The sequence below is a fragment of the Physcomitrium patens genome, chromosome 4, assembly GCF_059467195.1.
Source record: "Physcomitrium patens ecotype Gransden chromosome 4, ASM5946719v1, whole genome shotgun sequence".
Taxonomy (NCBI): domain Eukaryota; kingdom Viridiplantae; phylum Streptophyta; class Bryopsida; order Funariales; family Funariaceae; genus Physcomitrium; species Physcomitrium patens.
In genome coordinates this window covers 5,173,345-5,245,433 of record NC_143413.1, presented here as the reverse complement: position 1 = coordinate 5,245,433, position 72,089 = coordinate 5,173,345, and positions in this window count along the sequence as shown.

Genomic DNA, 72,089 nt, shown 5'->3' with positions numbered 1-72,089 from the left:
GAAGAAGAAAGATGGATCATTACGGATGTGTGTGGACTATCGAGGCCTCAACAAGGTAACAAAGAAAAATCGTTACCCATTACCATTGATTTCTAGTCTTTTAGAACAACTTGGATGTGCGAAGATCTTTACAAAAATTGATTTAAGGAGAGCTTATAATCTCGTACGAATCAAGAAAGGAGATGAGTGGAAGACAGCATTTCGTACAAGGTATGGTCATTTCAAGTATAATGTCATGCTTTTTGGTCTTACCAATGCTCCAACAGTTTTCCAACATATGATGAATGACATCTTTCAAGAACACCTCGACGATTTTGTTGTCATCTATTTAGACGATATTCTAATATTCTCTAAAAACAAGGAAGAGCATGAGAAGCATGTTCGTTTGGTCTTGGAGAAACTACGCAAGCGAGGACTATATGCCAAATTAGAAAAGTGTTTATTTCACCAGACGGAGATGGAGTTTTTGGGATTCATTGCAACTACAAAAGGTTTGAAGATGGACCCCAAGAAAGTAGAAGCAATCATGTCTTGGGAGGTTCCAAAGACGGTTAGAGACGTACAATGCTTTCTTGGTTTTGCTAACTTCTATCGGATCTTCATCAAGAATTATTCTCAAGTTGCTGCTCCTCTCACTCGATTAACATGCAAGGATAAGTTGGAATGGGGACCTTTGGCGGAGAAGGCATTTCAAGACTTGAAGACAGCATTTACTACAACTCCAATTTTGGTACATCCAGACTTTACAAAGGCCTTTTATTTAGAGACTGATGCTTCGGATTTTGCTTTGGGAGCTGTGCCTTCACAAATGAGTGAAGACAAGAAGCTCCATCCAGTTGCATTCTATTCTCGAAAGTTCTCTGCTGCTGAAATCAATTATGAGATCCATGATAAGGAACTTCTTGCTATAGTGGATTCTTTCGAAGAATGGCGTCACTTTCTTGAAGGAGCTGCACATCCAATGACCGTATATACGGATTACAAGAATTTGGAGTATTTCATGTCGGCTTGAGTTTTAAATCGGCGTCAAGTTCGGTGGAATATGTCGCTATCTAGATTCAATTTTATTATCACTTATCGACCTGGAAAGCAGCAAGGACTATCCGATGCTTTATCAAGGAGATCGTATCTTGCACCAAAGGCTGGAGAAGCAGCGTTTGATCAACAATGTACAACATTATTGAAGCCAGAGAGATTTCAACTTTGTGCTACTATTGTATCATTTGATGCTGACTTCCTAAACCATGTACGTGCTATGACTATTAAAGATTCAGTAGCCATTGATATCAAGCAACGTACCAATGACGACAAGTTCAAGGTGGAAGGAGATCTTTTATACTTTGAAGAGTGATTGTACATTCCAAAAGGACCAGCACGACTCCGAGTTCTTCAATCTCGCCATGATTTTCCAACTACGGGACATTTTGGATTCAACAAGACCTTGGAGCTTATTTCCCGAGATTTTTGGTGGCCCCAAATGTGGAAGGATGTGAAAGATTTTGTCCTCTCTTGTGATATCTGTTCAAGATCTAAGAATCCTCGGCATCGCCCTTATGGACTTCTAAAGCCATTGCCAATTCTACGTCGACCATGGTCTTCAATTTCTTTGGACTTCATCACGGACTTGCCATCATCAAACTCATTTGACAGCATCTTTGTCGTGGTAGATCAGCTTACGAAGATGGCACACTTTGTTCCTTGTAAGAAGACATCGTCCAGTGAAGTCACACCAAGACTCTTTTTCAATAATGTGTATCGATATCATGGACTACCAGATGATATCATATCAGATTGAGGTACCCAGTTCGTGTCAAAGTTTTGGAGATCTCTCTTTGGAATATTGAAGGTGGATATCAAGCTTTCTTCAGCTTTTCATCCTCAAACTGATGGCCAAACAGAACGGGTGAACCAAGTCTTGGAGCAGTACTTACGATGCAACATCAACTATCAGCAAGACAATTGGACTGCATATCTACCGCTAGCCGAGTTTGCATATAACAACACCCTCCATGCATCGATTCAACAAACACCATTCTTTTCCAACTATGAGTATCATATGAAGCTTGATTTATTGAGTCCGTCAACAAATAACAATCTAGCAGCTGAAGGATTTGCGAAGCAACTATCAGAGCTTCAAACTATGTTGAAGCTTCAATTACAATCCGCTCAAGAATCCTATAAGACGTCTGCAGATAGATTTCGGAATCAAGCACCTACTTTCAAAGTTGGAGACAATGCCTGGCTTCTTCGACGAAATATCAAGACCAAGCGACCATGTAATAAGTTGGACTATCGAAGATTGGGACCATTTATCATCCAGAAGCAAATTAATTCAGTGGCATACCGGCTGGAGTTACCGGCTTCTATGAAGGTACATCCAGTCTTTCATGTTTCTCTGTTGGAACCTTATCGAGAGTCATCTTTTCCTGGAAGAGTGCAATGTCCGCCACCTAGTATTGAAATCGAGAACCATGAAGAATACGAGGTTGAAAAGGTATTGGATTTACGGCGAAGGTGGAGAAAGTTAGAATATCTTGTTCATTGGTGCGGCTATGACATTAATGAGCGAACGTGGGAGCTAGCTGAAAATCTTGCGAATGCGCCACAAAAGGTATATGAGTTTCATCAACGACATCCTGATAAACCTAAATCAATTCGACGATAGCTTCTTTCTGAAGCTTGTTCTCCCAACAATATAAGAAAAGGGGAGAGCACCAACAAAATTCGTAGTTAATGTAGTTATTTTCTCTAAGATAGATCGTAGTTTGGTCTTTTGCTATGGATAGCCAAGAGATAGATACTATGCCAGTCAGAGTATCGCAACCGAGTAGTTCACAAAGGCGACCCCGAGATGAAGAACTACATGTACCACGACGACGACGGAGGATACCGAGTAACCGATCACTGGTGATTATATTTGAGATCGAGCCTGCTTACGATGGTCAGCCAGAAGGCGTGTTTGTAGGATAATTTCACAATGAGGATACGGAAGTTCATGCTTGGTCAGAAGTCGAAGGCGTGGGCCACTACCGTTGGCTTCAAGGGTCGATGAACCACTTGCCTCATGAATAACAGTTGGAGTTCATAGCAGAAGTTATGCGACAGATCTTCATTTTCATGCGTTGGTACTGATCAACAACATTGCTTCTCAGAGACCTCGAAGCTAAAAGAGGGGGTGATGTTAGGGACATATTCTTTAGAACTTTCTAGAAGAGAAGCCTCTGGAACCTTTTAGAGAGAAGTTTCTAGAAGCTTCTACAAAGGAAGTCTTTGGAACCTTATAGAAGAGAAGTTTCTAGAAGCTTCTAGAAAAGAAGCCCCTGGAAATTTCTAGAAGCTTCCTAGTTAATAGAAGTAGCTCGAGAAGTTTCTAGAACCTTCTAAAAAGGAAGCCTCTGGAACCTTCTAGAAGCTTCTTAGTTAATAGAAGTAGCTCGAGAAGCTTCCTAAGTAGGAGTATATATAGGGATCGAAGCTGAAGAGTTCTTCAGTCTCGACAACACATCTCTTGGAGTTCTAGCTCACCTTTCTGGTATTGTTCTTGTACTCATCTGTTTAATCTAGTTCTGCAACTTCTTCTTGAACTTCTTGTTAGATTTCAAGTCTGTATTTTATATCCGTGACACAATTTTATTTTCATTATTTAAAAATAAAATTATTTTGGCTTCAAAAAAATAATTTATTATTAATAAAAATTTAAATTTCTTTCTTTTGATATAAGATAAGAACGTCTAAAAAAATATTTGAAAAATTTTATTATTTTTTTAATTAAAAAGTAAGCTTGAATTCAAATATTAACAAAAACATGTTTATATAGGGTTGTTGATAATTCAAAATATGTATTAGTATAAAATAATTGAGATTCTTATGATCTATATATATATATATATAATGGCTAAATTTATAATATCTTCCAAATAATAGAACTATTTTGAAAATAAATCCATAATTGCAAGATTTTTTTTTGTTTTATTTTATTTTGTTTTGTTTTTTTTGTTTTTGAAGAACTTATAATTGATCTCAATTGCTAAGAATTTTTTTGAATAAAAAGCTACTAAATAAAGTCTATCATTAGCTCCTACTTGTAATAATATTATAATTAAAGTAAAATTTGATTCATCTATTTCTATAAAAAAATATCTTGAAAAAGTTGACGCAATACAAGATTGATATAAAAATAAAAGCTATCTTTAAAGCTCTAAATGTTACTTTTTCTTATTTATTATACTTAAATTTGTCTTTACAAGTCAAACATAGAAGCTGAATTACAACTTTATACATATATATATATATATATATAAAGATTCAATAATAATTAGTAATTTTTTAAAAACCATTATATATTTGTATTATTTTTAGAATATTTCAATCCATTATAATTTGAATTTTTTTAGGATCTATCATAAAGCCATCATTTAAAGTAATATATCTTAAAAAATCAATTTGAATTGTATAAAATAAATACTTATTCACCTTAGTATACAATCATGTATTTTTATATTTTTTTAATATACAATAAAATAAAGATTATGCTCTTTTACATTCTTAGAATAGATTAAAATAATTTTTAGATTAAAAAAACAACAAAATCATCTAAATGTTTTAAAAAAATATCATTTTTTAGATGTTAAAAAGTAATTATTATATTTTTGAATCTAAAAGATATAAAATTATATTCTAAATACCTATACTTAGTTCAAAATATAATCTTCTACTTTTTTTGATGCATATAAATTTATATGTTCTTCATATATCTATTTTTTCATAGATTTTTGCTTAATTTTAACAATGAAGAAGTTTTAATTCAAAAAATAGATGATATCTATTTTTGATAGTAATCTTATTGAATCTTTAATGATTCATTTATATCTATAGTAATTTATCACTTTTCTTTATATACAAGATAGGAGCTCTTGTTAGAATTTTCAAATAGTGTATGGAGTTTTTAGTTATATTCTTATTAATTTATTTTTAAAATATACCCAATTTATTTTGTAACAAGCTATAGATTTGTCCAAATGACAGTTGAATTTTTTCTTAAAGATCAATTGAAAAATCATAAGAATAATATTTAAAAATAATCTATAATATTATTTTTAAATATATCTACAATATTATTCTTAAATATATTTCAATAATCTAGATAATTGCTTAAAATACTACTTGAAGTCTTTTCACCATAAAAAATGGATGTATGATAAATAGCAAAAGGCGATTCTTCTTTTGTATCATATATAAAAGCTTTTGTACTTACTAATAAGGATTTAGACTTATGAATTTTTACTTAAAAACAAAATATTTGGATTATGCTTTAAAAATAATCAAAATTATGAATTATCTAGTATATTTAAAGATTATATTTTTTTAGCTATGATAAACCTAAAACAACTAGATTAGGAAAAGATATAATAAGATTAAAGATTATTAAGCTTTTGTATCTATTAGTTGATACATCCAAAGAAATATTTTTATGAATAACATCTTTAAAAGATAAAAAACAATTATATAAGATTTCTATATGCATAAGCTTAGTTCTCTTTATTAAAGGTATTTCTTGTTTTTTGATAAAGTCTTCATCTATAAAAATAAATTGAGGCTTTTAAATTTAATAATATAAATATTTTTTAATTTTTTGTTCTTAAATGAATATCTATTATAAAGTAAAGTAACAAATTTAAGGAGAGAATAAGACCTCTATTAGATGTTATATAAGATTTTAGCTGCATAATTCTTATTGTAGCTAGAAAAACTTATTTTTCGATACATTATTTTTTTTGGAAACCATACTTATCATTTTGTGGTTATATTTTTTTAAAAAATAATATTGAATAGTATATTTAGATTTTTTTCTAATATAAAAAGATTTTTTTTTTAATAACATCAAGAGCTTTTTTAGCTCAATGAGAGATTTATAATGTATCCTTTTAATTTTCATAGGTTTTGACCTTGATAAATAAGTTTCTAAATACTTAAGAATTATAATGATAACTTGACTTATTCTTCTTCAACTAAATATTTGTTCTTGGCATCTTTTAAAAAAATAATTGTAGCATGTAATTTCTTAAGTAATAAATTATTTCAATAATTTTTCTTTGGTATTTTCAATAATATGTCTTTTCATCCATATCATAATTAATTGATAAGATCAAGAATTTAAAATGTCCATAGCCTTCAATGGTCTACATTTTTGTGTAGTAATATGTCTATTAGATGAAATAAAAAAAGAAGCATCACATTATAAAGGAGCTTAAATAAAAATATTTTAGTAAATTATTTTAAAAATATGAATTTTAAATAAGAAAGTAGTAAAAATTAATAAGTGCTAATACAAATTTTTTGTAAAAAAGACTTCTTCTTTGTAGGGCCACAAATAAGGCAAATCAAAGTAGATAAGAAAAATTATTAATATAGACATCTATAAAAAAAATCAAGAATATTTTTTTGTAAAAAATACCTAAAGATATTAAGAATTGCTATCGAAAGAGGACTACTTGTAAAAAAATATTGAAATCAAACCTTAAAACAAAAATTGTGCACCTATAACAGTTCTAAAGTTTTTTGGTTGCTTGAAGAACAAAATTTTTAAGCAAACTTGTGAGAGATTCTTTCATCATTAATTTTGAGTTATTTGAGTTTTTGTTGACTTTCTAAAGACTTTGCAAAGTTAGGATTATTTTGAGATCACTTTGAATTTTGAAAGTTATAAAGAATTTATACTTCGAAATATTGTATGAAATTGATTAAATATCAATAAGTGAAATTATGTGATTGCATAATTTATTTTGTTTTGAAATTATATTATTAATTTAAATATGATCTAATGATTTTTATAAAGGTTATTAGAATTCAAAAATACTATGGTCTCAAGAATTGGACTTTAGAAGGCCAATAAAGGTTTCTAAGATTTACAACAATCTGCTAGTTGGATTCAATGTATATATTATATAATTATAATTGACTTGATTTTAAATACCTTTGTAAAATTTTAAAGTCATTGAAAAATGAAATCCAAAGATATTATCTTTGGAAAATTGACATTAAGGTTGAAGAAGGATTTTTTAAAGATTTAAAAGGATTTTTTAAAAGGATTATTAAATGGAAAATTAGCATGAAGGCTGGCCAATACTTGAGTTGATTTTAGGATTTAGCTTTTATTTAATAAGAGTGATCTTCTTAAAATTGTTTATACTTATTGTCAACTTAGTAATAAAAAGATGTAATTTTTTTGAGTTGAAATCAACAATTTGATTATCAATTATTAAGGTTTTAATATATTTTTGGATTAATTAAGAGTTTATTTAAGATTTAAAGTTTAAGATTTGATTAGATTTTTATTAAAGCTTGGTATAAGATTTGATTAGGATTTAATTAAAAATTAATTAATATTTGATTAAAATTTGATTTAAGATTTAGGATTTAATTAGAAATTGATTTAAAATTTAGGATTTGATTAGAATTTTATTTAGGATTTAGGATATGATAAAAGTTTGATTTAGGATATGATAAAATTTTGATTTAGGATTTAGAATTTAATTAATAATTGATTATAATTTTTATAATATTTATAATATTTTTTTAAGATTTATATAAAATTCTTTATGATATCTTTATGTTTCTTTTATATTTCTTAAAGATTTTACTTGAATTTGATTGAAGTTTGTTTAGGATTCTATTAAAATTATTAGAACTTTATTGTTGCAATTTCTATACTATCTTCGATAGCTAAGTGCTTTGTACATTTTCAAGCAAACTTCATGTAATATGACAACATAGAACCATGCTTGTTGAAAAATTCTTGAATATAAAAAAAATAAAATATAAGCATAGATATTTAATCAACTAATGTAAAAGACATTATTGACTTGTAATTAGAAGTTGCTATTGGCTTAGTAAATATGTAGAAATCTATTACTTTATAAAAAATCTTCTTTATTAATATGAAATTTAAAAAAAGAATTATACTAGATGCAAATTCATTGCCACATATAAGGCACTAAAATCCAAGCTCATGAATATTGAAATATCTTTTAAAATAGGTCAAGATTAAAAAAAAATAAGTGAAGCTATGATAATTCAAAGAAGACATGAATATTGCAATTTAGATTTATTAAGATTATATAGTCATTTTTAGATAAGCCTTGGAATTAAAAGCTTGTATGATCATTATTCTTCATATAGATTTTAATGATATCAATAGCAACAATATTAGCCTAGATTAATTAAAAAATATATATTATTTATTTATTAGCCTTAGAAATTTTGCATCAACTAAAAAAAGCTCAAATTATCATGATTTAAATTTCAAGAAATGAAAAAATCAAGATCAAAGGTCTGCAAATTTTATGAAGTAGCTAGTTACTTCAAAAGAATATTTAAGATTAAAGCCTATATAGACAAAGCTAAAGATTTGGAATATTGAATATTGAAAAAAGTTAAAAATAGATAAATTTAAGACTAAAGACTAAGTCTTTTATATCAAAATTGAGCTATAATATCCTATTTTGGAACTTAAATATGAACAATAACTATATAAAAAAGATAACGTCTATCAAGTAGTAGATGTATGTATTACTCGATTTAAAATAAATTTAATAGAATCCATTGATTAAGATGTCTCATGGTATTTGAAATTAGATACTTAAAATTTCATCATAAGTAATAATATAATTTTTTAAACTTTCAAATAATTTCATAGTCATAGAATCATATTTATATTAAGACATGGCTATTTAATTATTAAATTATGAAATATATCAATACAAACAAGTTTTAATAAAATAAAAACCATGAAAGATGTTTTGATTTTGCATTACATGATAAAAAATTTGATATCTATAGATTATATAGTAAATAAAGTTCTTAATTTATAATTCGTTTCAAAAAGATGTTACATTAAAAAATACAAAGATAGCTCATTGGTAGCTTATGCAATACATGCTAAAAAAATAGATTTTATAAATTATATACTAAAATAGTTATAAATAATTGTACTATATAATCTCATATATGTACTATAGAATTTTTTCTATGTATTGTAGAATTAAACAACTTTTTTTTAAAAATCTAACATGCTAGAGTAGATCACTTCAATAAACAAAGTATCTATTGTAGATCTTAAAAAATATAGTATTTGGTATGTTCTTCATAAGAATGCTATCAATTCTTTGCAATAGTTGCACAAAGAGCAAAGAAATTTATGCATAGATCTATAAATATTTTATAATTAATACGTTTTGATGTCTATATATTATTTTGAATTAAGTCTTCAAAAAGGCTTCATTCTTTGTAATATTTTCTTATGATTTTAAAAAAAAATTAGATATACTTTATAAGCTACAAGAGTAAGATACTAAATTATTTTAAAATATTTCAAGCCTAAATTGAAAAAAGATTGAATTCTCTTAAAGCTCTAAAATCCTTCTAGTCTATTACAACATATATTTCATCACAAAATAGGATGAAACGGACAAAAAAAAAACTAAATAGAACTAAATCAAATAGAATATGAAAGACAAAAAAAAGAAAAAAGAAATAGAAAAAAATATAATTAAAAATAAAAATCAAACTTTATCAAAAAAAAAATTTAAAATCACACCTAACCAAATGTTTCAAATAGCCTCGGTCAGTCATATTTATACTTTGTCCAATCATCTTAAAACTTTCTAAAATGTCCTTAATACTGGGCCCATGAAAATAACTACCCTTCTAAAAGATTCTAGAGATAGGCCCTACTTAGATAACCACCTTTAGTACTTTAAGGATGTTCTATGGTAGATCCCACAAAGACCAATAATCTTGCCTCAATTCTAAAAACTTCTAAAAACTTCCCAATAACGGCTCCAATTACCTATCTCTACATGTCAATAATACAATTATTTTATCCATGCCTAGTTACATGAATAGTAAATACAATCAAGAAGAAGATTTAATTTATTTGATATAATAATAGTTGTAATTATATTTTGAAGGCATTTATAGATTTTTACAAAGATTTTGATAAATCCATCCTTGATAATTTGTCTATAGTTACCTATTTATAGATATTCATCTCTAATGATCCATTATTTTAAATCCATGTTTTGTTCATTCATTGTAATTTCCTTATCACTTTAGTACTTATTACTGAAGCCTTAATTATTTTTGATTATATATTATATGCTCTTTATATTATTTTTCTTTGAATATCTTAAGATGTAAAGTTCCTCATAGTATTTTTTGTAAGTACACAATATTTTAGCATAGACAACGAACTTTATTATTGGCTTCTTCAATAAATATAAGAATAATACCTTTATAGTTGATACTGGTAATATATAAAGTTTTTGTTTTAAGAATATTGATTAATTCATGAAGATCTGGAATAGTAACAAATCTATTCTCATTTCTACAAAGTATAGCATCTATATTTTTTTTCTATCTTTATACTAAATAGTTTTAAAAAATTAAAAAATCAAATTAAATAAAGATAATATGTAAATTTTAGTATCAAATAAAAATTTATATATAAAAAAATAATTTAGTTTTAAAAAAAAATTAATATTAAGAAATAAAAATATTGGTTTAAAAGTGTATAATTTGCCACCTTTAAATATCAACAAAAGAAGTGAAATTATTCATTGACTTCTAAAATAAAACAAGAATAGTAAATTAGTACTCTTATCAAATTAACAAAGATATGAATCCTAAAGAATAAAAGGATCATTATACTTTTTTGTTGCTAAAAAAGACTAGATAATTAATCAAAGATAATATAATATTTAATTAAAATGGCTTTTATCAAAGACAAGAAAAATAGATACTCTTGAATTAATTTTTAGGATAAGAAAGGTCTTCACAAGAGTGGAGAGGGCTTCACTCTTACTTCAATATATACTATCTATATAAGAACTATGTGGCAGCATTCTATAAAACCTCCATTATGTGTCTATCTTCCAAGACAAGTGTTTAACTTACATAATAAGTTTTCTACATGCCTACCATGTGGCCAACTTGTATTACAAGTTATCAATATATGCAACATGTGGCCAACTTGTTGGCTAGATTTTTAACTTATCAATCACTTACAAATACATATAGAGTCAAAATTACATCTATAAAGCTTCCAAAAAGCTTATCCATAAGATATTATTAAATTTATTTATTTTTATTTATTTCTATTTATTTCTTTTAATTTAGATAAATATATTATAATTTTTTATTAATTTAAAAATAAGAGGCCAAATATAGTTAATTTTTATTTTAATTTTTTAAAAAATAATTTATAAAAAACTTGATATAAACTAAGAATATATATTTAATATAATTTCTTTGGAAATTCATAATAAAAATAGATATTTTTTAAAAAATTATTTGATTTTTTAAGTTTAATAGTTTTATACATAATAAAAAATAAAATTTATTAATTAAAAAATTTATTATCACTAATATAAAATCATAAGATTTTGAAATTAAAAAATTGATGAAAAAATTCTTAAAAATATACAACCATAATTTTTTAATATAAATAATGATTGAAGAAGTCCATAAAGTTATTTATGAGGAATTTTATAACTTAAAAAAATATCACATGATTTTATAAATACTTTAAATTCCTTTCATATTTGAATCCACTAAAAATCTCTTAAGATCAACTCTAATATCTAATTGTATCAAAAATATCCTATAATTAAAAAATCATAATAAGATTGAAGAGTATATAATTATGTTTTATCTTTTGGAATAAATAACTATCCTTTGAAATAAAAAAGATTGTTCTCAAATTCAAAATTAAAAGTATCAAAATATTTAAAAAAATAATATTTATTATCATCTAAAATATAATATATTTAATTAAATTTGATTAAAAAATCTAAAATTAGTAATTAAAATTGATTTTATTATTCAAAGATAAAAATTTTCTAGATTCAAAAGAATCATTTGTTGATCAAAAGTTGTGTCTTTTATTTGGTGCAAGATAAGAACGTCTAAAAAAGATGTTTGACAAATCTTGTTGTTTTCTTAGTTAATAAGTAATATTTAATAAAAATCTTAAAAAAGACATATTCTACCAAGCTTGGTAATAATTTATAATATATATTGAAATAAAATACTTGAAGTTCTTGTAATTTATATAAAAAATTATTAAATTAAAAGTACAATTTAAATAATAGATCAATTCTTAAAATGAATCTATAATATTAAGAAATTCTTTGTTATAGATCTTATAATTGGTCTTAGATGCTAAACCATTTCTTAGTATCAAAGACATGAATTTCAAAGAATCAAAAATTCAATACATTCTTGTGTAACTTAAAAAGAATAAATATTTATTTAGAACTAATATAGTATTGAAATTAGAATAGCTATTGCGAAAGATAAAAAGACTAGAATTACAAAGTCTTTGTCTTGTTAGATTCAAGAGCCTTGGTATGTTTTATAGACGAAGATTTTGTAAAAAATCAAAAAATATCTTTAGTGAAGAAAGTTAAATCCGTACATGTAGAAGTCAATGATGGTCGTTCGTTGTCTTCTCGAAATGTTACCCATGAAATTATTCCTTTAGATATAGCAATTATAGATCATAATAGTATAGTAGTATTTAATGTAATAAAATCTCTCTCTAATCCGATTATTTTAGGATTATCATGGCTAAAAAAATATAATCCTCAAATAGATTGGATTTCTCGTAACCTTAACTTTTTTGATAGTATAATCTAAGATCACGTTAGTAAAGTAGAAGTACGTAAGTCTAGTATGTCCAAAGCTTTATTAGTAGGTACAAAAGCTTTCATGCATGCTGCAGAAGAAGGATCATCTTTTGTTATATATACTACATCTATTTCTAATAGTGAAACAATGTCAAGTGGTATTCTTAAGTAATATTAAGAAATCTAAGATGTTTTTGAAAAAAAGAATGCAGATATTCTCCCCGAATATCAATCTTATGGTTATTCAATTGATTTGCAAGAAGGAGCTCAACCACCATTCGTACCAATCTATACCTTATCGTAGAATGAGTTAGCTGCATTAAAACAGTATATTGATGAGAATTCAGCAAAGAACTTCATACGCCATTCTAAATCTCCAATTGGGGCTCCTAGCTTATTTGTGAAGAAGAAAGACAAATCTTTGCGAATGTGTATGGATTAACAAAGACTCAATAAGATCACCATCAAAAATAAGTATCCTTCGCCTTTGATTTCAGCACTTCTTGACCAATTCAATCAAGCAAAGATCTATACCAAAATAGATCTACAAGGAGCATATAACTTACTTCATATCAAAGAAGGAGATGAATGGAAGACTGCTTTTTGAACTAGGTATGGATATTTTGAATATAATGTCATGCCTTTTGGAGTCACGAATGCATCAGCCGCTTTTCAACATCTTATGAATGATATTTTTTGTGAGTTTTTAGAGATTTTATTGTTTGCTATTAAGACAATATTCTAATCTACTTTTAGAACTCAGAAGAACATGAGCTTCATGTTTGTCACGTGTTACAAAAACTTAGAGATGCAAGATTATGTGCCAAGTTAGAAAAGTAAGTATTCTACACTACTCAAGTTGATTTTTTAGGGTACATCATTTGCAACGAAGGCCTTATGATGGATCCCAAGAAGGTTCAAACTATCATAGATTAGAAGATTCCAAGAATAGTATGAGATGTGTAATACTTTTTGGGCTTTGCTAATTACTATCGAATCTTCATCAAGATTTTTTTTCAAGTTGTAGATATACTTACATGTTTGACTTGTAAAGATAAACTTGAGTAGAATAAAGAAGCAGAAGTATCATTTGATGCTTTAAAGAAGGAGTTTATTTTTGCACCAATCTTATATTATGTTGACTTTTTCAAAGCATTTTTTATGGGAACAGACCCGTCAAATTTTGCTATAGGTGTTGTGTTGTCACAAATGGGAACAGATGATAAATTCCACTGAATAGCTTTCCATTTGAAGAAATTTTTAGCAATCAAGATTAATTATGAGATCCATAATAAAGAGCTCTTTGCAATCATGGATTCATTTGAAGAATGGCATCAATATCTAGAAGGCACCTCAAGTCCAGTTACTGTGTATACAAACCATAAGAACCTCGAGTACTTCATGTCAACATGTGACTTGAATCGTCGTCAAGCCCATTGGAGCATATCTTTATCTAGATTCAATTTCAAGATCACTTATCAACTCAAAAAACAACAAGGTCTATCAAACACTCTTTCTAAACGTTCTTATCTTATACCAAAAGAAAGAAATGTATCTTTTGATCAACAAAGATCAATTCTCTTAAAGCTCGAGTATTTTCATCTTTGAGCTATAAAATCAACATTGATTGTTGATTCAATATTTGTGAAGCAAATTCAATCAAGCATGTCCTCTGATCCTCATGTTTAAGATATCAAGGATACTTCTTCTAAGTCTCATGATACTTCTAAATTTGAATTCAAGAATAATCTATTATATTTCGAAGGACGCCTGTATATTCCAGAAGATGAAGCTTGATTACATGTTCTTCAAGCTCGTCATGACTTTCTAGCAGTAGGACATTTTGAAAACTTTAAAACTTTTGAACTAATATCTAAGGATTTTTGGTGGCCGCAAATGTGGAAAGCAGTCAAAGATTTTGTACAATCTTATGATATTTTCTCAAGATCGAAAACTCCTTGTCATCAATTTTATGGACTTCTTCAGTCGTTACTCATTCCTAAACAACCATGGTCTTCTATTTCTATGGATTTTAGTACGGATCTTCCAATCTCAAGTTCTTATGGCTTTATATTTGTGATGATAGATTGTTTTATCAAGATGACATATTTTGTATCATGTACAAAATCTATTACAAGTGAAAAAATAGCTAAGCTTTTTATTGACAATATCTATCGCTATCATGGATTTCCAAAGGATATTATATTAGATAGAAGGACTTAATTTGTATCAAGATTTTGAAAAATCCTATTCAAGATTCTAAAGGTGGATATAAAGCTTTCTTTAGCTTTTTATCTTCAAACTAATGGACAAACAAAATGGATAAATCAAGTTTTGGAGCAGTATTTGGAATGTATCATCAACTTTTATCAAGATGATTGGACAACTCTTTTACCATTGGCAGAATTTGCATATAATAATTTGGTATATTCTTCTACTCAACAAATACCTTTCTTTGCTAATTATGGTTATCATCCACGTCTTGATACTTTTGACTTTTCAAAAGTTGATAATCTTATAGTAGAAGATTTAACAAATTGCTTGTTAGAGCTACATACAACAATGAAGATACAATTAAAGGAAGCTCAAGAATGACAAAAGACCAAAGTAGATGCCTATCGCAAGGAGCAACCACAATATAATATGGTGACAAGGTATGGTTACTTCATCATAATATCAAGACTACTTGTCCTTGTAATAAATTAGATTATTGTAGGCTGGGACCTTTTTCTATTTGTAAACAAATCAATCTTGCTGCCTATTGATTACATCTATCGGAGTCTATGAAGATCCACCATGTATTTCACGTATCTCTTTTGGAGCCATATAAGATAGTGAATATCTTGGAAAGAAGACAAATGCCACATCCTCCTGTAGAAGTAGATAATAACTAAGAGTTTGAGGTGGAAGAAGTCTTAGACTCAAGGTGGCGCTGAAATAGGTTGGAATATCTTGTTCATTGGTATAGATATGATATTAGTGAATGCACATGGGAGCCATCAAAGAATCTTGTAAATACAACAAAGAAAGTTGAAGCCTTTCATCAATGACATCTATCAAAAACAAGATAAAAAATAGCAAACCTTTGTTATAAAAGAAATAAGATAAAAGAAAAATAACATTCTACCTTCTATCTTTCATTGTAGCTTCTGTGTATTTGTGATGAGATAGAACACCAACAACCAACAGATTCAACTCAAGAGCTTTCATTTGCAAACTTATCGGATGAGACATTGGTATTGTCACAACCTTCAAAATGACAAAATCGAGATGAAGATCCTCAAGAATGACATGTCCTTCCTTGAATAGATGGTAAGATATAATGTATTTGGTATCTTGACCTTAGAAGAGAGTCCCGATGTTTAGTGATTTTATTAGAGGTAGAAACAATTCCTAATAGTATTCCAAATATTTTACTTGAAGGAAGTTATGAAGGCGTCAACAATAACTAAATAATAGGGTGGTCTTCTCGTCCTAGTATAGGACACTATAGATGGTTGAGAGGACATATCAACCATCTTTGAAGAGAACAAAGATTGGAGTATGTAACAAATATAATTCACCACATCTTAGACTTTCTCAATATATGAAGACCGCTCCTCATAGAACTCGTCCCTAGAAGGAAAGGTAATGTCACGGAAATATATATTTACCTCAATAGTTACTTATATGATTAAGTAGAAGTAGATAAATATAGAATAATTTTATAAAGTCTTCTAGAAAAGCTTCCTAGAAGCTATATAGATGCGGTTTTGACTTTAGATGTGTTTGTAAGTTAGAAACTTGGCCAAAAAGTGAACCATGTATTAGTAGCTTGTGGAACAAGTTATCTCCGTATAGTAGCTTGTAGAACAAGCCAACTATGTGGCGCATACATAGATAACTTGCCTTCTAAGATAAGACATGTAGCTAGCAAAGTGAACACATGTTGGAGGTTTTATAGGACATTGCCATATAGCTCTTAGTTAGATAGTATATATGGAGGTAAGAGAGAAGCCTTCTTCACTCTTTTCAATGTCTTTGTAGTCTTTAGTCTTATTTCAAGACTTTTTAGTCTTCTTATCTTTAGTAATAGCCATTGTACATTAATACTATATCAGCTTTAAGTGACTTTTTAATTCTTTTCAGTGACACAAGAGTGTATTGAGAGTTTCTCTCTTTGAGCTTCTGTCAAGGACATGAATCTTGAAGAAAGAAAATCCTTAATACTTCTATTATTGAAGAGAACTAGAAAGTCTCTCAAAAGGTGACTATAGTTTGCTATATTTTGTAATATTTCTGCTATATTTTGTAAGTTATTAACTTGTGGTTAACTTATTGACCAAGTTTCTAAACTACCAATCAATTACAAACACATATAAAGTCAAAACAATATCTATGAAGCTTTTCTAAAAAATATTATAAAATAAATTTATTTTTATTTATTTCTATTTAATTATATAAATAAGTAATAGAATAAATATTTATGTCCATGGCATTATCTCTCTTTTTTAGAAATAAATTCTATAAGAAACAATCATTATATGTTGAAAAAATCCAAGATAGAGCAAATTGTGTTTGCTACATACTCTAATCTTTATTCTCTTTGAAGATGATTGATAAGTCTTCTCAGCCATCAATAGTATCTCATATTAAGACAGAAAGACCATCCTATTATTTGATTGTTATTGAGGCTTTTGTAAGTTCCTTCAAATAAAATATTTGGAATACCATTAGAAGTTGTTTTAACCTCTAATAAAATCACCAAATATCAGCAATTTCTTTCAAGGTCATAATATCAAAGACATTGTATATTGCCATTTATTTGAAGAAAGACAAGTTATTTTTAAGGATCTTCATCTAGATTACGTTGACTTGAAGGTTGTGATAATTGCAATGTTTCATTTGATAAGTATACAAGTGATAACTATTCAGTTGAATTTGTTGGTTGTTGGTTTTCCATCTCTTTAGCATCACAAATATATTAAAGTATAAAAAAAAATAAAAGTAGAATGCTATCTTTTTTAAAACTTATTCCTTTTATAGCAAAGATTTGATATTCTTCATCTTGATTTTAATAGATGTTATGGATAAAAAACCTTTATTTTCTTTATTATATTTGTAAGATTTTTTATTCACTCCATTTTGGATTTACTAATATAATATCCATTGTTGTGTGGCATGATTTGTAATTTGAGAATATAGAAGATATCTATCAATATAGAGTTTAGCTTTAACTTATTGGCTAAGCTTCAATAAGTGATTTATTAAACTTTTAACTTGCATGAAAAGTCTTGGCTATCAAAACCTTTCCAGTTTATATAAAATGCCTAAATTGTAGCAAAATCCTTCAAAACATATTTTTTCTGCAAAAGATTTCTTCTTCTTGAACTTTAGAAATTCATATTTCTTGATCCAACAGTTCAATTTTTCTCAATTTTAATATAATGTAGCTATTACTTTTAAGTTATATATATATATATATATATATATATCTATATATATATATATATCTATATATAGATATAAACAACTATAAAATTACTACCAATCTTCTCGCATCTTAGAAATCCTAACAGATACTCTAGATCCTAACTTATAAGCACCTAAGTACTATTTTCTTTATATCTCAAAAATCCAAAACTCAAATGTAACAAAATTTATACACAAAGTTTACTAATATGACTATATACATGATTAGAAATTTTGAGCTGAAATCTCATCAAATTGTTCAAGATATAGCTTAAAATACAACCAATAGTAAATTGGATCATTTACTATCCTTAGATTTGCAAGCATTGACTTCAAACTCTTATATTTTTTTTTTATCTTAACTTAAAATCTATCAAATAATATGCCAAAATTATAGCCAAAAATATGTTCTTTCCAACTCTAGTTGCTAATCCTTTATTGCTTTTTGTACATGCACATTACGTCCAAAAAAGTGACAATATGTACAAAATCCACACCTTAACTTTAAGTGCCCATCTCTCTTTTACATAAACTTCAAATTACATAAAATCTATTCCAAAACCATAGCCAAAAACCTAAAATTTGACTCTAGCCTATAAAGCTTGAATGACCTCAAATGAGTAATTCTAATTCTAAATAAGGCTTTAGGCATTCTCCTTGAAGTCCATTGGGCATCAATTTTGGCCAATAGGAATGGAATTTTTTATCATCTATCTCCATTCATCCATATAGATGCCCTAATTTCTCTTTTTGCTATAAAGTCCCCTCTCCAACCTTATTCTTAATAAGATTTATATAATATAAGCCTTAAATATCAAGTAAAAGAAAAAATATAAAACTTTAAGGATCACTAATGTCTAACAATGATGACTTTAAATATATAAAAGTTACTATCAATCAAAATTAATCTTAAAAGCTACTTTCAAAAAATAAATAAAGTTAAGCAAATTCTAATAGTAGTTCTTTTAAACAATTTTTTTTTAAAGTAGTAATCTAAGTATATTCTATAAATAATTAAAATCTACTAACATGGCTCTTATTAGGTTATATAATAAATTGTACATTAAATATTTATGTGCATTATTTTCACATAGTAGCCAAACCACAATATGACACTTTACCTATAAATAAGATATTTCAACTTATTTTGGCATTGTAGTGATGTAACACGACTAATAGGTAAAAGAGTGTAGAAATTATTATAATTTTAGATATCTTAGTTCAAAGTATTAGAGCAAATTATCTTAGAAATATAGTTAATAGTCAAGAGAGTAGTAAAACTAAAAGGTACCAATGCTGCCTTTTTAGAAAGGTGACTTCTACTTACTTTGTAGGGCCATAAATAAGGCAAAACAAAGTAGATTGAAAAAATAAATGATATAGGCATCTTAAGAAGGAAGTTAAGAGTAAATTCTAGCAAAATTTACTTAGAAAAACTAGATATTGATACCCAGAGAGGGCCGGTTATGAATCAGGGTCGAAATCAGACCCTGAGGCACAAAACCGAGTCTCAACGATGATTCCAAGCTTCTTTTGCAGATCAAAGAATAAGATTTGATAGAAAACTAGATAAGGTTTCTATAAGCATTAGTTTTGGACGATTTGGAGTTTTTATGACTTTGTAAAAGCTTTACAAAGTCAAGATTGTTTTCGGATGACTTGGGTTTTGTGAAATAAAATAAGATTGACGTTTCTAGTGATTTCAAGAGTTTTCTAGATCTACAAGTGAAATTTTGTGGATTAATGGTTACAGTTGTGCTTAATATGTGTTATGAATCTTAGCTCGATCTAATAGTTGAATTGAGGGTTATTGAGGTTTAAGTGGGTCAAGGTCTCAAAAAGTAGAATTTTAGATTTAGTGAGGGTTTTAAAGATTTATTGCAATCCAATTATTGGATTGGAGTGAAATTTATGTGAAAAAATATTAGAATTGATTTCCTATGTGTATGAGAATTTTGAAATCAATCGAATAGTGAAAAGGAGAGATATTGGCTCTGAGAGATTGGCATCAATGTCGGAGAAGGAGGCCTTCCAATATCCAAGTATGTTTTTGAGGCTATCGTCTATTTGGAAATTCCAATCATTTTTAAATTTTTTTGTATTTGTTGTCAATTTAATTTTTAAAAAGAATAAAAATTTTGAATTAAGATCAATGTTTCATTCATTAGTAATTGAGGTATAAATTTGTTGTAGAAATTACTAGGATTTGATTTAGAGTTTAGGCTTTGGTTTAGGATTTGGTTAGGATTTTATTTAGGATTAGGATTTGGTTAGGGTTTGATTTAGGATTAAAATCTAGTTAAGATTTGATTTAGGATTAAGATTTGGTTAGGATTTTTTTTAGGATTTAGGATTTGATTAAGATTTAATTTAGGATTAGGATTTGATTTAGGGTTAAGATTTGATTAGGATTTGGTTTAGGATTTAGGGCTTATTTAGGATTTGATTTAGGATTAGGATTTGGTTAAGATTTCATTTAGGATTTAGGATTTTCTTAGGGTTTGATTTAGGATTTAGGGATTTATTTGAGTTTATTTAAGGTTTAAGATTTAGTTAATTTTTGGCCTTAAGTTTGAATGAAGTCTAATAGGATTTTAACTAGGATTAAATTAAGATTGAATTGAGATATATTTGACATATATTTGTGATCATTCTAATATTTCTTTAAGATTTCTTATTGTTTCTTTGTAATTCCTTTGAGGTTTCTTTAAATTTGATTAAAGCTTATTTAGCATTGTTATGGTCTAATTAGAGTTTAGTTAGTATTCTATTAGAGTTAGGATTTTATTGTTGCAATTTCTATTCTACCTTCCACAACCAGGTGCCGTAAGCATTCTCAAGCAAGACTTCACGTATCACGACATATTTGGTGAATCCAACATGATACGTTTGAGGTGAAAGGAATTTGGTTTTTTTGGATTATTTGAATTTTGGAGAAGGAAGGTAAGAGGATTGAAGGAAGAATTTTTAATGGTGCTTCAAATGGAGTTGGAAGTCGTGCTTCAAGTCGAGTTGGAAGAAGAACTTCAATTGGAGGACAAGGTATGCATTTTGATCTTAACTTTGCAAGCATATTTGAGGCTTTTTCTTTATTCATGCAATAGCAACAGCAACAGCAACAGATTAAAGATCGCAAAGAGAGTATAGCTAAAATAGCATTACAAGCGATTGTGGACAAGATCAATCAATTTGAAAAAATTGATATTATAAAATATTTAAGATATTATATAAAAGAAATAGAATTGAAGCATATTTCAAAAAAGGAGGTGGTTCAATTATTTAAATTAGCCTTTGTATGAGAGATAAGAAATCAAGTAAAGTTTCTTATAGGATATTTTGGAGGTTCATGGGAGAAATTTTTTGAAGCATTGAAGGATGAGTTTTTCTTGGAAGATAGAGATAAGGTTACAAAAAAGTCTTTTTTTGAATGGATTGAAAGGCCAAAGAAAGATCCTCTAGCAACAAAATTATTAAAGGAGTTAGAAAAGTAATATTCTTCTTTATTTAAGAAAGAAAGATAATTATTAGATTGAAGTAAGGTGGAGCTCTTTCTTCAAGCAGCTGATGGAGAGTTGCAAGAGAAGTTAAAAATCTTACTTGAAGATAAAAAAAGAAGATGAAGGATTGATAACAAATTAGAAAGAAATAGAAGAGGCAGTAGAATTGTTGGCAAAAAAAAAAAGAAGAAAAGATAGGAAGGGTGTTTAAAGACCATTACAAGCATCTAAGATAAAAGTGTCTAGTACCCATGCAACATCTTCGATTCAACCTTCAATGGCTACATTAAAGAAAGAAGAAATAGGCATTGATGAAATTTTTCAAGAAAAAAAGTCTAAAAGCTATAAACACTTAGCATCAGTAAAGATTGTCATCTAAGAAAAGTATAGAGAAAGATATCTCTTACTTCTAATATCCTTTACTTATAGGTGGAGTTTACATCCCAAGTACATAGACTTCATCCAGAGTTACTTTCATCTTTTCAATCTAGATCTAGATCTAGATTTATCTTAACCTAGCCGCCACCTTAAAATCCTAACAACCACCATAGTAACTTCTTTTAATTCTTTGGAGCCTTTTTTCTATTAGCAACTTATTATGCTTAATCTTTATATGGTGGTAACTCAGTAAAAACTTGTTAATCTTCAACACTCCTACTTTGCTAATTTTTAATAGGCTTTTAATCCTAATCTTTGAATCATATCATGATGTCTATCCTTCACTAATACCTTTGTAAGCACATCAGCAAGTATGTCATTTGTAGCACAATACTTCATACCTATTATTCCATCTTCAATCTTCTCTCATATGAAACGATGTTGAACATCAATGTACTTGATCCTTGAGTGGTGTTTTGGATTTTTAGTAAATGCAAGATATCCTTGATTATCATATATAATTAGAGTTGCTTTTAATTATACTAGACCAATATCTTCTAAGAGTTGTCTTATTCGACATGCCTCCATTGCACAATGACTTGCTGCCATGTATTCTACCTCCATTGTTGATCTTGTAATGGTAGGTTGTATCTTACAATTCTATGAAATGGCTCCTACTCTAATGAAGAAGACATATCTCATTGTGGATCTTCTATCATTTGCATCTCCAATCCAATTCACATCACAATAACCTTGCAAATTAATGTTCTTATCACCAAGGTACAATTTGAAGTCTTTTGTACCTTTTAAGTACCTCAATATCTTCTTTATCATTTTCTAATGCATTGGTCCAATCTTAGACATGTATTGGCTTACAACACTTACCGCATATGTAAGATCTACTCTTGTGGCCACCATTGTATACATGAATGAGTCCATTGCTGCCTTATATGTGTCAAGGATAAGAATTCGATGAAAAGGAATTCAGACAAGTGAGCCTTCATTCAAAGAAAGATAATAAAATATAAATAAATAAGTATGTATATTGAAAGAGAAATTGGAATGGCTATTGCCAAAGACTAGAAAACATGAAGACTCTTGAAACTAGATTGGAAGTAAGAAAAGAATTGATAAGAGTGGAGAAGGCTTCACTCTTGTCTCTATATATACTATCTAACTAGGGACTATGTGGCGACGTTCTATAGGACCTCCGATAAGTGTTGACTTTGTAAGACACATGCCTTGACTTATAAGGTAAGTTTTTCTACGTGTGGGCCACATTGTTAGCTTGGTCTTCAAGCTAACAACATGTGTGGTACATGGCCAACTTGTTGACCATGTTTCTAATCCAAAAAGTCGATTAAAGACACCTATAAAGTCAAAGCAGTATCTATAAAGCTTCTAAGAAGCTTCCATATCAAATACTATAGAATTAACTTACTTTTATCTACTTTTACTTACCTCTATTTATTTATATATGTAATTATTGGCTTACATGAGTATATCCATGACATTACCCCTCCTTCTAAGGACGAGTTCCACGAGGAGCAGTCATCATATGTTGAAAAAATCTATGATGCGACGAATTGTATTCACCACATACTTTGATCTTTGTTCTCTTCAAAGATGATTGATAGGGCCTTTCAATCATTAGTAGTGTCTCATACTAGGGCAAAAAGACCACCCAATTATTTGATCATTGTTGAGGCCTTCATAACTTCCTTCGAATAGAATATTTGGAATACCATCAAGAGTTGTTCCTACCTCTAGTAAAATCACCAAACATCGGGAGTCTCTTCTTAAGTCATGATACCAAATGCATTGTATTTTGCCATCTATTCGAGGAAGAACATGTCGTTTTTGAAGATCTTCATCTCGATTGTATCATCTTGAAGGTTGTGACAATCGTAATGTCTCGTCTGATAGGTCAGCAAATAAAGGCTCTTAAGTCGAATCCGTTGGTTGTTGATTCTCCATCTCCTCAGCGTCACAACTACAAAGAAGATTCAAACAAGTATTGAAAGTAGAATGTTATCTTGCCTTAATGTTGTTTCTTTTATAAAGAAGGTTTTTATTTTGATTTTGATGGATGTCATTGATGAAAAGCCTCTACCGCCTTTGCTGCATTTCCAAGATTCTTTACTGGCTCCCATGTGCGTTCACTAATATCATATCCATGCCAATGGATAAGATATTCCAATTTATTTCGGCATTGCCTTGAATCTAAGACTTCTTTTACTTCAAACTCTTCATTATTGTCCACTTCTATAGGAAGAAGTGGAGCTTCTCATCTTCTTGGTATGTCCACTATCTTGTATAGTTCAAGAAGAGACATGTGGAATGCTGGATGGATTTTCATTGACTCCGATAGATATAAACGATATGTAATTGGATTGATTTGTATAGAAATAGAAAATGGTCCAAGCCTTCGATAATCCAACTTGTTACAAGGATGAGTGATCTTGATATTATGACGAAGTAGCCATACCTTATCACCCAAGTGAAATGGTGGTTATTTCTTTCGATAGACATCCGCATTGACCTTTTGTTCTTCTTGAGCTTCTTTTAACTGTGCCTTCATCGTTGCATGTAGCTCTGACAAATGAATCGCCAAATCTTTTGTAGTGGGATTATCAACTTTTGAAAAGTCAAAAGTATCAAGTCGTGGATGATAACCATAATTAGCAAAGAAACGTGTTTATTTTGTAGAAGAATGTATTGTATTATTGTAAGCAAACTCTGATAATGACAAAAGAGTTGTCTAATCATCTTGTTGGTAGTTAATGGTACATCTTAAATATTGCTCCAAAACTTGATTAATACGCTCCGTTTGTCCATCAGTTTGAGGATGGAATGCCGAAGGTAGTTTTATATCCACTTTTAAAATCTTGAAAAGAGTCCGCCAAAATCTTGATACAAATTGAGTTCTCCTATCTGAAATAATATCCTTGCGTAATCCATGATAGCGATAGATATTGTCAAGAAAGAGCTTAGCTGTTTCTTCACCTGTGATAGATTTTATACATGGTACAAAATGTGTCATCTTGGTAAAACAATCTACTATCATGAATATAAAGTCATAAGAACTTGAGATTCGAAGATCCATGATGAAGTCCATAGAAATAGAAGACCATGATTGTTCTAAAATTGGTAATGGCTGAAGAAGTCCAAAAGGTCGATGACGAGGAGTTTTTGATCTTGAGCAAACATCACATGATTGTACAAAATCTTTGACTGCCTTTTACATTTGAGGCCACCAAAAATCCCTAGATATCAGCTCCAAAGTCTTATTATATCCAAAATATCCTACACTTGAGAAGTGGTGATGAGCTTGAAGAACACGTAAATATAGTCGTGTTGTAACACGACTATTTGGTAAAAATATAAAGAAAGAAGATTTTTATTAATATTTAGTCATCTTGAATGTTAGTGGGAGCAACCAATTCCAGTACCAATATTTAGGGGCTTATTATTGTCACCCCGTTGCAGTCAGTCGAGGCATATTTACCAGTAATAAAATGCTTCGTTTAATTCTAATAACGGGAGTCAATAGAAGAAAAAAGGACTAATTCAACGTTGAATGAACTTGATGTGAAGGACCAATCTGACCCAATTATGGAGACATCCAATCCAAGTCCTGTTACGGCCTCTTATCCAGTATGAGATCTGACTCGATTGGCAATCCAATGAGGTTCCAATACGTAGACTTTGGCTCCGTTGTAAGTTGTTCCATCGGTTGGACCAATTTGGAAGGTCCAAGGTGGGAGGATTGGACCACATGGGGGAAAAAGCTCCATTGGCTGAACCAATTCAAAAAGACCAAGGCAGAAGAATAAGGGGCAGACAGGCGGAAGGATTTTGGGAGGAGGGGGGGAGGGGAGGAGATCAGAGAGCGAATTAGGGGCAGACTTGTGGAGGGATTTTGGAGAGGTGATTCTGTTTCGTTTGGATCAGTATTGTATTTTGAGGGATTTTTTAAGCGAATGATGTTTTGTGTAATTTTAGATCTTTGAGAAATAAAACCGGTTTACAAATTTTTAGATTTTGTGATTTTTGTAGCATTTTTATGGATAAAAATTTAGAGACTTATTGGTATGCTTGTTGTAAATGTGTACAAAAGGTTTGAGGTCAATCAAATGGCTAGATCGATACATATGAAGGTTTTGTGAGCTAAAGTCTCGAAATTTAGGGTTTTGAGGACGAGTAAGGTTTTCTTATATATCTAGCAATTTACTAGTTGGATTGGAGAGATTTTTGGTTTTATCAGTAGAAGACTTGATTTCTTATATGCAAATAAAATTTGGAAGGAATCGAATAGTGGAAAAAGGAGATATCAGCGCTGGAAGTTTGACATCAGATTGGAGAAGGAGAAGCCGACTGACATCCGAGCAGAATTTTGAGGTCATCAACTAATTGGACCTTTTGTTGTATATTTCTTTTATCTTCCATAGCTAGGTGCCCGGTACATTCTCAAGCAAGACTTCACATAATACGACATTAGTGGTGAACCTGACGTGAAAGCTTGACGTAAGAGGTATTAGAATTTGTTTATATTCATTCTTATTTTTATAGAGAATGAGATTAAAAATTTTGAGGGAGTTTCTGGTGGAGTTTCTTCTAAAGGACAAGGTATGTGCATGGATTCATCTATTGTTAGTATGTTTCAAGCCTTATCATTATATATACAGTAACAACAAAGCAATGATCGTAAGGAAGCTTTAGCAACCAAAGCATTGCAAGCAGTGGTCAATAAAATTGATCAAATTGATGGAAGGGATATTTCAAGGTATTTAAGATGTTATGTCTAAGAAATGGAATTAAATCGAGTTTTTGAGAAGAAGGTGGTTGAATTGTTTGGACTTGCTACAATACTGGAGATAAGAGGGCATATTACCTCAATTATAGAGCATTATAGAAATTCATGGGAGATTTTTTTACATGCATTAAAAGATAGATATTTCTTAGAGGACACTGATCGTATTACTAAGAAATTATTTCTAGAATGAATTAAGCGGCCTAATAAGAATTTGCAAGCAACAAAGCTACTAAGGAAATTTGAGAGGCAGTATTCTTAATTATCGAAGGTAGAAAAATTGACATTAGAGTAGAACAATGTTGAATTATTTCTTCAAGTTGCTGATGGAGAATTACAAGGAAAATTGGAGTTGCTTCTTGAAGACAAAGAAGAAGATAAAGGATTGACAACAAAGTAGAAAAATATTGAAAATATCATGGATTTACTTGCAAAAAGAGAAAGGAAGAGGGATAGGAGTAATATTCCAAAAGCAGTACAAGCACCTAAAATTCCAGTACATACAAGAAGACCAACGATGCCTGCAATTCAACCTTCAACATCTTTACCAAAGAAAGGAGATATGGGGATGGAAGAAATTATACGAGGAATGCGAGATCTTCAAATCAAATTGGTAAGACTTGAAGAAAATACTTCTATAAATAATTTAAAGAATATTTCAAAACTAGGGTATGTACAAAGATGTATTTGGTGTGATGATGCTTCGCATACTAGAAAGGATTGCAACAAATTTAATAACATGATACGATAAGAAGTTATTTGCTGAAAAGATGGAAAAATAGTATTAAAGGATACGGAGGTTCTCTTTCAAACTAATTTTGGCAAGGGAGGTATGAGAGCATTGATTCAAGATTACTTAAAAGTGCATGAAACAGTAGCATGTGAGAGTGCAAGTCATGGTGCTAGAGTAGATGATGACTTTGGTAGAAATATTGAAACTAGTAGATTTTAGGCTTCTGCCATTTCTACTATGCAAAAAAGAAAAATGCCTCGGGATGCATTATTGAGGAGTGCAGCTATAATACGAGGCGCAACAGGGTAAAAAGATCCTATTGAGTCTCTTTCAGTTCATGTATATATTGCTAAGAGCCAACACAAAGCCTTGATGGAAGAAAAGAAACGAGGAAATTTTGATGATACAAGAAAAAAAAGTTCTTCTAAAAGGTGATCTCGAGGAGACAAGGCTTGAGATGCAGCTTCATAAGAATTGCCTATAAAGGACACTTCAGCATCATTAGAAGATAAAACAAAGGAGACAAAAGATAAGGATAAATTGATTGCTTATAAGCTACTTTCTGACATTAAAGCATGAACAGATTTAAAAAGAGTATTAGAAGAATATATATTAAATGCTAAGGTGGAATTCACATTGAAAGAAATTTTGGAAATTACAAAGAAGGAGTTTCATGATGTTATCATTAACAGCATTAAGCAAAAGAGACAACTAATGGACAAAGCTGGAATGAGTCATGCTATTGACGTAAGAATATATAAAGATGACGAAGAGGTTGATATTGGTTACAAGCATTCAACAAAGAAAAAGAATGGATATAATCAACGACTACGTTTTGAAGATTATAATGATAAGGACATGGAAGCTTAAAGCCATTATACTTGAAAGTATTGGACAAGAACAACTACTAAAGTATTGGTGAAGGTAGGAGATATAGAAGAATCAATTGTTGCTTTGGTTGATCATGGTTCGGAAATCAATCTTATGTCTAAGGATCTTTATAAGAGGCAAAAATGGCTAATTGATATAGAACATGGATGGACAATATGAGCAGCTAATAACACATGGGACGAATTATACAGAGCTTGTCCAGATGTCAAAGTTCAAATTAGAGATGTTGCGACACAACAAATTTTTTTTATTCAAGATACAACATCTTATCTATTGATTTTAGGACAACCTTATATTACGGCAACACGGATGGAAACAAAAGTACTTGACAATCGTTTTGCTTATGCAAGGATACATAGTGAAGATGGGAGAAAAGCTGTATAATTTCTAATAGTATCTCCTAATTATAAATGAAATTGAAATAGGTTGCAGGAGAAACCTTTGTTGAGGGTTGTTAGAGAATTTAAGGATTTTGGAGAAGTATCACTATAAAGCGAGATTATGGAGGTACAAAAGAGGAAGTACTCTCGCGAGATGTAGGTGTCTTTGACACTAGTTTTATTGGTATTTTAGACAATCGAAATATTATGTATATGCGGATTGATGAACTTAAAAGAAAAGAAAGAAAAAAAAATATAATATTGAGAGGAAATTACACAAGTTAGGAACAGTAAAAGATGATGAGAGGATTTTTGGTGTTTATGAAGAAAATGGATTAGAGGATTCTTTGGAATTAATTGCATCTATTGGATTAGGGGATAATGACAAGATTGTGGAAATTCATTCGAAGGAGGTTTATACTATACTAGAATCTTTTCAAGCACCAAAAATTATTATAGAGACAAAATATAAAACAGTAGATAAAAAGGTAAAACCTGTTGCCGGACCTTTATTAGAAGATTTTAAGAAACAAATAGAAGAAGCATCAAAAGAAGAGAGTTTAAGAAATCTGAAGAATATTGGACATTGGTTTACAAAGGAGACTTTTGAAGAATTGAAGATTGGATGTGATGGTTCTTAATTTCCAGCAAAAATCAAATATTTTAAAAAAATGCTTGCTAAACGAGCCAGATCCAAGTAAAATTGATGAAATTGGAAGGATGAAAGATTCATGTGACTCTTTAACAGAGGTATGTAGGTTTTTAGGGGCTTAAGTATTTTATTGTATATGGATTCTTCATTATGCTTATATAGCGGACCCATTGTATGAATTATTACGTAAGAATTATCGATTTAAATGGAAAAGAATGCATACTGAAGCAATGCAAAAACTAAAGATATTACTGATGACACCTCCAATTTTAAGAAGAATTGATTACGACTGTAATAGGCAAGTAATTCTTACTGTGGATACCAGTCCTATTGCTATTGGGTGGGCCGTGGGTCAAGATGATTCAAGTAGAAATAGATTTGTAGTTTGATTTGGAGCTAAAGTTTTCAGTAGTCATCAACGTGCATATTCACAAGTCAAAAGGGAACTTTGGGAAATTGTTTCGACTATGAAAACTGAAAAGCATTATTTGATTGGAGTAGAAGTAGTAATTGAAACAAATTGCTTACCATTGCTTGGAATGGTTACTAATTGTTCGATGCCGGATATTACAATGTTAAGATGGATTGCTTATATTAAGTCACTAAATCTGGAATTTAGGCATGTTGCTAGAAAGGACAATTTGATAGGAGATATGATATCTCGAGCAAGATACGAAGGAGAAGAAAAAATGGTTGAAGATGTTGATGACATTGGATTGAAATTCTATTCAGTATCAAATCTTAATCGAGAAGACAAGCTATTTCTTGAGGAATTTTATGAAGAAGAATTATTGGATATTGGTCATTAGTTTAATACCTTGACTAAGTAAAAAAATTGGTCTATAGAAAAATTCAAATAAATAAGGAAGAAAGCATATGTATTTTTGCTTCGAGAAGGATTCTTATTGAAGAGACTGAAGAAAGGAATTGGGATGCCACAAAGAGTGATAGGCAATAAGAAAAAAAAACAAAAATTATTAAAAGGGTTTCATGATAGTTTATGGGCAGGGCATAGAGGAATTTGGGCTACTTTTGCTAAGCTCAAGGAACGATATTGGTGGAGAAATATGTATCAAGATGTGCTCTTATTTGTAGAGTCGTGTGAAATTTATCAAACATATTCTAATATACGATATCGAGATGGTCTTCATCCTACGTATCCTCTGGCTATTCATTTTAAATAGATTGTTGATTTGATTATTATACCAATCGGATTATGGCAGATGAGATATTTGGTCTTAGCTCATGAAGTTTTTATCAAATCAAGTAGAAGGAAGAGCATTGAGAACAAAGTCTACAGAGGGAATTTGTAGATTTTTGCTTGAAGATGTTATTTGCCGCTACAGATGTGTAGAAAAAATTATTACAGATTGAGAAGAATTAAATGTACAAGAAGCTCGTGAATTCTTTGAAAGATGTGGAATTAAACTATCACTGACTACTGCTTATAATTCGAAAGGAAATACAAAAGCGAACGTGGTCATCGACCAATTGTGAAAGCATTAGTTAAAGCTTGTAATGGAAAGGTTAGAGAATGGCCACGACTTTTGTCATTCACATTATGGGCTGATCGAACAACTCATAGCTCAGTAACGAGATATATACCTATTAAACTTATGACACGTCAAAAACCAATTATATCGATCGAGGAAAAGGTACTTACTTGGAGTGTGCTACCATAGGAAGATGGATTGATAAGAAAAGAACTTCTAGCTATTAGAATTTGACAATTAGAGCAAAGATCAAAAGATATGCAGATAGCATTAGAAAGGCTAAAAAGAGCAAGGTTACAGAGTAAGACGTGATTTAATAAGCAACATTGATTGAGGCCTAAAGCAATTGAAGAAGGTGATTGGATTTTGGTCTATAATAGTAGCTTGGATAATCAACACAGTATTTTAAGAAAGTTTTCTAAGCGATGGTTTGGACCGTATGTGGTAACAGCTATTCATAATAATGCAACTTATTCATTGCGGGAGTTAGATGAAACGAGGTTAAAAATATCAATTGCAGGGAAGCGAGTAAAAATATTTAAACAAAGATACTCAAAAATAAATATAGAAGACCATAGTGAAGACATAGATGTCTTTCGGGGAGGAGATGAAATTGATCTGGATAGTAAAAATGATGAAGATGGATTGGACGAAGATTTGGAAAACATATTATGAGTCGAATAACAATTAGATTAATTGGTACATATCAAAGGATGCACAGGTTCAGGGGGGGATGGATGTCGTGTTGTAACATGACTATATGGTGAAAATACAAAGAAAGAAGATTTTTATTAATATTTAGTCATCTTGAATGTTAGTAGTAGCAGCCAATTCCAGTACCAATATTTAAGGGCCAGTTACTGTCATGCCGTCGTAGTCAGTCGGGGCATACTTACCAGTAATAAAATTCTTCATTTAATTCCAATAACAGGACTCAACAGAAAGGAAAAGGACTAATTCAATGTTGAGTGAACTTGATGTGAATTGCCAATCTCACACAATTATGGAGACATCCAACCCAGGTCCTGTTACGGCCTCTTATCCAGTATGAGATCTGACTTGATTGGCAACCCAATGAGGTCTCAATACATAGACTTCGGCTCCGTTGTAAGTTATTTCGTTGGTTGGACCAATTCGAGAAGTCTGAGGCAAGAGGATATTGGACCACATGGGAGGATAAGCTGTTCTGTCGGCTAGACCAATTTGGAAGGTCCAAGGTGGGAGGATTGGACCGCATGGGAAAAAAAGCTCCGTTGGCTAGACTAATTTGTAAAGACCGAGGCGAAAGAATAAGGGGCAGACAGGCGGAGGGATTTTGGGGGGGATGAGAGGGGGGGAGGGAGATCAGAGAGCGAATTAGGGGCAGACGTGTGGAGGGATTTTAGAGAGGTGATTTTGTGTCATTTGGATTAGTATTGGATTTTGAGGGATTTTTTAAGCAAGTGATGTTCTTTGTGATTTTAGATCTTTGAGAAATAAAACCGGTTTACAAATTTTTAGATTTTATGATTTTTGTAGCATTTTTATAGATAAAAATTTAGAGACTCATTGGTATGCTTGTTGTGAATGTGTACAAAAGGTTTGAGGTCAATCGAATGGCTAGATCAATACATATGAAGGTTTTGTGAGCTAAGGTCTCAGGATTTAGGGTTTTGAGGACTAATAAGGTTTTCTTATATATCTAGCAATTTGTCAGTTGGATTGGAGAGATTTTTGGTTTTATTAGTAGAAGACTTGATTTTCTATATGCTAGTAAAATTTGGAAGCAATCGAACGATGGAAAAAGGAGATATTGGCACTGGAAGTTTGGCATCAGATTGGAAAAGGAGAGGCCGGCCGACATCCGAGCAGAATTTTGAGGTCATCAACTAATTGGATCTTTTATTGTAATTTTCTTTTACCTTCTATAGCCAAGTACCTAGTGCATTCTCAAACAAGACTTTACGTAATACGACAGCATGCTTCTCCTTTTAGAACATATAGGTGTCCTTCGAAATAGAGTAGGTTGTTCTTGAATTCGAATTCAGAGGGATCATGAGATTTAGAAGAATTATTCTTGATATCATGAACAAAAGGGTCTGAAGACATACTTAACTGGACTTGCTTGAGAAAAGTTAAATCAACAGTCAATGTTGATTTTATTACTCGAAGATGAAATTACTCCGGCTTCAAGAAAATCGTTCTTTGTTACTCAAAAGCTACATCTCCTTCTTTTGGTGCAAGATAAGAACCTCTAAATAAGGCATCAAATAAACCTTATTGTTTTTTTGGTCGATAAGTGATGATGAATTCGAATCTTGATAAAGACATACTCCAATGAGCTTGACGATGATTTAATACATGTGTTGACATGAAATACTCAAGGTTCTTGTGATCCATATATACGGTGATTAGATTGGAAGCGCCTTCTAGATAATGATGCCATTCTTGAAAAGAATCCACAATCGTAAGAAGTTCTTTGTCATGGATTTCATAATTGATTTTTGCTGTTGAAAATTTTCTTGAATAAAAGGCTACTGGATGAAGTTTGTCATTTGTTTCCATTTGTGACAAAATTGCACCCAAAGCAAAGTCTGATGCATCTGTTTTCATAAAGAATGCTTTGGAAAAATCAACACAATATAAGATTGGTGCAGAAACAAATATTATCTTCAAAGATTCAAAAGCAACTTTTGTTTCTTGATTCCATTGGATTTTGTCTTTACAAGTCAAACGTGTAAGTGGAGTTGCAACTTGAGAGAAGTCTTTGATGAAGATTTAATAGTAGTTGACAAATCCCAAAAAATATTGGACATCTCTTATCGTTTTTGAGATCTTTTAATCTATAATAGTTTGAACTTTCTTAGGATCCATCATAAGTCCATCATTTAAAATGATGTAACGTAAGAAATCGACTTGAGTAGTACAAAATACACACTTTTCTATCTTGGCATAGAGTTCCATATCTCTTAATTTTTGTAACACATGACGAACATGAAGTTCATATTCTTTTGGATTCTTAGAATAGATCAAGATGTCGTCTAGATAACAGACTACAAAATCATCCAAAAATTCTAAAAAAACATCATTCATTAGATGTTGAAAAAGCTGCTGGTGCATTTTTAAGTCCAAAAGGCATGACGTTATATTCAAAATGTCTATACTTAATTCGAAACGCAGTCTTCCATTCATCTCCTTCTTTGATGCGTACTAGATTGTATGCTCCTCGGAGATCTATTTTTGTATAGATCTTAGCTTGATTCAACTGATCAAGAAGTTCAGATATTAAATGTAGTGGATACCTATTCTTGATGGTAATGTTATTGAGTCCTCGATAATCAACACACATCCGCAATGATCCATCTTTTTTTCTTCACAAATAGAATTGGAGCTCTTGTCGAAGATTTAGAATGGCATATGAAATTCTTGTCTAGATTTTCTTCAATATACTCCTTGAGTTCAGCCAACTCATTTTATGATAAACTGTAGATTAGTCTGAATGGCAATTGTGCTCCTTCTTGAAGGTCAATTGAACAATTATAGGGATGATGTTTTGGGAGTGTATCTGCATTCTTTTTTTCAAATACATCTTAAAATTCTTGATATTGGCTTAGAATATCATGTGAAGTCTTCGGACCGTTAGAAACAGGTGTGGCATCAATAATATATGGTGATTTTTTCATAGCAGCATGCAAGAAAGCTTTTGTACCTATAAACATGAGTTTAATTGAACTGAACTTATGACTCTCTACTTGATTAACTACACTAGTAGTTATACTTTTAGAGAAAGTAAGAGTTCGAGAAATCCAATCTATTTGAGATTTGTATTTTTTTAACCATGATAAACCTAAAATGACTGGATTAGAGGGAGACTTAATGATATTAAATACTACAAAGCTATTATGACCATTGATTATTACTTCTATAAGAAGAATTTTGTAAGTAATATCTCCAAAAGACAATGGACGACCATCTATGACTTCTACATGAACACGTTTAGTTTTCTTTACTAAAGATATTGTCACGGCCATAATCATATAAGCTAATAATTACATATAGATATAGGTAGAAATAAGTAAAAGTAGATAAAAGTAAGTTAATTCTATAATATTTAATATAGAAGCTTCCTAAAAACTTCCTAGATGCTACTTTGACTTCATAGGTGTCTTTAATTGACTTTTTGGATTAGAAACGTGGTCAACAAGTTGGCCATGTGCCACACATGTTGTTAGCTTGAAGATCAAGCTAACTATGTGGCCCACATGTAGAAAAGCTTGCCTTGTAAGTCAAGGCATGTGTTCTACAAAGTCAACACATTTTGGAGGTCCTATAGAACGTCGCCATGTAGCCCCTAGTTAGATAGTATATATAGAGACAAGAGTGAAGGCTTCTTCACTCTTGTCAACTCCTTTTTTGCTTCTAGTCTAGTTTCAAGGATCTCTAGTTTTCTTGTCTTTTGGCAATAGCCATTCCAGTTTCTCTTTCAATATATATATTTGTTTATTTACCTCTCTTTGAGTGAAGGCTCACTTGTCTGAATTATTTTTCATTGAGTTCTTGTCCTTGACAGATTGACAAGAGTACACTTACAATATCAGAGCTTTGTTTTTCTTGAGTAAGAGTGGATTACCCCTTTCTCTTGACAAGACATAAGCGTATTAGAAGTTTGTGGATTACCCACTTCTAAACTGATATTGTTCTTAGTATCTTCTTTGTTATCAAGTCTTTCTTTTCTTTTGTCTTGAGCAGTATCAAACAAATTTTTCTTCTTAGTGTCATTATGGCAGAGCTTGTTGAAATGAAGAGTGCAATGGCACAAATGCAAGAGCAAATGAGGGAGTTAATGCTTGCAATGCATCAACTCAATTCACCAACACAGGAAAGAACAAAAATAGCAGAAAGTGGGGATATAGAGATGATCGGAGCTGCTTCAACATCTGCAACAAATCACGTTCCTTCTCCAATTGTACAATACCCTGTAAGCACTAGAGAACCAAGAATTGCCTTATCCGAGAAGTTTGATGGTACGAGATCAAAGTTTCGAGGGTTCATCAATCAAGTACAATTGGCGATTGAACTTCAACCGCAAAGCTATCCAACTCCAGGATCACAAGTCAGGTTTATTGGCACTCTACTTTCTGGTTCTGCATTATCGTGGTTTTCGTCTTTTCTTGAACAACGAAATCCAATATTGGAAAATTTGGAAGCTTTTTTGGCGGAGTTTCGATCTATGTATGGTGAACACGATGCAACTCGTGTTGCAACAAATAAGATCCAAATTCTGCGACAAAGAAATCGCTCAGTAACAGTATATGCTTCACAATTTCGACAACTTACAATTGACATCAAGTGGGATGATGCTGCACTCATCAATCAATTTCTTTATGGATTGCAATATGAAGTAAAGAAATTGATGCTCAACTTACCTGATCCTCAAACTTTGAGTCAAGCAATCGATTTTGCGGTAAAATGTGATAATCAACTTTTCGAATTTCGATCCGAAAATCATTCACGGGAACCTCAACGTTATTACTCAATGGCAACATCAACATCTTTGCCAAACGTACATTCGGAAGTAGAAGACATGTAAATTGACGCGGTACGTTTTAAACCCCTAACTAAGCAAGAAAAGATTCATCGTCGTCAAGAAGGATTATGTTTATATTACGGAGAACCTAAGCACACTGCTCAACATTGTCCAAAGAAACGACGCAACTATAAAATGAGGGGTACGACGGTCAAAGAAAACAAAATGTCGGAAAACGACTTCGTCCAGCTACAATAGGGACCATGCAGCTGGAACCTTGTACAATTCCTAACGAAGGTCCTATCCTCTCCTCAGAACCCTCTCCTTGTTTTATAATAGACTTATATTTAGGACCTAAGAATTACAAAGCCTCTGCTTTATTAGATTCGGGAGCCTCAGCATGTTTTTTAGATGAATAATTTGTTAAAAGTCGTAAAATACCTTTTGTACAGAAACCTAAACTAGTACATGTAGAAGTCATAGATGGTCGTCCCTTGTCTTCTGGAGATGTCACTCATGAAACTCATCCTATAAAAGTAACAATAGACGGTCATGATAGCTACATAGCTTTTAACATAATTAAATCCTCGTCCAATCCAGATATTTTAGGTTTATCCTGGCTAGAAAAATATAACCCTCGAATAGATTGGAATTTGCATAAACTTGACTTTTTCCAGAGCGTTATTAATGATTTTACCAACCAAGTAAAAAATTATAAGTCTAATATAGTAAAACCCATACTGATAGGTGCAAAAGCATTTATACACGCAGCAAAAGAAGGATCAACTTTTGCTATTTATGCAGCACCTATTTCTGAAAATGTAAAGACTTCAAGTGGCATTCCAAGTCAATATCAGGAGTATCAAGACGTTTTTGAGAAAAAAAATGTAGATATTCTTCCTGAGCATCGCCCATATGATTGTTCAATCGACCTCAAGGAAGGAACTCAGCCACCATTTGGACCAATTTATAGTTTATCGCAAGATGAGATGGCTGAACTCAAGACATATATTGACGAGAATTTAGCGAAGAATTTCATACGCCATTCAAAATCTCCAGCAGGAGCTCCAATTCTATTCGTAAAGAAAAAATATGGATCTTTACGAATGTGTGTTGATTATCGAGGACTCAACAAGATCACAATCAAGAACAGGTATCCATTATCTTTGATATCAGGACTCCTTGACCAGTTGAATCAAGCTAAGATCTATACAAAAATAGATCTAAGAGGAGCATATAATCTAGTACGAATCAAAGAAGGAGATGAATGGAAGACTGCGTTTCGAACCAGGTATGGACATTTCGAATATAATGTCATGCCCTTTGGACTCACGAATGCACCAGCTGCTTTTCAACATTTCATGAATGATGTATTTCGTGAATTCTTAGACAATTTTGTCGTATGTTCTCTAGACAATATCCTGATCTATTCTAAGAACGTCGAAGAACATGAAATACATGTTCGTCAAGTATTACAAAAACTTAGAGATGCAGGATTGTACGCCAAGATGGAAAAGTGTGTATTTCACACTACTCAAGTTGACTTTTTAGGATACATCATTTCAAATGATGGTCTCATGATGGATTCTAAGAAAGTCTAAACAATCATGGATTGGAAGATTCCAAGGACAGTAAGAGATGTCCAATATTTCTTGAGATTTGCTAATTACTATCGGATCTTCATCAAAGATTTCTCACGAGTTGCAGCTCCACTTACACACTTGACTAGTAAAGATAAATTCCAATGGAATCAAGAAGCGGAAGCAGCATTTGAAGCCTTGAAGACATCGTTTGTCTCTGCACCAATCTTATATCGTGTTGATTTTTCCAAGGCATTTTTTATGGAAACAGATGCATCAGATTTTGCCTTGGGTACAGTTTTATTACAAATGGGAACAGATGACAAACTTCATCCAATAGCTTTTCATTCAAGAAAATTCTCAGCAACCGAGATCAATTATGAGATCCACGATAAAGAACTTCTTGCGATCGTGGATTCTTTTCAAGAATGGCGTCATTATCTAGAAGGCGCTTCTAGTCCAGTCACTATGTATACAGATCACAAGAACCTCGAGTATTTCATGTCAACACGCGTGTTGAATCGTCGTCAAGCTCGTTGGAGTATGTCTTTGTCAAGATTCGAGTTCATTATCACTTATCGGCCAGAAAAACAACAAGGTTTGTCCAATGCCCTATCTAAACGTCCTTATTTTGCACTAAAAGAAGGAGATGCAGCTTTTGAGCAACAAAGAACGGTCCTCTTGAAACCAGAGCAATTTCATCTTCGAGCAATGAAATCAACATTGACTGTTGATTCAACTTTTCTCAAGCAAATCCAGTCCAGTATGTCCTCAGACCCTCTTATTCATGATATCGAGAATAATTCTTCGAAGTCTCATGATCCTTCTAAGTTCGAGTTCAAGAATAATCTATTATATTTTGAAGGACGCCTATATGTTCTAGAAGGAGAAGCACGTTTACGTGTTCTTGAAGCACGTCATGACTTTCCAACAGCAGGGCACTTTGGATATAATAAGACTTTGAAACTCATATCAAGAGATTTTTGGTGGCCACAAATGTAGAAGTCTGTCAAAGACTTTATACAATCATGTGATATTTGTTCAAGATCAAAAATTCCTCGTCATCGACCTTACGGACTTCTTCAGCAATTACTTATATCAGAACAACCATGGTCTTCTGTTTCTATGGATTTCATCACAGATCTTTCAAGCTCAAGATCTTATGATTCTATATTTGTGATAGTAGATCGTTTCACCAAGATGGCACATTTTGTACCATGTACAAAATCTATCACAGGTGAAGAAATAGCTAAGCTTTTCATTGATAATATCTATCGCTATCATGGATTACCTAAAGATATCATATCGGATAGGGAAACTCAATTTGTGTCAAGATTTTGGAGGACCCTTTTCGAGATTTTAAAAGTGGACATAAAGATATCTTCGACTTTCCATCCTCAAACTGATGGACAAACAGAGCGCGTAAACCAAGTCTTAGAGCAATATTTAAGGTGTACTATCAACTACCAACAAGATGATTGGACAACCCTTCTGCCATTGGCAGAGTTTGCTTATAATAATACGGTACATTCTTCCACGCAACAAACACCTTTCTTTGCCAATTATGGCTATCATCCACGACTTGATACTTTTGATTTTTCAAAAGTTGATAATCCTGCAGCAGAAGATATGGCAAATCGGTTGTCAGAGTTACATGCAATAATGAAGACGCAATTGAAGGAAGCTCAAGAACGACAAAAGATAAAGACAGATCTATATCGTAAGGAGCAACCACAACTCAACGTGGGTGATAAGATATGACTATTTTGTCGCAATATCAAGACTACTCGACCTTGTGACAAGTTGGACTATCATAGGCTTGGCCCCTTTTCTGTTTCTGAATAGATCAACCCAGTTGCATATCGGTTACATCTACTAGAGTCAATGAAGATCCATCCTGTATTCTACGTGTCTCTTCTTGAACCATATAAGATAGTGGATATACAAGAAAGAAGACAAATGCCACCGCCTCCTATAGAAATAGATAATAATAAAGAATTTGAGGTGGAAGAGATATTAGACTCAAGGCGGTGCCGAAATAAGCTGGAATATCTTGTTCATTGGAGCGGATATGATATTAGTGAACGCATATGGGAGCCATCCAGGAATCTAGCAAATGCATCAGCTAAAGTCAAAGTTTTTCATCAATGACATCCATCAAAACCAAGATGAAAATCTCTCTTATAAAAGAGACAAGATTGAGGCAAGATAACATTCAATTTCCTATCCTTGTTTGTAACTTCTTTGCATTTGTGACGCTAATTAGATGGAGAGCCAACAACCAGCAGATTCAACTCAAGAACCTTCGTTTGCTGACCTGCCATATGAGACATTACGATTGTCACAACCTTCAAGACGACACAATCGAGATGAAGATCTTCAAGAACGACATGTTCTTCCTCGAATAGATGGTGAGATACAACGCGTTTGGTATCACGATTTGGCAAAGGACTCTTGATGTTTGGTGATTTTGCTAGAGGTAGGAACAACTCCAAATGGTGTTCCAAATATTCTATTCGAAGGAAGTTACGAAGGCCTCAACAATGATCAAATAACTGGGTGGTCTTCCCGCCCTGGTATGGGATACTACCGATGGTTGAGAGGCCCTATCAATCATCTTCGAAGAGAACAGAGATCAGAGTATGTAGCGAATAGAATTCGCCACATCATAGATTTCTTCAACATATGATGACTGCTCCTCGTGGAACTCGTCTCTAGAAGGGGGAGTAATGTCACAGCCATAATCATGTAAGCTAATAATTACATATAGAAATAGGTAGAGGTTAGTAAAAGTAGATAAAAGTAAGTTAATTCTATAATATTTAATATAGAAGCTTCCTAGAAACTTCCTAGATGCTGCTTTGACTTCATAGGTGTCTTTAATTGACTTTTTGGATTAGAAACGTGGTCAACAAGTTGGCCATGTGCTACACATGTTGTTAGCTTGAAGATCAAGCTAACTATGTGGCCCACATGTAGAAAAACTTGCCTTGTAAGTCAAGGCATGTGTCTTACAAAGTCAACACATTTTGGAGGTCCTATAGAACGTCGCCACGTAGCCCCTAGTTAGATAGTATATATAGAGACAAGAGTGAAGGCTTCTTCACTCTTGTCAACTCCTTTTTTGCTTCTAGTCTAGTTTCAAGGGTCTCTAGTTTTCTTGTCTTTTGGCAATAGCCATTCTAGTTTCTCTTTCAATATATATATTTGTTTATTTACCTCTCTTTGAGTGAAGGCTCACTTGTCTGAATTGTTTTTCATCGAGTTCTTGTCCTTGACAGATATGCTATGTCTTTTAATAAATTTTTCATCTAAAAAATACGCTGAGGCTCCTGAATCTAACAATGCAAAGGCTTTGTATTATTTAGGTCCTAAAATATCATTTAATATAAAACAAGGAGAGGGTTTTGAGGAGAGAATAGGACCTTTACTAGATGTTGTACAAGGTTCCAACCACACGGTCCTTATTATTGCTGGACAAACTCATTTTTTGACATATTGTCTTCTTTGATAGCCATATTCCTCATTTTGTGGTTGTGTCATTTCTTTGGACAATGTTGAGCAGTGTGTTTTGGTTCTCCACAATATATACATAATCCTTCTTGACGATAATGAGTCTTTTCTTGTTCCGTAAGAGGTTTGAAATGTACTACATCAATTTACATATCCTCTACTTCTGAATGTATGTATTGAAGAGATGTTGGTGTTGCTATTGAGTTATAGTTACATTGAGGTCCACTTATACGGTTCTCAGATCGGAATTCAAAAAGGTGATTATCGTACTTCACAGCAAAGTCAATTGCTTGATTCAATGTTTGAGGATCAGGTAAATTGAACATTAATTTTTTTACTTCATATTGTAATCCATATAGAAATTGGCTAATAAGTGCAGCATTATCCTACTTGATATTAATTACAAGTTGTTGAAATTGTGAACCATACAATGTTACTGATCGATTGCCTTGTCATAAAATACTGATCTTATTGGTTGCAATACGAATTACATCATGTTCTCCATACATAGATCAAAAATTTGCCAAAAAAATCTCTAGATTATTCAAAATTGGATCTCGTCATTCAAAAAAAGATAAAAACCATGATAGTGCTAAACCTAAAAGAAGCATACTAATGAATCTATTTTTTGATCCTGGAGTTGAATAGCTTCGGGATTGAAGTTCAATCACAAATTGGACTTGATTGATAAATCCTCGGAACTTGGATCTGGTCCCATCAAACTTCTTGGATAGAGAAATTCTAGATTCTTTAACATTAGAAGGGCATTCTACCATAAGAGAAGGGATATGATTTGGTGCAGATATTAAAGCAGCTCCAATCATTTCTATATCTTCACTTCCTGCCAATCTTGTTGCTACTTATGGCGGTGTCGTGTTGTAACACGAGTATATCGTGAAAATAAAAAGAAAGGGGGATTTTATTAAGGTTCAGTCACCCCGTTACAGTCAGCCGGGGCATACTGAAATGTTCCGTTCAATTCTAATAACGGGAGTCAGCAGGAAGGAAAAGGACCAATTCACGCGACGGGTGAGCCTGGTTCGAAGAGCCAATTGGATCTAATTTCAAGAATCCAATCCGGGTCTTCTTATCCAATATGAGACCTGTCTTGGTCGGGCAACCCAATGCAGTCTGATTACGAGAAAAATCCAGGTCTTACTATGAGTCCTCTTATCTAATATGAGACCTGTATTGGTCGGGCAACCCAATGCAGAGTAATTACGGGAATATCCAGGTTACTACGGGTATCTTACCCAATATAAGACCTGCATTGGTCGGGCAACCCAATGCAATCTGATTACGGGAAAATCCAGGTCTTACTACGGGTCCTCTTACTCAATATGAGACCTGAATTGGTCGAGTGACCCAATGCAGTCTGATTACGAGAAAATCCAGGTCTTACTACAGGTCTTCTTATCCAATATGAGACCTGTATTGGTCGAGCGACCCAATGCAGTCTGATTACGGGAAAATCCAAGTCTTACTACAAGTCCTCTTACCCAATATGAGACTTGTATTGGTCGGGCGACCCAATGCAGTCTAATTACGGGAACATCCAGGTTACTACGGGTATCTTACCCAATATGAGACCTGCATTCATCGGGCAACCCAATGCAGTTTAATTACGGGAAAATCCAAGTCTACGGCCTCAGCCAATCTGACGCAAAGGACCAATTTGATCCAATTATGGAGAAATCCGGGTCTTATTACTGGACTCTTATCCAATATGAGACTTGAATTGGTCGGGCGACTCAATTTGGTCCCGATTACGGGGTTCGATTCTGTTTCAGGCTGTCCTATTCTCTGTTTCAGGGAACGTTGTTTTCGATAAATGGATCTCTTAAAAGTAAAAACGGAGGAAAAAGCTTTGATGGCGAGAGCGAATTTCGGATCTAAGCTTTGACGGCGGGAGCCAATTCTGGATCCAAGACGGAAGATTGAAGAAATTCAGAGGATAAGGTTAGGGGGGGAATAAGTTTTGGGAGGTTTTTTTTTTGAAGATCAAGGGGATTGGAGAGGAGCTTCATGCTTCGGGTCAGGGAAGAAAAGAGGGAGAATTGGATTTTTCTTCTTCATAGAGTTTTGGGAAGACTAAGGCAATCGTTGCTGAAGTCAGTGTTGTAATGGTGAATCGGGATTTTTAATGAAGTGGGTGTGATCACTCCTGACTGTTTTGTGAAATCGAGTTACGTCTGTGATTAAAGGATTAAAAAGGTGTCTATAGGATTGAGTATGTGGAGTGAATGAAATTTATTGGGTTAGTCTAACAAGACAATCAGTGGATACACGATTGTAAGTACAAAGCGGTATCGGAGATTAGCAGATTGGGTTGTTTGGGGTTCTCTGTAACATCTAGAGACCTACCGGCTGGGGCAAAAAGGACTTCGACAAGCAGTCGAAGGGCATCCATATAGATTTACGATGTATTCTTGCAGTCGTTTATATTCTAGCAGTCAAAAACTGATAGACTACTTGACTATTGGCGAATCTCCATACTACCTTCTATAGCCAGACGCCCGACGCATTCTCGAGTAGGAAAGCACATAATACGATAAAAGTGGTGAACCCGACGTGAAAGCTTGAGGTAGAAGGTATTGGATTTCGGTTGATTTTATCTTTATTTTTATGGAAAACGAAAATAAAAATTTTGAAGGATTTTTGGGAGGAGTTTCTGGTGGGGAGTCTTCTAAAGGACAAGGTATGCACATGGATCTGTCTATTGCTAGTTTGTTTCAAGCCTTCTCATTGTCAATGCAGCAACAGCAAAGTAATGATCGAAAGGAAGCTTTGGCAATTAAAGCATTGCAAGCAGTGGTCAATAAAATTGATCAATTTGATGGGAGGAATATTTCAAGGTATTTTAGATGTTATGTTCGTGAAATGGAATTAAATCGGGTTTCTGAGAAGAAAATAGTTGCACTATTTGGACTTGCCATGATACCGGAGATAAGAAACCACATTACATCGATTACGGATCGTTATGGGAATTCATGGGAGGATTTTTCACATGCATTGAAAGACGAATATTTCTTAGAAGATGCTGATCGCGTTACTAAGAAGCTGTTTCTGGAATGGATTGAACGGCCCAATAAGAATTTGCAAGCAACAGAGCTACTAAGGGAATTTGAGAGGCAGTACTCTCAATTATCGAAGGTAGAAAAATTGACATTGGAGCCTAACAAAGTTGATCTATTTCTTCAAGCTGCTGATGGAGAATTACAAGAGAAATTAGAACCCCTTCTTGAAGACAAAGAAGAAGATGAAGGATTGACAACGAAGTGGAAGAACGTTGAAGATGCAGTGGGATTGCTTACAAAAAAAGAAAGGAGGAAGGATAGGAGCAATATTCCGAAAACAGTACAAGCACCCAAAGCTCCAGTACGTACAATACCACCAACAATGCCTACAATTCAACCTTCGACATCCTTGTCAAAGAAAGCAAATATGGGGATGGAAGAAATTATACGAGGAATGCGAGATCTTCAAATCAAATTGGCAAGACTTGAAGAGAATACTTCTATAAACAATTCGAAGAATGTTTCAAAACAAGGATATGTACAAAGATGCATTTGGTGTGATGATGCTTCACACACTAGAAAAGATTGCAATGAATTTAATAATATGATACGACAGGGAATTATTTGCTGGAAAGATGGGAAGATAGCATTGAAAAATAGAGAGGATCTTCTTCAAACCAATTTTGGCAAGGGAGGAACGAGAGCATTGGTTCAAGATTACTTAAAAGAGCATGAAACAGCAACACGAGAAAGTGCAAGTTATGGTGCTAGAGTAGATGATGAAATTGGTGGAAGTATGGAAACTAGTGAGTTTTGGGCTTCTGCCGTTTCTGTAATACAAGAAGGGAAATTACCTCGAGAAGCGTTATTGAGAATTGCAGCTACAATACGAGGTAGAACAAGTTGGGAGGATCCTGTTGAGTCTCTTTTAGTTCATGCATATATTGCTAAGAGCCAACATGAAGCTTTGATAGAAGAAAAGAGACGAGAAAATTTTGATGATACTAGAGAAGGAAATTCTTCTAAGAGGCAAACTCGAGGAGACAAGGCTCGGGAGGCAGCTTCACAAGAATTGCCTGTAAAGGATACCTCAGCATCATTGGGAGAAAAAACAACGAAGACAAAAGATAAGGGCAAATCAATTGCTTATAAGCTACTTTCTGACATTGAAGTGGCAACAGATTTGAAAGGGGTGCTAGAAGAACGTATATTAAACGGTAAGGTGGAATTCACTTTGAAAGAAGTCTTGGGAATTGCAAAGAGGGAGTTTCATGATGTCATCATTGACAGCATTAAGCGAAAGAGGTAATTAATGGGCGAAACTGGAATGAGTCATGCTATTGATGCAAGAATATATAAAGATGAAGAAGAGGTTGATATGGGTTACAAACAACCAATAACTGAAAAGAATAGGTATAATCAACGAGTACGTTTTGAAGATTCTAGTGACAAGGAAATAGAAACTTTGAGCCATTATACTCGAAAGCATTAGGCAAGGGCAACTATTGAGGTATTGGTGAAAGTAGGAGATATAGAAGAACCAATAGTTGCTTTGGTCGACCATGGTTCTGAAATAAATCTCATGTCTAAAGATCTTTATAAGAAGCAAAAATAGCTAATTGATATGGAACATGGATGGGCAATTCGAGCAGCTAATAACACACGGGGTGAATTATATGGAGCTTGTCCAGATGTCAAAATTCGGATTGGAGATGTTGCGACAGAGCAACATTTCTTCGTTCAAGATACAACGTCTTATCCGTTGATTTTAGGACAACCTTATATTACGGCAACACGGATGGAAACAAAAGTACTGGATGATGGTTCTGCTTATGCAAGGGTACGTAGCGAGGATGGGAGGAAAGCTGTAGAATTTCTAACAGTATCTCCTAACCATGAACGGAATCGAGATAGGTTGAGGGAAAAACCATTGCCAAAGATTGTTGAAGGATTTAAGGATTTTGGGGAGGTACCACTGTAAAGCGAGATTATGGAGGTACAAAAGAGGAGGTACTCTCACGAGATGAAGGTGCCTTTGATGCGAGTTTTATTGGTATATTGGAGAATGGAAATATTATGTATAAGAAAGTTGATGATTTTAAAAGAAAAGAAAGAAAAAGATTATATAATATTGAAGGAGAATTATGCAAGTTAGGTACATTGCAAGATGATGAGAGGATTTTAGGTGTTTATGAAGAAAATGGACTGGAAGATTCATTGGAATTGTTTACATCTATTGGGTTAGGGGATAATGATAAGATTGTTGAAATTCATTCGAGAGAGGTTTATACCATGCTTGAATCTTTTCAAGCACCAGAAGTCACTGTAGAGACGAGATATAAAACGGGAGATAAGAAAGTAAAGCCTGTTGCCGGACCATTACCAGAGGATTCTAAAGAACAAATGAGAGAAGCATGAAAAGAAGCAAGTTTAAGAGATCCAATGAGTATTGGACATCAGTTTACTAAAGAGACTTTTGAAGAATTGAAGATTGGTTCTGATGGTTCTTTACTGCCGGAGGAAATTACTTGCTTCAAAAAGATGTTGGCTAAACAAGGTAGATCGTTTGCCTTCGAATCTCATGAAATTGGGTGTGTGGATCCAAATATTATAACACCTATGGTTATCTTCACTGTACCGCATGTACCTAGGAATCTAAGACCGATTCTAGTACCGAGTGTACATTTACCTAAATTGGTGGAACTATTAAAGGAAAAGATAAAGATGAAAATATTGGAACCTTCATTTGCGCCGTATTCTAGTCGATGGTTTACAGTACCTAAGAAGAATGGGTCACTACGGTTTATTCAAGATATACAGCTGGTGAATGCTGTAACTGTCAGGAATGCAGGAATTGGACCTATTGTGGATGAATTTGCTGAGGCGTTTGTTGGAAGGGCGATCTATTCAATGGGTGATTTGTATTCAGGTTATGATCAATTTCAACTTGCCGAAGGAAGTAGAGATATGACAACGATGGGGACACCACTTGGATTGGTTAGAATGTGCATTCTTCCTCAACGCATGACCAACTCAGTTGCGCATATGATGAATGGGATGAATAAGGTATTGAGAGATTTTATTCCAGAAAAGACTATGCCTTTTCTGGATGATGTTCCTATAAAAGGGTGCAGAGAAGGAGACAAGGATGAAACTTTAGACACAAGGGGGTGTCGCAAATATGTTGTTGATTATATACAAGATTGTGAAAAGATTTTAACTCGGCTTGGAGAAGTTCATCTTACATTATCGGGTATGAAGTCCGTATTTGGAGTACGAGAGGTTGTAATTGTTGGACATTTATATGGATTTTATGGCAGAAAACTAGATCCGACTAAAGTTGATGCAATTAGAAGGATGAAAGAGGAGTGTGATTCTTTAACAGAGGTTCGCAGGTTTTTGGGTGCATGTGTATTTTATCGAATCTGGATCCCTCATTTTGCTCACATAGCGGATCCATTATATGAACTGTTACGCAAGAGTTACCGATTTAAATGAGAAGAAAGGCATATTCAGGCAATGCAAAGATTGAAGAAATTATTGATGTCACCTCCAATATTGAGGAAGGTTGATTATAAGTGCAATAGACCAGTGATTCTTACTATGGATGCTAGTCCAATTGCCATTGGATGGGCTGTGGGTCAAGATGATTTCAGTGGGAATAGATTTGCAGTTTGGTTTGGGGCTAAAATTTTAAGTATTCGTCAGCGTGCATATTCGCAAGTCAAAAGAGAACTTTGGGGAGTTGTTTCGGCTATGAAAGCTGAAAAGGACTATTTGATTGGGGCAGTAGTAGTAATTGAAACAGATTACTTGCCATTGCTTGGAATGATTATTAACTGCTCAACGCCAGATATTGCAATGTTGAGATGGATTGCTTATATTAAGTCACTAAATCCAGAATTTAAGCATATTACTGAGAAAGACAATTTAGTAGTAGAGATGCTATCTCGAGGAAGATACGAGAGGGAGGACGAAATGGTTGAAGACATTGATGATGTCGGATTGAAATTCTATTCAATATCAAATCTCAACAGAGGAGACAAGCTATTTCTTGAAGAATCTTATGAAGGAGAATTATTGGATATTGGTCATTACTTGAATACCTTGACTAAGTAGGGGAATTGGTCTACAGAAAAATTCAAACAAATAAGAAAAAAAGCATATGGATTTTCACTTCGAGATGGATTCTTATGGAAGAGACCGAAGAAAGGAATTAGGATGCCACAACGAGTGATAGGCAAAAAGGAAGAAAGACTAAAATTATTAAAGGAGTTTCATGATAGTTTATGGGCAGGGCATAGAGGAATCTGGGCTACTTTTGCTAAACTCAAGGAACAATATTGGTGGAAAAATATGTATCGAGATGTGCTCTCATTTGTAGAGTCATGTAAAATCTGTCAATCGTATTCTAATATCCGACATTGAGATGGTCTTCATCCTACGTATCCTCTGGCTATTCATTTTAAATGGGTTGTTGATTTGGTTATTATGCCGGTTGAGTTATGGCAGATGAGATATTTGGTTTTAGCTCGTGAAGATTTATCAAATCAAGTAGAAGGAAGAGCATTGAGGACAAAATCTACAGAGGGAGTTTGTAGGTTTTTGCTTGAAGATGTCATTTGCCACTACGGATGTATAGGAAATATCACTACAGATCGTGGAGAATTAAATGCGCAAGAAGCTCGTAAGTTCTTTGAAAGATGTAGAGTTAAACTATCACTGACTACTACTTATAATCCGGAAGGGAATGCAAAAAGCGAATGCGGTCACCTACCGATTGTGAAAGCATTGGTTAAAGCTTGTAATGGGAAAGTTAAAGAGTGCCCACGGCTTTTGTCATTTGCATTATGGGCTGATCGAACAACACATAGTTCGGTAACAGGATATATGCCAATAGAACTTATGACAGGTCAAAAACCAATTATGTCGATTGAAGAAAAGGTACTTACTTGGAATATGCTACCATGGGAAGATGGATTGACAAGAGAAGAACTTCTGGCTATTAAGATTTGACAATTGGAGCAAAAAACGGAAGATGTCCAGATAGCATTGGAAAGGTTAAAAAGAGCAAGGTTACAAAACAAGGCGCGATTCGATAAGCAACATCGATTGAGACCAAAAGTAATCGAGAAAGGTGACTGGGTACTTATTTATAACAATAGTCTGGATAATCAACATAGTACTTTGTGGAAATTTTCAAAACGTTGGTTTGGACCATATGTGATAACAACAGTTCATGATAATACGACTTACTCGTTACGAGAGTTAGATGGTACAAAATTGAAAATATCAATTGCAGGGAAGCGAGTAAAAATATTTAAACGAAGAGACGCAGAGATGAATATGGAAGACCTTAATGAAGGTATAGAGATTCCGCAGCAAGAAGATGAAAGTGATTTGGATAATGAAAGTGACGAAGACGAACAGGACAAAGACGTAGAGGATATATTTTGAATCAAACAGCAATAGGATAAATTGGTGCATACCGGAGGATGCACAGGTTCAGAGGGGGTGGATGTCATGTTGTAACACGAGTATACCGTGAAAATAAAAAGAAAGGAGGATTTTATTAAGGTTCAGTCACCCCGTTACAGTCAGCCGGGGCATACTGAAATGCTCCGTTCAATTCCAATAACGGGAGTCAGCAGGAAGGGAAAGGACCTATTCACGGGACGGGTGAGTTTGGTTCGAAGAGCCAATTGGATCTAATTTCAAGAATCCAATCCGGGTCCTCTTATCCAATATGAGACCTGTATTGGTCGGGCAACCTAATGCAGTTTGATTACAAGAAAAATCCAGGTCTTACTACGGGTCCTCTTACCCAATATGAGACCTGAATTGGTCGGGTGACCCAATGCAGTCTGATTACGGGAAAATCCAGGTCTTACTACGGGTCCTCTTACCCAATATGAGACCTGTATTGGTCAGGCGACCCAATGCAGTCTAATTACGGGAACATCCAGGTTACTATGGATATCTTACCCAATATGCGACCTGCATTCATTGGGCAACCCAATGCAGTCTAATTACGAGAAAATCCAGGTCTACGGCCTCAGCCAATCTGACGCAAAGGACCAATTTGATCCAATTATGGAGAAATCCGGGTCTTACTACTGGACTCTTATCCAATATGAGACTTGAATTGGTCGGGCGACTCAATGTGGTCCCGATTACGGGGTTCGATTCTGTTTCAGGCTGTCCTATTCTCTATTTCAGGGAACGTTGTTTTCGGTAAATGGATCTCTTAAAGGTAAAAATGGAAGAGAAAGCTTTGATGGCAAGAGCGAATTTCGGATCTAAGCTCTGATGGCGGGAGCCAATTCTGGATCCAAGACAGAAGATTGAAGAAATTCAGAGGATAAGGTTAGGGGGGGAATAAGTTTTGGGAGGTTTTTTTTTTGAAGATCAAGGGGATTGGAGAGGAGCTTCATGCTTCGGGTCGGGGAAGAAAAGAGGGAGAATTGGATTTTTCTTCTTCATAGAATTTTGGGAAGACTAAGGCAATCGTTGCTGAAGTCAGTGTTGTAATAGTAAATCGGGATTTTTAATGAAGTGGGTGTGATCATTCCTGACTATTTTGTGAAATCGAGTTACGTCTGTGATTGAAGGATTAAAAGGGTGTCTATAGGATTGAGTATGTGGAGTGAATGAAATTTATTGGATTAATCTAACAAGACAATCAATGGATACAAGATTGTAAGTACAAAGCGGTATCGGAGATTAGCAGATTGGGTTGTTTGGGGTTCTCTGTAACATCTAGAGACCTACCGGCTGGGGCAAAAAAGACTTTGACAAGCAGTCGAAGGGCATCCATATAGATTTACGATGTATTCTTGCAGTCGTTTATATTCTAGCAGTCAAAAACTGATAGACTACTTGACTATTGGCGAATCTCCATACTACCTTCTATAGCCAGACGCCCGACGCATTCTCGAGCAAGAAAGCACATAATACGACAGCGGTAAATTGAGTTGATGCATCATAAGCATTAACTCCCTCAATTGTTCTTGTATTTGTGCCATTGCACTGTTCATTTCAGCAAGTTTTGCCATGATAACACTTAGAAAAGAGAAGATGTCTAATATCACTCAAGACAAATAGAAGAGAGGTCTTGAGAACAAAGAAAATACTAAGGACAATATCAGTTTAGAAGAGGGTAATCCGCAACTTCTAATATGCTTGTGTCTTTTCAAGAAAAAGAGGTACTCCACTCTTCATCAAGATAAGACAAAGCTCTGATATTGTAAGTATACTCTTGTTAATCTGTCAAGGATAAGAACTCAATGAAAAGAAATTCAGTCAAGTGAGCCTTCACTCAAAAAAAGGTAACAAAATATAAATAAACAAATATGTATATTAAAAGAGAAATTGGAATGGCTATTGCCAAAGACTAGAATACATGAAGACTCTTAAAACTAGACTGGAAGTAAATAAGGAGTTGACAAGAGTGAAGAAGGCTTTACTCTTGTCTCTATATATACTATCTAACTAGGGGCTACATGGCAATGTTCTATAGGACCTCCAATAAGTGTTGACTTTGTAGGACACATGCCTTGACTTACAAGGCAAGTTTTTCTACGTGTTGGCCACATTATTAGCTTGGTCTTCAAGCTAACAACATGTGTGGCACATGGCCAACTTATTGACTATGTTTCTAATCCAAAAAGTCAATTAAAGACACCTATAAAGTCAAAGCAGTATCTATGAAGCTTCTAAGAAGCTTCCATATCAAATACTATAGAATTAACTTACTTTTATCTACTTTTACTTACTTCTACTTATTTATATATGTAATTATTTGCTTACATGAGTATGTCCATGACAGTATAGAATACTTTGCATCTCACATTCAACTTGTACAAACTCCTCATCCGTGAGCTTTATCAACTTCAAATTTACCTCTTGGGATGTTTCAATGGGCTTGCATTCTTCATGTTGAATCGTTTCAACTTTTCTTCAATGTACTTTATTTAGGTCATTGTAATGGTCTTGTTACCACAATCTCTTACAAATTCTACTCCTAAGCAATAGTGCAACTCTCTCAAATCACTCATCTCATATTCCTTTTCTAATTTGGCCTTCATCTAATCCATCTTTTTTATATTATTAGCCAAGGTGATCAAATCATCAACATAAAGGATTACAATCAACATGAACTTTCTATATTGTATCACATACAATGAATAATCAGCCTCACTCCTCACAAACCTTTCATTGACAAAGAAGGTGTCAATTTATTGGTACCATGGCCTTGATGATTGTTTCAATATATACAAGTATTTCTTCAATTTGTACACAAGATGTTTTTTGCCTTATTGTATAAATCCTTGAGGTTCATTCATGTTGATGTCTTCTTTCAATTTTCTATTTAAAAAGGCCGTCTTCACATCTATTTGGTGTATTTCCAAATCCATTGCTATTCCAATTCCTACAATGGTTCTAATGGTGGTGAATTTGACAACGGGTGCATAAGTCTCATTGAAATCAATTCTAGCAACTTGTGAATATCTTTTGGCAACTAGTCTTGCCTTATGCCTCACCACCACATCCATTGTATCTCTTTTAGTTCTAAACACCCACTTACAACTAATACTAGATGGATTTGTTAGAAGAGGTGCCAATTCCCATGTACCATTGTTCATAAGAAATTGGTACTCTTCTTCCATAGCCTTCTCCCACTTCATTGCATCTTCACACTTCATAGCATCATACAAAGATAATGGATCAGCAAGAAGAGTAATATTTGTATGTTCTTTACTTACTTGAGAGAAGATGTGATCCTTCTACCATTTGCCATGTTGCCTTCTTTCTCTCAAAGGATATCTCCTTTCAATTGTAGAAGAACATTCATCTTGTTGCACTCTATGTTTTTTTTCAACCTTCTTCTCTCTTAAACCTTGTGGTTACTTTCTCAATAGTTGATACTCTTCATCATTATCATCATTCCAATCTTCAACATCTTCATTTCTTTCATTGCTAGTCCTAGCAATTATAGGAGCCTTTATCTTTTCAACCTTCTTTGGCTTTTCATCTTCATCATCTTTATTATCTTCATCTTCTTGTTTCTTTCCTGAATTCAAAGATGTGTCCACAAACACACCATTACTCCTACTTGGAAATATCTTCGAGTGCTCACAAGCATTCTTGTGCTTCAAAAACTCAATATCACAACTTTTGATGATCTTCTTGGTTTCTAAGCACAATAGCCTATATGCCTTAGTACCTTTACAATAACCAAGAAATACATACTTTGTACCTTTTGCATCAAGTTTGGACCTCATACAATTTGGTATTTTTATATACGTAATGCAACCAAAAGTCCTCATATGGAAAATGCAAGGTTGTCTCCCACTCCAAGCTTCTTGTAGTGTCATTGATGCAAAAGCACTTATTGAATACCTATTTCTTGTATATATTGCATTCACCACAGCTTTTGTCCAAAACTCATAGCCAAAGTTTTGAGCATGAAGCTTGTTCCTTGCTATCTCTACAATGGTTTAATTTGCCCTTTTACCAATGCTATTTTGTTGTGGAGTGTATGGAGTTGTGGTTTGTCTAGTAATTCCTTCATTCTTCAAATAAACATCAAATTACTTAGACATGTACTCACTTTCATTGTCCATACATAGCACCTTGATCTTGTATTCACTTTGTTTCTCAACAAGTACTTTAAACTCCTTAAACTTCCAAAAGCATTCACTCTTGGCTTTAAGAATGTAAATCCAAATCTTTTTTTAATAATCATCAATGAAAGTGAGAAAATATCTTGATCCTCCAATATTTGTATTCTTCATACGTCCATATACATCCGAATGGATAATCTCCAATAATTTAGTAGCACATGTTGCTAAACTCTTTGAAAATGAGGCCCTTTGTTGTTTGCCTTGTATACATCCTTCACATGCAAGTTATTTTGTATTTTGGCTTTTATTACCAAGATCTAAGTCACTTACCATAGTCTTGAGCTCTTTCATGCTCTTCACATTCAAATGGCTAAGGCGATGATGCCATATATTCAACTTGTCTTAGTTTGATGTAAACTCAACAATTACAGCTACCTCTACTCCATTCACCTTCTTACAAATGAGGTAGTACAAATTTCCCTCTTTTAAGCCTTTGAAGACCTTGTTTCCACTCAATTTTCTTACAAAACATCCATTCATGTCAAATTAAACTTTAAAACCTTCTATTATAAGTTTATTCACTAAAAGTAGGATTTGCTTCATCTTAAGCAAATGAAGGACGTTTTTGAGTCTGATTCTATTGATTTGTCCATTCACAACCACCTCTACTATAATAGAGCCAATTCCAATGGCTTCACATGTACCACTATCCGCCAACACCATATTTGATGCTAGAATAGTCTCATAAAAGTAAAATGAACACTTATAAGGTATCATATGCTTGGAACAACCTGAATCCACAATCCATCTTAACATAGCAGCCGTAGAGATCCCATTTGTTGCAGTGAATGCATAATCTTGTCTTCTAAACTCATCTTGTACACTATTTGCATTCTCCTTCTCTATCTTTTTGCCTTTGTAGCAATTTTAAGCAAAATGGCTTACTTTGCTATAAATGAAATAAGATTTGATATTACCTCATTGATTTGGATAGTTGTCCTTGCCTTGATATGAGTAGAGTGCTGAATCTTCACTTTGGAGCTTTTTTTCTTTCTTTTTGGTTACTTCATGGATAAGTCTTGCCGTCACATAGTTCATTGTAAGCTCTTTCAGCTTAATAGACTCTAATGCCATAATAAGGTAGTTGTAGGATTCGGAAAGGCTCATTAGCAAGGTCATAACAATATCACTTTCTTCTAAAGGCTTGTCAACAATTACTAGTTGATTTACAAGAGCCTTTACCTTATTGACATGAGCCATGAGGTCTTCACCTTCTTCCATCTTGCAAGTAAAGAACTTCTTCCTTGTATAGATGATGTTGGATAAGTTTTTTGTCTCATAGATATTCCAAAAAGTCTTCCATGCTTCCGCTGGTCCTTTGCAAGAGATAATGTGGGAGAAGTTGGCTTCATCCACATTGATTGCAATCAATCTAAAAGCGTTCTTTTCATAACATTTGAACTCCTTCTTCTCCTTCATATTAGCATCTTTGCTTAGAGCTTCTTCACTTTCATCTATAATATTCCAAAGATCCAAAGATTCCAATAAAAGCTCAATTTTTACCTTTCAATGGTAGAAATTCTCACCTCTAAAATTCTCAATAACTCTTAATCCTTCACCCTCACTTGAAGCCATGTCTAAAGAGGAGTTGTATCAAAAATGATTGTAAGAAGAAGTCATAATGCTCTCAAAATCAATAAGAAGATTTTGCTGCCTTAAAATCACAGAATCCTTCTTTATAAACAAACTAGTATTTTTACTCTCAAAAACACTTTCAACTTTACTTCTAAGACTTCTCACAAGTCTGATGACTTATCTAAGTGTCTCAAATCTGATTTGCCACTCTAATATCTCTCTTATGCTCACAAATCACTTCTATACACCATAAGAGACTTTTTAAGTACAATTAATAACTTTAGGACATGAATTTATAAAGTTAGATCACCAAGGATCTATCTCAGCAATAGCACAATGCAAACTTTGCTTTTAGGTGAAAAAACAAAATACCAACATCAAAATGTTCTTAATCAGAAGTAAGAGCAAATCAAGATCTAGATCTAAATCTAAATCTGAAAGTTATGTACTTCTAAAGCCTAACATCAGCAACAACAACTTGATCTACTCCACACTTACAAAACAACTTCAAAGAACTTCAAAAAATACTCAAAAAAATATGAGTGGACCCATAATCTATTGAAGAAAAGAAGTTTAAGAGCTATAAACACTTAGTATTAGCAAGGATTGCAGTCTAAGAGAAGTGTGGAGAAAGATATCTCTTACTTCTAACATCTTTTACTTATAGGTGGAGTTTACATCCTAAATACATAGACTTCATCCAGAGTCACTTTCATCCTTTCAATCTAGATCTAAATGCAGATTCATCTTAACCTAGCCGCCACCTTAAAATCCTAGCAGCCACCATAGTAACTTCTTTTAATCCTTTGGTATCTTTTGACTATTAGTAACTTACTATATTTAAATTTTATATGATGTTAATTTAGTAAGAACTTGCTGATCTTCAATAGAAATCATATGTGGGATGAGAGATTTGTAAATAAAATTTGTAAAACTTGAAGAAAAAGATCAATCATCAAGAGTATCAACAAAACAAAGACTAGGGCCAATGGAGGGTATAGTACATAGGTGCATGTGCTGTGATAGCATAAATCATTCAAGGAGGAAATGTGAAGATTTTACCAAGGCATTATGTAAAGGAGTTATTTTTTTAAAGTTAGTATATTACACTTAAAGAGAGAGGAGAAAAATTAGAAACAAGTTTTGATAAAGGAAGAATGAAGTTATTGTCAGAGATACTTTTAAAAAGCATACAATTTCAAGTCATGAAGCATCAACATATTGAGTGGAAGCAAATCCTAGTAAATGTTTAAATATAAATCTTGAGTTTCCAGGAGAATCTAATTCTTTGTGGACAAGTGCAATGAATTATGTTAAAAAGAGAAAATTTACTAGAGATGATTTAAAACGTGTTGGTAATAATATTCAATAAATTACTAGGTGGGATGATCTAGTAGATAGATTATCTATATACACTCATATTACCAGGAGTTAATATGAAGCATTAATAGAAGAAAAACGAAGAAGAGATGAAAATAATGAAAGGCCCTCAAAAAGAACTACAAGGAGAGAATAAGCACAACAACAAAGGAATCCTATACATGAAGAGATAATAGAATATATTTCTATAAGAAAAAGAGAAATTAAAAAATAAATAAATAAAAACAAAAACAAAGGCTCTTACTTATAAATTACAATTAGATATTGAAGTTGCTACAGATTTGAAGAAGGTATTGGAGGAGCGGATTTTAAGTGGAAAGGTTGAATTCATAATTGGTGAAATTCTAGAAATTGCAAATCATGAGTTTCATGAAGTTATTATTGATACAATGAAGAGAAAACAACAATCTATAAGAGACTCTATGACATTAAATGCATAAAGAACAAGAGCAATGGAAAGCAATGATAATGAAGAAGATGAAATACAAAATTTTGGGGATTTCTTGCGAGTAAGATTTGGAGAAAAAGAAGATGTCATTCAAGCTTCTAGCCATTATTTTAGAAGTCATTGGGCAAAGGCTACTACTGAAACTTTGATAAAATTAGAGAATTTAGATGAACCAGTTGTAGTATTGATTGATCATGGTTCTGAAATCAATCTAATGTCAAAAGAATTTTATAACAAGAGAAAATGGCCTATTGATACTAAACATGGGTGGATAATAAGAACAACAAATAATTCAAAAGAAGATTTGTATAGAGCATGTTCAAATATCAAGGTGACAATAAGAGATGTTATTCATGAATAAAATTTCTTTGTATAAGACATGTCTACATATCCTATTATATTAGGACAACCACATATTATTGCGACATGAATGGAAACAAAAGTAATGGATGATGATTCAGCCTATGTAAGAATAAGAAGCCAAGATGGAATGAAAGTAACTCAATTTTTAATTATTTGCAGTAATCATGAGAGAAATCATGATAAGTTGAGAGATAAGCCATGATCAAATGAGAAATTTTAAGACCTTGAGGATTTTTACCGCACACCATTGTAAGGCGGAATTACAATGGATTAAAGAAAAAAATGCTCCCGCTTACTTTAGAACAAGAAATATTATCTATCAGACTTATTGGAATGAAACAAAATTATGTATTGACTTTTAAGACTATTGACACGATGAAAAGGATGGACAGATGTTATATTAAAAATATTGAACAAAATTTGAAAGAAAATGGAGAATTGGTTGAAAATGAATTTATTTCAGGAGCATATGAAGAAGTAGGTTTTACAAATACTATGAGAGAATTAAATTATCTATTACAATGTGGATTACAAGTAGAGAATATAGTTATTAATATATGTTCTAAAGAATTTTATGATAAAATTCAAGGATTTATAGAAAATTTAAGTCATCAAGAGATATGTGTTGAAATTAAGTATAAATCAATAGCAAAAAAGGTCAAATGAGTGACTTTGCCACTACTATCACATTGTGAAGAAAAACTAAGTAGAGCATTGACACAACCAAATTTAAGGGATCCAAGGAAGATACGGTATAAATTTATGGATGTTATATTGGATGGATTAAATGTTGGATGCGATGGATTTTTGACAAAATGTGAAGAAAAATATTTTAGGGATATGCTTTCACGTCATGGAAAGGCTTTTGGATTTAAAGCACATGAAATTAGGTATGTTGATACAAGTATTGTAGCATCCATGGTTATTTTTAATATTCTTCATGAACCATGGAATTTGCGACCAATTCCAGTAACAAGAGCACATTTATCTAAGTTAATTGATTTACTCAATAAAAAGATTAAAATGGGAATTTTGGAACCATCTATAGTACCTTATTCTAATGGATGGTTTATAATACCAAAGAAAAATGGAACAATGAGATTTATACAAGACATGCAACCCATAAATAAAATAACTATTAGAAATATGGATTTAAGTGCAATTGTGGATGAATTTGCAGAAATATTTGCCGGAAGAGCTATCTACTCAATGAATGATCTTTATTCAGATTATGATCAATTTTAATTAATAATACAAATTAGGGATTTGAAAATTATGAAGATACTGTTAGAATTGGTTAGAATGTGTACATTATCACAAGAGGCTACAAATTCTGTAGCATATATAATGGATGGAATGTATAAGGTGTTAAGAGATTTTATTTTAAGAATAATAATGCCTTTCTTAGATGATGTATCAATTAAGGGATGTGAAGAAGAAAGAAAAGATGAGACTTTGGATTCAAAGAGATATAGGAAGTTTGTGGCAGATCATATTGAAGATTGTGAGAAGATTTTGAAAAGATTAGAAGTTCATTTAACCTTACCGAGGGCAAAATTAATATTTGGAGTAAAAGAAGTTTTGGTGGTAGAACACATGTGTGGTTCATATGGATTTAAGTCAAGTATAGAAAAGATTGATATTATTAAAAAGATGAAAGAATATAAAAATACAACAGAAGTGATAAGATTTTTAGGAGCATATATTTTCAAACATATATGAATATCTCACTTTGTATATATAGCAGACTTATTGTATGAGTTATTAAGAAAGAATAAAAAATTTGAATAGAAAGAAGAACAATGAAAAGCTATGGAAAAATTGAAAGAACTTTCTTCATCTCCAACTTTGAAGAAAGTAAATTATGAAGGTGGAAGGCCAGTGGTATTAATAGTTGATGCTAATTCAATTAGAATAGATTGGGTACTTGGACAAGATGATGAATAAGGAAATAGATATGTAGTATGATTTGGAACAAAGATATTGAATTCCAAGTAAAGGACATATATGCAAATCAAAAGAGAATTATGAGATGTAATAATAGCTATGAAAAATAAAAAAGAGTACTTGATTGAGGCATCAGTAGTTATAAAACAGATTATCTACCTTTGTTAGGCATGATTACAAGTTGTTCAACTCCCGAAGTTGCTATGTTGAGGTGGATAGCATATATCAAATCTATGAATTTAGAATTTAAATATATTGCAAGGAAAGAAAATTCAGTTGCAGATATGTTATTTAGAGCAAAGTATAATGATAAAGAAAAGATGATTGATTTGGAAGATGATGTGGGTACAAAATTTTATACTAATGCATTATCAAAGGAAAAAGGTATATGTTTAAATATATCATTGAAAATATTTTTAAGAGATTTATATGAAAATGAATGAAAAGATGTTGGAGAGTATTTGAGCACATTGAAGCGACAAAAAAGTTGGACAGTTTAAGAATATAAGAAAATCCGTAAGAAAGCCTATGCATATTTTTTACATAATAGATATTTATGGAAGCATCAAAAAAAGAGAGAAGAAGTATCATAAAGGGTGATATGTAGTTTAGAAGCTCAATAAAGGATTATTAAAGAATTTCATGAAAATTTATAGATAGGGCATTGAGGTATTTGGTCAACATTTACTAAGTTAAGAGAAAAATATTGATAGAACGAAATATACAAAGACATAGCAAATTTTGTAGGATCTTATGAGACTTGAAAAGTATATTCAAATATTCGGCATCGAGATGGATTACATCCAACATATCCTTTGGCTTTACATTATAAGTAGGTGGTGGATTTAGTGGCAATACTTATGGGACTTGGACAAACGAAGTATTTGATACTTGCTTGAGAAGATTTATCAAATATAATTGAAGGACGAGCATTAAGAACAAAGGATACTAAAGGTGTATGTTAGTTTCTATTAGAAGAGGTTATTTATCACTATGGTTGTATTGGAAAAATCTCGGCAGATAGGGGTGAATTGGATGCAAAGAAAGCATATATTAAAGAATCGTTGGCACATGCTAGACGATGCACAGATTCAATGGGAATGGAAGTTGTGATGTAACACAACTAATAGGTAAAAGAGTGTAGAAATTATTATAATGTTGGATATCTTAGTTCAAAGTATTAGAGCAAATTATCTTAGAAATATAGTTAATAGTCAAGAGAGTAGTAAAACTAAAAGATACCAATGCTGCCTTTTTAGAAAGGTGACTTCTACTTACTTTGTAGGACCATAAATAAGACAAAACAAAGTAGATTGGAAAAATAAATGATATAGGCATCTTAAGAAGGAAGTTAAGAGTAAATTCTAGCAAAATTTACTTAGAAAAACTAGATATTGATACCCAAAGAGGGCCAGTTATGAATCAAGGTCGAAATCAGACCCTGAGGCACAAAACTGAGTCTCAACGATGATTCCAAGGTTCTTTTGCAGTTCAAAGAATAAGATTTGATAGAAAACTAGATAAGGTTTCTATAAGCATTAGTTTTGGGCGATTTGGAGTTTTTATGACTTTGTAAAAGCTTTACAAAGTCAAGATTGTTTTTGGATGACTTGGATTTTGTGAAATAAAATAAGATTGACGTTTCTAGTGATTTCAAGAGTTTTGTAACAGATCTACAAGTGAAATTTTGTGGATTAATGGTCATAGTTGTGCTTAATATGTGTTATGAATCTTAGCTCGATCTAATAGTTGAATTGAGGGTTATTGAGGTTTAAGTGGGTCAAGGTCTCAAAAAGTAGAATTTTAGATTTAGTGAGGGTTTTAAAGATTTATTGCAATCTAATTGTTGGGTTGGAGTGAAATTTATGTGAAAAAATATTAGACTTGATTTCCTATGTGTATGAGAATTTTAAAATCAATTGAATAGTGAAAAGGAGAGATATTGGCTCTGGGAGATTGGCATCAAGGTCGGAGAAGGAGGCCTTCCAATATCCAAGTATGTTTTTGAGGCTATCGTCTATTTGGAAATTCCAATCATTTTCAAATTTTTTTATATTTGTTGTCAACTTAATTTTTAAAAAGAATACAAATTTTGAATTAAGATCATTGATTCATTTATTAGTAATTGAGGTATAAATTTGTTATAGAAATTACTAAGATTTGGTTTAGGGTTTAGAGTTTGGTTTAGAATTTGGTTAGGGTTTGATTTAGGGTTAGGATTTGGTTAGGATTTGTTTTAAGATTTAGGATTTGGTTAGAATTTGATTTCGGATTAAGATTTGGTTTAGTATTTAGAGTTTAATTAGGATTTGATTTAGGATTAGAATTTGGTTAAGATTTGATTTAAGATTTAAGATTTAAGATTTGATTTAAGACTGGTTAGGATTTGATTTAGGGTTAGGATCTGGTTAGGATTTCATTAGGATTTAGGATTTGATTTAGGATTTAGGATTTTATTTGAATTTTTTTAAGGTTTAAGATTTAGTTAGTTTTTGGCCTTAAGTTTGAATGAAGTCCAATAGGATTTTAACTAGGATTAAATTAAGATTGAATTGAGATAAATTTGAGATATATTTGTGATCATTCTAATATTTCTTTAAGATTTCTTATTATTTCTTTGTAATTCCTTTGAGGTTTTTTTTAATTTGATTAAAGCTTACTTAGTATTGTTATGGTCTAATTAGAATTTGGTTAATATTCTATTAGAGTTAGGATTTTGTTGTTGCAATTTTCTTTCTACCTTCTACAACTAGGTACTTGAAGCATTCTCAAGCAAGACTTTATGTATTATGACAGCGTTGTCTTTAATTTAAGACTTCTTCTACCATGAATTCTTGTTTATTATTTACTTCTATAAGAGGAGATGCCATTTGTCTTTTTTTCACGATATTCATTATCTTATATGGCTTACAAAGAAATATATAAAATACAAAATAGATCTTTATAGACTTTGATAAATGTAATTGATAAGTAACAAGATTGATTTATTCACAAGTAAAAAAAAGTCTAAGCTTATGATAGTCCAATTTGTTAAAAAAATGAATAATCTTGACATTACAATAGAATAATTATACCTTATTATCCATGTTAAGTTGTGGTTGTTTTTTATTATAGATATATGCATTGATCATTTGTCATTATTGAACTCCCTCAAAATATACTTTTATTGTTGCATATAATTTTGACATATGATTCTTCAAATCTTTTGCAGTAAGATTATTAATTTTTAAATAATCAAAAGTATTGAATTATAGATGATAACAATAATTGACAAAAAAATGTGTTTGTTGAATAGAAGAATGTATTGAATTATTATATGCAAACTCTATCAATGATAAAAGAATTGTCTAATTATCTTAATGATAATTAATAGTACATCTCAAATATTTTTTCAAAACTTGATTCACTTGTTATTATATTATAATTATTTATATTATAAAAAATTAACTAAAATAGATAATATATTTATAAATATTGATGTATTTTAGAGAGATTAGTAGATAAATTTAAAGAGAGTTGATGTAAGAAAATTTATTTTGAGGTTTACGTATGTTGATTATAGTGTTTAAAATATATAAGATTTAGATATTTAGTACAAAACTTAAGGAAAAAATTGGTGCTCAAAGATGAAGATCCAAACCTTTAAGAAACTTATTTAGAAGAATGAAAGAAAATTATGGATGGATGAAGGCAAAAGATAAAGATTTTCATCCCTATTGGTTGAAGGCCATGCCCAATAAGCATTTAGGAGGTTATCTACAACCATAACAAGGGATTTGGCGACTTTAAAAGCTGAATTAAAATATCAAAAGTAAAGATTATAAGTTTTAGGATTTAAGCTAAAATTTTTGTAGAAAATTTAAAGGATTTGGAGTTGTAATGATGAAGTTATAGCCATTTGAAATTAAGGTGTCTTTTTAAGATATATTGTTGCACTTTTGCAAATACAAGGAGTTTCATGATATATTTTAGAAATCAAAAGGTCACATTGCAAGGGTGATTTTATGATCTATATTTACTATAAAATAATTTTTTCATTTGGAATTTTTATGAAGAAGTTATAGAGTATTGAAGATAGCACATGTAAGTAAAAGATAATAAGTGAGTCGTTTTGTTGATAGTAATGGTTGGAGCCATATCTTGAGTTTTTGGATGAATTTTTTATTCAAGATTTCTAAAAGTATGTATTATTAAGTTAAAAAGCTATACATCAAAGTTTTATGGTATTTAAGTACTTAATTTGTGAGATATGAAGAAAATTGTATATAAGTATATATGAATAAGGGTTTGAAGTTAATATTAGGATTTTAGCAATATCTCAAGAATCATAATGAATTTATAGTTAAATTTGTTGTGATAGTTTTTAAAAGTATATCAATACTTCATGTAATATCTTGATTTGTTTGGAGGGTCCAATCATGAGATATGAGCCGTTGAAGTTTGAAAAAAAATCACCTTAAGAATATATAAGGTTTTATAATATTTTTATCATCTTTTTGGTGAATTTTGGTACTTAAGGCTTATATATTGATATAATTGTTTTTATAAGAAAATTTTTATTTATAGACTTGGTATTTTTTTATCTAGAGGCTTGGTTGAGCAATTATTAATAGCCAAAAGTCTAGTGCTTTCTTAAAACAAATTCTCTCTATCACAACATATTAATGCTTTTATTAAGAGTGCCTTAAGGCATTAATTTCTTATCAAGTTAAGATGGAGGATACAAAGCAAGGAGGTTCAAATGATGGAGGTAGGCAGAATCTTACAAATAAATTTTTAAGGACCAATCAAATATTCATAAGCCAATAAGTTGCTAATACAACTTTATAAGGAACTATCAAAGCATTAAAGGATGTTATTGGCAAAATGAAGAGTTTGATGGAAAGTTTGATAGAAAGATTTGAAAAGAAATTAAGAGATGAATACTTTGATGACAACAGTAAAAGGATGACTAAGATAAGTTTTCTTGATTGAGTGGAGTAACAACCAAGTAAACATATGGGACCAAACGAGTTGTTGAGAGAGTTTACGAAGAAATTTAAGTAACTTCCATTAATTGAAAAGTACCTTCTAGATATTGTCATGGCATGTTTGTATACAATATATAAATATTAGATAAGAACTATGAAATCTATTAATTCTTAGCTTATATTTACATATTTAAATAAAATATTTATAAAAATGATTAGAAACAAGAATTAATTGATTAATTAAGTATTAGATTAAAATAAAGATTATTAAAAGTATATTTAGAATTATATATATATATATATATATATATATATATATATATATGAATGAATTCTTTTAGCAATAAGTATTGTAGTTGTCAGAAAATAAAAAATAAGTTTATACAAGGAGAAAATAGAAATTAAAATAATTAATTTTTAGAGTATTTATTTAATATAAAACTTTATAGATATATTTTTAGTAGATCTATAAATAAGTGTAAAAATTTTCATAGAAAAATAAATTATGATTTGTGAAAAATAGAGATTTAAAGAAAGAAAAGAGATTGAGCAATAAGCTTATAGGAAGAAGAATTGAGGCTTTTGCCATCAAGTGATGACTTAGGCTTGTGGAGGTGGATAGATGTTAAGGTACTTTGGTGGCACCTAGGAGGTTCCAAGTTCAAATTTCCATGAATATTTTTTAAAAAATACTCAATTAATTTATTGGAGATATCTATAGAGTTGATCTTGCAATGCTTGCATTAGGAGATTATGTTTGGTGACAAGGACACTTATCATCTATAGGCGGAAGCAAGGAATCTCCTTTAGTAGTAGCATGATGTGTGATGCCTACGCCTTCTATATAGTTGTCTTCTTGATAGATTAGTATATAGTTTTTTGCTGAAAAGAAAGAAGCCACAAGTTGGTTGTTACTTAAAGTGAGAAGGCATTAATCCTCTAAAATCTTCAATTTTAATTTTAATTTTTTAAATATATATATATATATATATATATTCAAATAAAATAGAAAAATTTAGGATTTAGGATTTGGAAATAGGATTTAAGGTTTGAAAGTAGGATTTAGGATTTAGGATTTGGAAGTAGGATTAGGAAAATGAGCAATCATCTTAAAAAAAGAATGTAAGGACTCTTCAGAGGAGTCTTAGCTCTCTTGTATTTTTTATTTTATAATTATTTTAAAAAAAAGGATTTTTTGATATGAGAGCAAGTAAATCTACAAATGATTCATTTTATATAGAATATTGTGAATTTTCTAGAGTTATAAGATAGTAAAGCAATGAGTAGCAGTAAGAAGCCTAGTATTTTCTCAAGGCAAATTCTCTCTCCACAATATATTGGTGCTTCCACTGAGAGAGCCTTGAGGCACTTATTACTTTGTTAGGAACAATCAAAGATGTTGATTTAGGTTTTGGAATGCCAAGAGGAGTTGCTTCAAATGACTTATTTTGAGCATTTACACAATTCATGGAGCAACGGCAATAAGTTCAAGAGTGTGGCAAAGATACTACAAAAGCCTCATAAACTATTATTGAGAAGATTGGAAGATTTGAAGGAAGGAACATTGTCAAATATCTTAGGATCTACATATGTGAGATGGAAGGACATCAAGTTTCAAAGGTAAAAATGACCTCTACTTTTGATGTCACTATTGTTTCTGAAATTAGAGAAAGGGTGAAAGATTTGCTTGAAGATTCTATCTCTTAGAGCAAATTTTTAGAACAAATCAAAAATAAATTTTTTAAAGAAGATTGAGAAAGAATGACCAAGAGATCATTTTTGGAATAGATTGAACAAAGGCTTGGATGTCAAATAGGCCCAAGTGAATTAATTAAAGATTTTGAGAAGAAATTTGGCAAATTATCAAGGTATGAAAGGTAATTGCTTGATACAAAGAAAACTAAGTCATTTTAGCAAGTAAAAAATTATGATTTGGAAAATGAATTATTCTTTCATTTAGCAGACAAGACATTTGAGAATGGCTTTTCTATTGATTGAAAAAAGATGAAAGAGACAGTTGGACTTTTAGCTAAGCAACAAAAGCTTAAGATTCAAAGTTATCTAGGACAATTAGATCTAGTATCTACTATCCAAACTTCCTCATCAACTCAAAAAATGAGAAAGGTTATTCATGATGAAGCACTAGAAGAATTAATCAAAGATATGAGAGATTTGAAGGTGGAAATGATAGAATTAAAATGATCTCAAAAACCTAGTACATTATATGTTTCAAAAAGAGCTAGACGATATATTTATCACAGACATATGCATGTAAGCCAGTAATTATATGTATAAATAGATAGTAGTAAGTAAAAGTAGATAAAATTAAATTAATTCTATAATATTTGCTATGAAAGCTTTTTAGAAGCTTCATAGACATTGCTTTGACTTTATAGGTGTCTTTAATTGACTTTTTGGATTAAAAACGTTGTCAACAAGTTGGTCATGTGCCACACATGTTGTTAGCTTAAAGACCAAACTAACTATATGGCCCATAATAGAAAAACTTGCCTTGTAAATCAAGGCATGTGACTTGCAAAGTCAATACATATTGAAGGTCTTATAGAACATTGCCACATAGCCTCTAGTTAGATAGTATAGATAGAGATAAGAATGAAGCCCTCTTCACTCTTATCAACTCTTTTCTTGCTTCTAGTCTAGTTTCAAGGATCTTTAGTTTTCTTGTCTTTTAGCAATAGCCATTCTAGTTTCTTTCTTAATATACATATTGAGTCATTTTTATTTTGTCATCTTTCTTTGAAAGAAGTCTTATTTGTTTATTTGTCTTTATTAAGTTTTTATCTTTAATAATATCGAAAGATATATATGGCATGATAATCCAAGCCACATGTATAGTGAATGTAATAACTATAAAGTAGCAATTAGAAAAGGTATTGTTCTTTTCAAGGAAGGAAGGATAAGACTTTCAAGCTTTGATGAACCTCTTAAGACTAACTTTGAAAAAAGATGTATGTAGAAATTGATGGAAGAAAAAACCAATAAAAGTAGTACGATATCAAAAAAATAAGCAGAGTCTTATGCCATTAAAGTAGAACAAAGAAAAGTGAAGGTTGTAGATTCATCTACAATTGATACTATAAAAAAAAGAGCTGAGGTTATTAGAAGAATAACTAGGTGGAAAGATCCAGTTGATTCTTTGAGCATTAAAACTTTTTTAGGTAGAGATCAAGAAGTTTCTGGTCCATACGGTGTTGTGGTTGAATAAAAAAAAGGTAGAGTTACTCAACAAAAAAATTCTACTGATCTTTCAAATAAGAAAAGAATACTAGAGAAGAAGAAAGAAAATGAAAAAGATGCATCAAAGAAGGTCAAAGATAAAAATCCCACTTATAAATTTTGATCTAATATTGAAAAATCTACTAATATGAAGAGTATTTTAGAAGAAAAAATTTTGGATGCTAAAATTGAATTTACCTTGAAAGAAGCTCTTCATATAGTAAAGAAGGATTTTTATGAGTTGATCATTGATGTAATAAAAAGAAAGAGACAAATGATAGCTGAAGCTATTATAATTAAAGTATTAGATACTCAGATGATTCAAGATGAAGAAGAAGACATATGACATATATTTTCCTAATTTGCAATACCAAGAGTAAACTTAAAATATAAAACTTTGATGATTAATAATATACTTATGGGAGTAAATCAAGCACAAGAAGCTCTACTTACAAATTATATCAAGTACAATGATCATGAAGAAGATGGAGTGAATTATTCAATTCTTTATTAGGCCACAGCAACTACGGAGACACAAGTAAAGCTTAGTGATTTAAATAATCAAATATTGGCATTGGTTGATCATGGATTGAAAATTAATATCATATCAATGAAGGTGTATGAAAAGAATAAGCGGTCAATTGATATAAATCATAGATGGATGATTAGAGTAGCAAATAACCAAAAAAGAGATCTTTATGGAGCTTGTCCAACAATAAAGATAAGAATTTGAGATGTGGAATTAGAACAAAACTTTTTTGTACAAAATTCAGCTACATATCCAGTAATTTTTGGTCAATCTTATATTACTACTGCAAGAATGGAAACTAAAGTTTTGGATGATGGTTCCCATTATACTAGGATTTGTAGTTGTGATAGAAAGAGAGCAGTACAATTCCTTACAGTTAAACCTATTCATGAGAGGCTTCATGATCAATTAAGGCAAGTACCTTTTGAACCCAAAGGTAGATTTTTGGATTTCTAGAGAGCACCTTTGTAAGAAAAAGGAGATAAGGATGCAAATAAAAATTATGCCAATCTCAATATAAATATTTTGAAAAATATGTTTTTAGATTTGAATGATAGTAGGTTTATGAATTTTAGAAAAAATTAAAGATTTGAAATCAATAGATAAAAGAAGGATGAAGATGATTTATTGCTCATTTTAGAAAGCATAGAAAGAAGCAAAGAAAAAGAAATATGGATAAATTTGCATTCAAGAGAAGCTTATAAAGAATTGAAGGATGTAATAAAAAATAAAGAAGATGGTGCTAGCTATGGACTAAAGCATAAGGCTATGATTCAAACAAAGTATAAGACAATGGCTAAGAAGATTAAACTAGTAGCTATTCAATTACCACTCGATACCATGAAACATATCAAGGAAGCACTTAAAAAGCTAAGATTAAGAGAGAAGTAAAAGATTGAATATCAATTCATTGAGAAATCATTGACTAAATTAAAGATTGAAGGGGGTGAATTTCTAACAATACCAAAAAAGAAGATATTTCAAGAAATGCTTATTAGATATGGCAAATCATTTTCTTTGACTCCTAATGAGATAGGTTGTGTGGATCCTAGTATTATTGTACCAATAGTGATTTTCACTATGCCACATGTTCCATGGGATTTAAAGCCTATTCCAGTATGAAGAGCTTTATTTCTTGAATTAATAGAATTGTTAAAAGAAAAGATGAAGATAGGAATTCTAGAACCTTTAATTACTCCCTATTCAAATAGATGGTTCATAGTACCTAAGAAATCAAGAGCATTGAGATTCATTCAAGACATACAACCAGCAAACAAGGTAACTATTAGAAATATGGGATTTGGATTGGTTGTAGATAAAATAGCAAAATAATTTTCCGACCATACTATCTATTCTATTGAAGACTTATATTCAGGATATAATCAATTCTAATTGGCAAAAGAAAGTAGGAATCTTACAACCATGAAGACTCCTTTGGATTTGATAAGGATGTCTACTTTATCACAATGTGAAACTAAATTGGTGGCTCATTTACAAAATGCAATGAATCATATATTGAAAAAATTTGTACCAGAGAAGACCATTCTATTTTTGGATGATATATCAATGAAAGGTTACAAGTATGAAAAAAGAGATGAAACTATTGATACAAATGGTTGTAGAATATTTATTAAAAAACATATTGAAGATGTGGCTCAAATATTAGAGAAGCTTCAATCAGTAAGTTTGACATTATCTTTGAAGAAATCAAGTTTTGGAATTGAAAAAATTATAGTGGTAGAACATATGTATAGAAAATATGATATAAAACCAAACTTGAATAAAGTTAATGCTATATCCAAAATGAAGGCATATAATAATATTAGTGAAGTTAGAAGATTTTTGGGTGCATGTGTGTTTTATCATATTTAGGTGCTTCATTTTGCCCATATTTCAGAACTATTATATAAGTTATTGAAAAAAGATAAAAAATTTATTTGGAAGAAGGAACATGTAGAAGCTATAGAAAATTTGAAGAAGATTTTAACTTTACTACCCATCTTGAAACAAGTGGATTATCAATGTGGAAGGCTCATAGTAGTGACAGTGGATATTAGTTCAATAGTAATTGGATGGACTATTGGACAAAATGATCAAGAAAGAAGAAGATTTGTTATAAGGTTTGGAGCTAGAATTCTTATAAATAGACATAAGACATATCTATAAGTTAAGCATAAACTTTGGAGAGCACTTACGGCTTTAAAGGTTGAAAGAAATTATTTGATTAGACCGAATGTGGTTTTAAAATTAGATTGTTTACCTTTATTTGACACGATAAATAATTGTTCTATCCTAGATATTGCTATGTTAAGATGGATAATTTATATTGAGACATTAAATCTAGTTTTGGAATACATCATTGGCAAAGATAATTTGGTAGCAAATATATTATTTAGAGCCAATAGTCCATGGTCCAATAGTCCATCTAATTACTATTGAACTAATATCCACGATACATTCACAAAGAAGTAATGATGGCTCAGGAAGATGGAAAAGATGGAGATAAAAAGATCTATGGATATTCATTTGCCATTAAAGAATTGAGTTATAATGAGATGATTGAAGTCTTCAAAAAAGATCTATATGAAGGAAGGCTTAAAGATATTAGAATTGATTTGAGCACAATGAAGAGACAAGAAGGTTGATTGGATAAATTTTTTAAGGATATTTGACATCAATTGTATGACTATCATTTCAAAGATGGATTTTTGTAGAAGAAACCAAAGAGAGGTGATAAGTTCCCATTGTAGGTAGTAAAGGATCCAATCACTAAAAACAAGGTTCTAGAGGAATTTTATGATACACTTTGTATTAGACATAGAAGAATTTGGACCACTTATATCAAAATCAAGGAGAGGTATTGGTTAAAAGGACTATTCAAAGATGTAGTAGACTTTGTAGACTCTTGTATAGATTACCAAGTATAATCCAAGATTAAATATAGAGATGGACTTCGACCTACCTATCCATATTCTATACAATTTGAATAGGTGATTGATTTAGTAGCTATGCCACCTAGGCTTTGGGGCATGAAATATTTGATTTTGGCAAGAGAAGAACTATCAAATTTTATTGGAAGAAGAGCTTTAAGTACCAAATCTATAGAAGAAGTATGTCAATTTATATTAGAAGATATTTTTAGTTGATATGAAAGCATTGGAAGAATGAAAGTAGATAGAGGAGAATTAAATATAATGGAGGCAAGAAAATTCTTCAAAAGACATGGAGTTCAATTAAAATTAATTACTTCTTATAATCCGAAAGCAAATGGTTAAAGTGAAAGACATCATCTTCCTATCATTAATACATTACTGAAAGCTTATAAAAGTAAGTCAATGCAATGGCCAAAACTACTTTCGTTTGT